Here is a 72,089-nt window from a genome sequence, read left to right on the forward strand (position 1 = left end):
TTTGCCTGTAACAAAAATATAAAATCAGCAATGGGCTGGGATCACACATGTAGTTTTTGATGCAGTTTTATTAGAGGAGGACGTGTTACTTGTTCCCCTTATTTTGGCTCGTAAAAAATAGCCAGAACTTTAAGGGCAGGGACACACGGGGCGCATCCGCAGCGTACGCTGCAGATGTGCCCGTGTGACCCTACCCTTAAAGTATATTAAAAACAAAATATATATATATATATATATATATATATATATATATATATATACACAAACATAATCATGAAATAGAAAAATAAATCAAATTTTCCATGTTCCTTCAATACAAAACATATACATATATACATAGGAGGAGATTATGAAATGTGCCTCTTCCTATAACAAAACATTTTTTCTTAATAAACCCAGATTATTCAACCTTTGTATTAGAAACACTAAAGACTGATATTTATCAAAATCACTGGTCTGTCAGCTTGTATGTTATCATATGGATATAGGTTCACCCCAGACGAGATTAACTTACCATCCAAATGTGGCATCCAAGGGAGTTGTTCCAAGCATCTAGTTCTCTTTCTGCATCCATTATAATGCTTGGGTAGCCAGTGCCCATACAGAGGGCTGCCCATGTATTATAATGGATGTCACTTCCTTATTTCTCTGTCATGGCTCTCAGGGCAGATCTAAAATGGTCCTGCTTAGTGCTGCACAGGTCTAACTCTGTATTTGACTTAAAGGAGAACGCGAGTAAAAATGTACTTATCCCCTATCCACAAAAAAAGGGATAAGTAGCTGATCAGGGGGAGGTCCTACAGCTAGGACCCTGGGTCTCTCTCAGTGAGGAGTGCATGTTGTCTACCGGTAGACAGCACACGCTCCATTCAGCTCTATTGAAGCACTGATGATGCCCGAGTGCTGTACTAGAGTCTGTTCATCACTACCATAGAAATTAATAGTGTGTGTGCTGCCTGCAGCACATGCTCCTCACTGAGCACTGGGTCCCGTTCTGGAGATTGCGCGTGGTTCCTCCCCGATCAGCTACTCATTCCCTATCCTGTGGACAAGTTAATTGTTGCTGTATATCTCCTTTAAAATATGGTTGTATGCACAAGGTGTGGTCAGATAGAATTTTTGTGCTAAATTGGAGGAAGAATGCAGCAGTTTTCCATAAACCTACACATATTGAAAGAAAGATTCAGTCACTGATTAGAACCACCCACTGGACTCCTAAGCTCAGATTTGAATAATTTAAAAAAAGTCAAGCGATACTAAATGGTTTTCCCACAAAACTATACAAATTGATCTGAGGTTGCATTTTCAGCTTGACATGTTTCCTTGACGATTCCAGAAATATTACAGCAATAAATGCATGAACCCCATGGGTGGTACACTGTATACATTGTATAAATTCATACAAATTAACCATTTTGAAAATAGCATTTGTCTGCTTTTTACTGTTCTTAAAAACATACGCAGAAATTTAGATACGTGGCACTAGGTTTGACAGTCAAGAAGAACTTTGCTTTTTTCACATGATTAGGTAATGGTTACTTCACTATGATGTACCGAAAGTGTCTTGATATCTAAAATATTGCACTTCAATGTTATGACTCGTCTTGTGATTGACTCTAGCAGTCACTCGTTCATGATAAGAGGGTCCAGGAACTTTAGAACCCATCAAGAGTTGGAATAGGAGTGCCATCAGCTGAGTAAATTATTATTATTATTATTTTTTTTTTTTACCTCATTCTGAGCAGTTGTTTTAGGAATTTAAAGAGGCAGGACAGATGGATACACAAGAGCCTATCACACACTACGCTGCAGGTCAAGGAAAGATGAAAGCGGTGCCCTCCCCAAGAATACAGCAGATTCACAACTATAAGTCTGTGGTATTCTTTATTCATTAAATATTATTATTCTTTTAGAGCTCCTGTTAGCCAAATATTAAAACATTTTTGGCAGGAGTTTTGGGCTGGAGTATGGACCAGTAGCTGTAATATGCTGCCCATACACAGTAGAGCATAGTCAGCTGACAGATCCAGAGCAAGTACCACTATATGTGAAAGCATTGTATGACAGTGCCGAAGAGAAGAACAGCATGTATGTTAATATAAACAGTGCAGCATAACTTTATAACCTATGTAAAGGTCTACTCAAACGTGGATGAATGTTAGTAAAGTTAATACTTCAAAATTTGCATGGACGGATGAATAATCACACTACTTATGTAGCCATCAGATGGTCACAGTGCAGATACTGCCCTGACAGGACCACTGGAACTTATTTTATACCTCATTATGATGAATACCCAACCTATTCTTTCAGGGTCAGAGACAGGGACACACTCCACATAGAAGAAAAACATACATCTAAACTACTATAGCCACTGATAAAGCCTGCAATGTACCACTATACTGTACTTTAAATCCAGGGATACATTGTCCAGCATTCTATTAAATAAAAAAAGACTGCGAATAGAATGACTGTGTTGCTCTAACCTACGTGTTTAATATAAAAGAAAATGTTGTGTATGTTGTGTCTTCTCAGTTAATACGAATCAGAGATCACTTTGAGGGCACAAGTAATTTACTTTTGTGGCACTATATTAAAAGTTATAATAGGTGTTTGCTGAGTAAGTAAACAACTAAGACTGTCACCGGCTCTACATTCAAAGCCATCATGTTCTTTTTAGAGGTTAGACAAGGCATTTTAAAAGAACCCTTAGAACTGGAGCACCTTTTCCTACAACTCTGCATTGTGTAATTCCTCTATTACCATTCGCCTTGGTGGTGGATCATGCACTCTGCTGACAAGGGCAATGGTAACACCCAAATGATAACTTATTCATATATTTTCAAGAGGTATGTAAAAGACATGGAATAATATCTAATGGAGAACTCTAGGAACATTTTTTTACAAATTGCCATTTAATGAAGAATTCTTTACTAAAACATGTGTCAGAATCGCCGACAGATCCCTCTTAATAAGGGAGCTAAAATATGACTGGACAAATATGTACCAGGTACCCAATGCAACAAATAATTTCCTAATAGTTTATTTTTTATTTTTATGCATTTCTAAGATGCACTGTTTTGATTGGTCAACTACTATGTCTTACAATGGGTACAAAGCAAAAAATAAAAATAAAATTTAAACACATTAAAAAGCACACATAAATGAATAATTTTTCAGTGCATTAAAGAAAAAAATAATAATATATCCTTTAAGAATATTTAGTGGTTTGCACAGAAAATGTAGACTTTTTTTTACTCTAACTTTCTTGGGTCAAGCAATGATAAATTCCTTCCAATGTCAACACAGCCTAAATGTTCTAACTGGTTCCTGGATTGGTTTCACTGGTTCACGGGTTCCTAATGTCTATGCTGATGAGATAAAGTTCAAGACATTACTTTATGCATGGCTAAAGAAAAGTGCCAAGTTATACAATATAACCTCCTCAAAAACTATGGCGCATGCATCAGACTAAACACTGTACAAAGGTTTGTCAGTTTACACTGGCGGGGCAAGCAAATTAACCAAACCTTAAAACAACTTTATGGTGGACATTTGGTGGTGAAAACATCCATTAGTGGTTTTATGTCCGCATAGATCCTCTAGTGTGGTGACCAGGGAAAATATCCCACTGTTAGGGAAAATCACAAAAATCACTGTTTGGGTAGAGTCACACGTATTTGACGCACATGCTTTTTTCTGTGCTAGCAAATTCTATGGGAGTAATAATAAACACCCATATACTTTGCTAGCAGTGAAAAACGCATGTGCGTCAAATGCACAATGTTTACACTACGTGGGACCCTACCCTTTGGCTAGGTTTCCACACTGGTTTCTTTCCCGTGTTTCTTTGGAGAAACTGTATTTTTTGAGCCAAAGTTAGAAGTGGATCCAGTAGTAAAGAGAGTTATACGTCCTTCCTTTATGTCTTCCATTCCATTTAAATACACTTTTGGCTTTGGCTCAAAAACTGCAGCGGCAGTAATACAAAAAAAAACTGCCAAGTGAAAACAGAGCCTTAAACAGTAACCACATTCCTAATGACATTTTATTCTTAGAATTTTAAATGATTGATGGCCAAACAGTGTTTTACACTAATTGTTATATATTAGTGACATTAGACCAAGGCTAAAAAAAAGGAAATATTTGGAGATTTGGGGGTACCTTGCATTGTTATTCTTTCCTTAATTTTTGGATTGTTTTTAAAAAGGAGGTCTACAAATGTTCTAATTGCTAATCTGGCCATCACAACTTTGTCAGCACTGTAATATATTTATTACAGTCCTAAGCATGGCCATACAGACAGGATCTTGGATACAGTATAATGCCTATAAGATGCCAGAATATTCGAATAGGTTGGATGATCCAACAAAAATAAAACTATGGTGGAGTCTCCTACGGAGATCTGCAGATGACTAATGAAGATTTTTTTATTAACCTTCTAATATTATGCAGTCATCTGCTGAATGGCTTCACAATCAAGATCTGGGCTGACTGATAACCATGAGTGTTTATTTTAAATAGAAAGTTACTGCTAGACTGCTCTGTTAGCAGCTAATCTTCCACGGCAACATAGGATAAGGCATGTTGAACTTCAACATACCTGATCCTTCTTTCCCATCCTAATTACCATTCACATAGGCTTCGAAACACAGAAGTCTGTTTTTTTTTTTTTTGTGTGTGTAATTATTATTGACGCAATGAAACCAGACCCTATACTTCTAACATACACAAAAAGTTATAGCAATAGGTTTTCACTCTGGATGAACACACCCCCATTTTCCAAAACTTTACCAAAGCGATTGACAATAAGTGTTTGCCAAGCAGCACGCATTGAGTTTTACCTGTTCTGTTTGTACCAACAGAAGGAGTTGGAGTGTTACTAACATTTCATGAAACTTCCCATAGGACGTGTAAAAAGGGAAGAAGCTTTTAGATGAGTTCTGTCATAAGGGCCCTATTACATGGGGGAATTATCAGCTGAACAGGCCAGTATTGCCCTGGGTAATAGGCCCAGAAGCTGACGAACGAGCAAACCCTTGTTGTGGAGCTCATTGCATAAATTTTAGCAGGTTAAAAAAAAAAAAAAAAAAACTTCATTCATCAACTGTGTATCTCTCCATGTAATAGGTTGTGTGTGACCAAGGAATGATAGAGGTAACGAGCAGCACAAACAATCTAGTAGATGTCATCTTTGCATCCCTGCCTGCATGATCATCAAATAGTATAAAAGGATCATTAAATGAGTGCTGAGCAACGAGATTGGCAATCATATCTATTAGTTTGCACACTTTTAACCCCGCTTCTCTATAAAAAGACAGTCACAGCTGTAGGGGCAGTCAGAAGTTTCATTAAATTAGTTACACCTAAAAAGTTAGTACCCCTTCGCTTCAGCGGCAGGATACCTTTAAACCTTCTGCGCAATCTAGTAGCCTGAGAATTGCTCCAAGACTCGCATGATCAGATGGATTCCCAGAAGTCTGTCGCCAGAGGTTTCATGCAAATCTATGGGACATGATCATGCCATTCTCAAAACAACTCTGGGGCTATGAGACTGTCCAGGAAGTTTAAAGGCATGCTACTGCTGGAAGAAAGGGGAACTAACTCTTTAAAAAAAGATTCTTCAAAAGCTTTTAAAAAGATGCATCAAATTAACATGCATGAGCAGTTAGACATTTCTAATGTTTTATCCATCTTTTGGTTAGCTTACTTTAGGCTAATTTTTTGCTGAAAAAACATTGCTACAGTGTGGCACATATCAGGTTATGGCCCTTGTTTATTGGAGGTACAAAGTGTGGTTAAAACACCTAATGTGGCAAACTGCATGTGCCTCAAATGTGATAAGTGAATCTACCTTAATGTTTGTAATACGAGTCCTACTTATGTACATTTGAATAGGAGAGAATTCATGTAAAACAGGCATTTAGAATACAATGGAGGCAAATGAAAACATGGAATACCACATAGGTATTCCTATATTTTGCACACTATAAAAGTAACTTTTTAGGTAAAAAAGGAGACAACTGGCATTTTCATGGCTATCTTTTTGTTCAAAAACGTGGTAAAGAGCAGTCATGGCACGGACGGCTGGTATCTTTTTTGGTCGGCTGAAGATCTTTACGAAACATATTTTAGACCTTTGTACTAACAGTAAGTATATTTTATTTCACAACAAACCTATACACCCCTTTCAAAATATGTAAAAAATATATCAGCCTATAAAGATGTCAAACAAAAACATTTAACCTTCACAAATACGTAAGGGACGCTAAAGACAATGGTGTACATAGCATGTCCACCTTATCTGGTTATGAAAGCTGTATTTTTACTGTGGGGAAAATCTCTCCTCAAACTAAAGCATTCATAATGCAAGACTCATAACACCGTACATATTTGTGAATATTACATATAGGAGATTGTGCTTTTGAGGTCTACATGGTCTGAGGTATTTGATAAGAAATATACCTTATGAGTAGATTCAAGAACTTCATAATGATTTGTGTACACTGAACATTAAAAAGATAGCTGGTGCAGTACTAAAACCCATCAGAAATGTACTGCTACCTTGAAAGGAGACCAACTTAAAAAGGGGGTACTCCGCTGCTCAGCGTTTGGAACAAATTCCTCCCATAGACTTGCATTGAGGGTGCAAGGTGTGACATCATGAGGGGGTGGGGCTATGACGTCACAAGCTCCCGGCGCCGTCTCCATCATTCGCAACAGTTTGTTCCAAATGCTGAGCAGCGGAGTACCCCTTTAAGGAAAAAACCCAGTCAACAAGTAATTTTACATTAATAAAATGTAGAATACCAATAGCACACTCGTAAATATGGGGTGTGGAATTGTGGTGAAGATGTATAAACCCCTTTTTTGTTTTACTTAGGTCACAAGATACATCTTTTCCCAAAGGGAAACACCTGAGTGTGCCACCTAAACTCTGCAGAGAAAGGATTTATATGCAGAAAATCTTTCCTGGTCTGGAATAAGGCTCTGTTCACACCACTTTGTGAGTTTTTGCTATATTTGCCAGGGTGTATGTATACATTAAATGAGTACATCACCTTTTATTTGGCCTGACTCATGCCAAAAAAGAGTGTCAAGTTTGAGCAGAATGCTTTTGCATACATAGATGTATGCAAATGGAGAGATAGACATTCTGTACACGCTGAGTGTGCACCAATATTAGTCATTGGGAGATCGGGAGTGATGTCTGTTAGCTTAAAAAATGTACAGGACAGGACATACGTTCATACTTCCCTCTTTTGACTGAAATTTTCCCTTTAAATAAAAAAAAAATTAAAACTATTATATTAATAGACATATCCTGCTGTTAACAGGATAAACAAATAAATGAGAAAGTACACAATGTTCACTAAAACTAGAAAAATAAGTAAGGAAATCTAGTTTGGCTGTATACTTTTTTACATTCTGACCTACACAACAATTACATCACCCAATCCATTTGTCCATTGAGACAAATGATATAATTATAAAAGTCCAACCATGAAACTGAACAGTTATTGTTGGGGCCCTGTGGTTGAAAAAGGATAAATTAAAAATAAAATACACAGAAAAGCATTAATTTTAGTAGCAAACATTAAACAGCTTAGCAATGAGGTGAGAGCGATGTAAAATAAATTGACAGCTCTGTGACATGTTCTTCAAAACATATCAGCTATCAGCACTCTTGTCTGTTTCTTTGGAGTGAATTGTATACATAAATGTTTGGTCAATGGTAAAGTCTGAAGGCAGGTTGCCACGATGCACTGCAATATGCTCACCCATGAGGTTTAAGGTGGAGCTGTAGTGTCCACATACAGTACATCGGTACATAAGAGCCCCAGCATGTGTCTTCAAGTGGCACTTGATGGTAGAGCGGCCTCGGAAGAACTTGTGACACACTTTGCACTGATACGGCTTTTCCCCAGTATGAATGCGTCGATGGTAATTAAATTCACTGGTATGAGAGAAGCACTTTCCACAAACCTTACATGTATATTTGCTGTGGGCTGGTTGTCCACTAACTGAATGATCGTCTACTGAAAAATCCTCTGGAACTTTTCTCTTTGACACTTGAGCTTGCATTTGGGAAAATTCTGAAAATCCAGGACGATCAGCTGGAATACTTCCACAACGATGCTGGTTCAAGTGCTGTCGGTAAGTTATTTCAGACTTAAAACCTTGGGAGCAAAGATGACAGCGAAATAATGCTTCATCCATACTCTGATGGACTGTCATATGTTTCTCCAATAAGTGGCGGTCAAGGAAACTACTGGCACACACAGAACAGGAGAAAACAGATACGGACATGTGAGATAAGACATGCCACATAAGACCACAAAGTGTTAGGTGTCGCTGTTCACATAGTCCACAGGACAAGTTTTTGGTGTTAAGGTGCTCCAAAGCATGAGAACGTACAGAATGAAAATCACGTAACATGGTTCTATGGCATGCACCACATGGCAGTTCAGTACCCATTGCTCCCACAAATGTATTCACCTCCCCAGGGAGAGGTTGACCTGGATGAACTATTATATTATGCTCTGATGTAACCCCTTCTTGTCCTCTGTGTAGGGTGAGTTGCCACTGGCTGAAAAATTTGTCTTCACACATATCACAAGAAAAAAGAAAGATGCCAATGTGAGACAAAACATGAGTGATCATAGCACTCCGATCATGAAAGCGAGCCTGACAGACTTTGCAACTACCATTGCGAAGCTCTATATGTTCCCGTGCATGTTGACGGATGTGCTGAAGGTTAGGTTCTAATACTTTCTTGCAAATTTGGCAGGGCATGGCTTTACCACTTCGACTTTCTCCCTGTCCAAATAATAAAAGCTCATCTTCACTACCGTCGCTCAACTCAATAATTTCCCCAGATGGCCCGGAGTCTTCATCGCCTGCTTCATCAAACTGTAGCTCTTCCTCTTCTAATTCATCAAGATGGAGGTCACCCATTGCTTCAAATCCACCAGCAGATTCTTTTGAATTAGCACTAACAGCTGAATCACCAGGAAAGTAACCAGTTTTGTTAAAATCCCCATTCTGTTGAGTTTTATAAGGAGGACAAGTACTTGTTGGACCAAATCCAGTGTTCACCGAGCAATGAGAGGACTGGAACCTTGCCGAGGTGCTTTCTTCTTCAGTTTTTGCCGGCAGTGGAAAATGTGCTATTTGAGTTATATTAGGCTCCTGGTCTTCTCCTTTGAAAGAGCAAGTTCCATCTCCTGGTGCACTAAAATTTTTGTCTATAGGAGGGATGTGGTTATCTAGCCCATTGCCCCTTGATTCTACTGGATTGGGTTCAGCTGATGTGCTGGACCGTCCCTCGCTAGAGGAAACTGAGCACTGATATTTCTGACTGGAGGAACCCTCAAGATCAGGAAAGGTTGCATGGCAGGCATTTATTAGGTCCTCCATGCCAAGCTTCTCAGCGACTTCATAGATAACTCCCACATTGATAAGGTCCGTAAATAGCTCAGAAGTGTAGATAAAGTTTAGCACTTTTTCAAAATTGGCTGGTGTGATGAAATCCACAACGTACGTTCGAGCAACGTCTAAATCTGTGCTTGAGAACAATTTTTGAAAATAAACCGCTGCAGAACCAAGCACAGCTTTATGGGCAGCGAAGGACCGGTTTCCAACAACAACAGTAACATCGCAAAGTGTCCCTGACAAGCGAGATTTATTCAGCTCACGTAGCAAGTTGCTGGGATGGTCGCTGCTGTTTAGTTTGATTCGCATACCCATCTTAATATGTCAGAGTGTATGATGTGTGCAAAGTTTTCACACCTGGCCCTTTAATCTGATCACGTCTTCCACATACGGAGAGGCACCTCATCCCCCTTGTTATGAGTAGAGAGAACGTACCTAGAAAATACAAATAAATAGTAAGAACCAACACAATATAAAAATTACATTTTTGTGTTATATTCAGATGGATTTAAGCATGTCATAGACTTGGGTCCACCTGCCAAATGAATTATATTAAAAAACAATATTAACCCCTTGCCGCAAATGGACGTTCATTAACGTCCATCTGCGGCCCCCAAGGTATGACACGCGCTCAGCAGGTGAGCGCTCACATCATACCCGGAGGGTCCCAGTTGCTACAGGCAACCAAGACCCAGGGCTAATGCCGGACATCGCCAACTGGGCTGATGTCCGGCATTAACCCTTAAGACGCGATCAAACTTGATCGCCACATCTAAAACAAAAGTAAACATTGCTGGTTAGCTCAGTGGTGCTGTTCAGGACTGCCGCAGTGAAATCGCAGCATCCCGAACAGCTTGCAGGACGCAAGGAGGATCCCTACCTGCCTCCTCACTGTCCGATCGCCGAATGACTGCTCCATGCTGGAGATCCAATCAGGAGCAGTTGAGCGGCGATAACACTGATCAATGCCATGCTATCAATGCCACTTTTTGTGCAAAATCCGTAATCTAAAATCACCCTATTTTGACCACCTATAACTTTTTCCTTTTTCCATAAGGGCGGTATGAGGGCTAATTTTTTTCACCGTCATCTGTACTTTTTATGGATACCAAATTTGCATATATAAAACTTAGATCATTTATCATTTTTAAATTTTTTTATAAAATTGCAGCATTTTAGGACTTATTTTTTACGTTTACGCCATTCACCGTACGGGATCATTAACATTATATTTTGATTCGGACATTTACGCATGCATACCAAATATGTTGATAAAAAAATTTTTTTTTAAATTATGCTTTTTGGGGATAAAATGGGAAAAACGGACAATTTACATTTTTTTATTGGGGAAAAGGATTTTTCACTTTTTATTTTTACATTTTTCAACTTTTTTCATTTAATAAAAATATTTTTTATTTTTTACACTTTTTATGTCCCCATCTGTCACTATCTATAGCAATCATTTGATTGCTAATACTGTTCAGTGAAGACCCCGGGAGACGGCTGGAGGTGAGGGGACCTCCGGCCGCCATGCTGGATGATCGGATCGCTACGGCAGCGCTGCGGGCGATCCGATCATCCATTCAAAGTACCGCATTGCCGCAGATGCCGTGATCTGTATTGATCAGGGCATCTGAGGGGTTAATGGCAGACATCCGCGCGATCGCGGATGTCGGCCATTACCGGCAGGTCCCCGGCTGCTGCTAGCAGCCAAAACCTGCCATGTATGACATGACGTAAATGTACGTCCTGGTGCGCAAAGTCCCGCCAAACCAGGACGTAAAAATCATAACTACGTGCAGGAAAATGTATATATGTTTAAAAATTGTCATCTTCTGACCCCTGTAACTTTTTAATTTTACCGCGTATGGGGCGGTATGAGGGCTAATTTTTTGCGCTGTTTACTGAAGTTTTTGTCGGTACCATTTTTATATTGATCAGACTTTTTGATCGCTTTTTCATTTTTTCATGATATAAAGAGTGACCAAAAATATGTTATGGATTTTTTTTGCGCGTACACCATTGGCCGTGCGGTTTAATTAACAATATAGTTTTATAGTTCGGACATTTCCGCACGCGGCGATACCACATATGTTTACTCTTTTTTTTTTTTTTATGGGAAAAAGGGGGGGGGGGGAATTCAAACTTTTATTAGGAAAGGGGTTAAATGTTAACTTTTTTTTGCAATGTTATAGGGGCTATAACACTGCACACACTGATCTCTTACCCTGATCCCTGCAAAGCCATAGCTTTGCATGGATCAGCGAGACAAGGGCTCGATTGCTCAAGCCTTTAGCTCAGGCTTGGAGCAATCAAACGCGACGGAGCAAGGTAAGGGGGCCTCCGCTCGCGTCCTAGCTGATCGGTGCCGCACGCTATTAGCCCAGGGTCCCAGCTATCATTAGCAGCCGGGACCGACCCAGTGTGACCCCGTTATAAACACCCTGAAGGAGTTAATGTGCATAAAGAAGCCAAGGAAAGATGGAAAAATCTCCAAAAGGCATCAAATTACAGATTAGACATTCTTATAATATGTCAACAAAAGTTAGATTTTATTTCCATCATTTACGCTTTCAAAATAACAAAAAACAAAAAAATTGCGTCTGCAAAAGTTTGGGCACCCTGCAGAGTTAATATCTTGTACTGCCCCCTTTGGCAAGAATCACAGCTTGTAAACCCCTTTTTGTAGCCAGACAAGAGTCTTTCAGTTCTTGTTTGAGGTATCTTTGCCCATTCTTCCTTATAAAAGTCTTCCAGTTCTTTGAGATTTCTGGGCTGTCTGTCACGCTCTGCTCTTTTAAGGTCTATCCATAGATTTTCTATTATGTTGAGGTCAGGAGATTGTGAAGGCCATGGCAAAACCTTCAGTTTACGCCTCTTGATGTAATCCCCGTGGATTTTGAGGTGTTTTTAGGTTCATTATTCATTTGTAGAAGCCATCCTCTCTTTAACTTCAGCTTTTTCACAGATGGTATCAAGTTAGCATCCAAAATTTGCTGAAATTTTATTGAATCCATTTTTCCTTCTACTTGTGAGATGTTCCCTGTGCCACTGGCTGCAATACAACCCCAAAGCATGATTGATCCACCCCCATGCTTAACAGTTGGACAGAGGTTCTTTTTATTAAATTCTGTTCCTTCTTCTCCAAGCGTACTTTTGCTCATTCCGGCCAAAAAGTTAAATTTTAACCTCATCGGTCCACAGAACTTGTTTCCAAAATACATCAGGCTTGTCTATATGTTCATTTGCAAAGTTCAAACGCTGATTTTTTTGGTGAGGACGTAGAAGAGGTTTTCTTCTGATGACTCTTCCATGAAGACCATATTTGTACAAGTATCTCTTTATAGTGGAATAGTGTACCACAACTCCAGTGTCTGCCATCTTCTGGAGGGATTGTGCAGTCAAACGTTGGTTTTGAATTTTTTTCTCACAATCCTGCGAGCTGTTCTGTCTGATATTTTTCTTGGTCTTCCAGATCTTGCTTTTACTTCCACTGCTCCTGATGACTGCCATTTCTTAAAGGGGTTATCCACCATAAGGTGATTTTAGTACGTACCTGGCAGACAGTAATGGGCATGCTTAGGAAGGATCTGCGCTTGTCTTGGGGCTAAATGGCTATGTCATGAGATTACCATAACACTGTGGCTAGCTTTTTGTGAACTTGTATTTACTGTTTGACTTTTTTTTTTTTACTACAAATCCAACAATTCCATTTCCCTTCCTCCCACACATCAGCCACCCCACCCATTGAAACAAAAGACCTGAGGTTTTCAATCAGGGTGCCTACAGCTGTTGCATTAGTTGCAGATTGATCTCTCTCCCACCAAGTGATCCCTCCACCCATTGAAGCAGACAGGCTCCCTGTCATCAGCTGACTAGTGAGTAAGGTCTCGGCCGCATTGCAAGCTGGGAAAAATCTGAGACAACAGTCATTGTATGCTGGTAAAAATAAATAGTGGCGTGAAAATCCCAGAAGAATTGTGAGAAAACCGTCACACACACGTACAGACACTATTATGAACTACACTAACTTTTCAGCACCTGTAGCAGAGTCAAATAAAAAAAATTCCTGGAATATCCCTTTAATTACATTCCAAACAGAGGATATTGAAATCCGAAAATGTTTTGCTATCTTCTTATAGCCTTCTCCAGCTTTGTGAGCGTCACCTGTTTTCAGTTTCAGATTTCTAGACAACTGCTTAGAAGAACCCATGGTGCTGATTGTTGGGGCAAGGTCAGATGAGTCTGGGCATTTAAAACCTTTGAGATTGACATCACCTGGTCTTCCCAGATGATGATTGAGAACAATCCATGACACTGGGAGGTCTCAGCTTTGCAAAGGGGGCAGTGCATGCTATAAATACTGCAGGGTGCCAAAACTTTTGCAGACGCCATTTTTTTGTTTTCTGTTATTTTGAAAGTGTAAATGATGGAAATAAAATCTAACTTTTGTTGACATATTACAAGAATGTCTAATCTGTAGTTTGATGCCTTTTGGAGACTTTTCCATCTTTCCTTGGCTTCTTTATGCACATTAATACAAATTTTTACATGGGGTGCCCACTGTATGGACAAGGGCAGGGAGAGTGTCACTAGGGACAGCTTAGGGCTCACTCTCCCTGTCCACCTAGTTGGTCATGACAGATGTAGAAGTGCAGGATCTCCTCCTTTGTGTATACAGTGTATAGAGACATAGAAGTTCAGGATCTCCTCCTCCTGCCACGTATTTACTCATTGCAGCCAGAACGCAAATTCAGGTGCCAGCTGCAATTATCCAAAAAATCTCGTAAAAACAAATGATATTTGTCCTCAAAATTGATGAACACCCCTCGACAACATGTGAAAATAATCAGTTGCACTGGGGTTAGTGATGGAAAATATATATACACACATACACACACTTGAGAAAGGCTGTAATTGGACGTCCGAAACGTCGCATGACTTTGGGTGAATAAACCTCCATACCTTTTTTTTCACTACATTGGTGTGCTGCTGGATTTACTTATTTCTTGGATTTCTTTCTACCTTATGAGTCCCGACCAGAGTCTATACCCGATTGCACCCGGCACCTGTGCTGCTTCTTCATAATATATTATATATATATATATATATATATATATATATATATATATATATATATCCAGATAGCAAGGAGGAGCAGCACACCAGGGATGCAAAGGTGTAGCGGGTGACCTGTACATCTGAATTTGTGGTGTATGTTCTCACATGCCCTTGCCAACTGCTATATGTAGGCGAAACCACATTGGAGTTCCGAACGAGGTTCAACCAACACAGGTACTCAATCCGTAAGAAGCGCCTGGACCTACCCGTAGCTAAACATTTTACGGAATATGGACATCATGAAAATGACCTCAGATTTACTTTGCTAGATCATGTTCCCATATCTAAGAAAGGCGGCGACCGAGTTAGCATACTCAAAAGGTGCGAATTGCGTTGGATCCATGAGTTGGGCACACTACGCCCCCACGGACTTAACGTAGATTTCACTGTAACCACAGGTATCTACAAATTATCCCGATGACTTGACCTGCCAGTTGAACTTGATTGTATATATAAATTGTGACACACACACTGAGCAGTATACTAATTCATCTATCATTCACTGTATATGAATCCTAATGATCAATTCTATACCGTGTTCTTCTTTCAACATGCTAATTATTCTTGCTTTGTTTTTATGCAGATGATCAGGGGACAAGTCGATCAAACACCACTGACCATCATCTATCTGACCACTCTACCAGTTCTAGACCCTTACCACCCGAGTGCAGCCAACCAAGAATGAAATTGCTCTCATCTACGTTTATTTTATTTTATTCCTTTATACACATCTTTATGTGAGCCAGATCAACTGATAAACACAGCTATACACTGATGCATGTGTATACATACGTGCATGTACAAAATCATGTTCCTATGTATATACTATGCAGGTGCTTCACACAGCTTGCCCTCACAGCCACACCTTGCCACCACCCTCACACCTACATATGTATACCCGTACACTTCTTACATTCTTATTTTTTCTTTTTTTCTTATTTTCATTTTTATTTGCAATTCCCCATTTTTTTCCTTATACACTAAGGATTCATTCACTCATGCACATCCATCTTCCGTTATTCACACACACACCTATCATTTTCTACATACACTCCTGTTTTCACCACACCAATACACATTTTTTTCATCTCCCGTAGTTACTTACATACATTTATCCACATTATTATATTGCATATGTTTTGACAGATCAAGTATGGGAACTTTGCCCGCACTACACATGGCTTCATTTGACAACTACACACATCTATACGCATGCGCCAAATAGGACACTACTTTCCCTGAAGTGTCATGGCGCCCGCGGCATCCGGAAGCACAGTGAGTGTGCGCGGACCGCGAGCTACAGTCGTTGCTTAGCAACGCGCGATGCCCCCTTGTGATTGGCTGTACTCCGGCTGGTCTGCGGAATTCCCTAGAGCCGTGTGCACACACGGCGTCAGGGAATGGCCGCCATTACCACAGATGGGTGAGTGTTTGACCTCGTGGCATGTTACCCTGATTACTTTTAATGTCCACACACCTGTACACTAATTGTCACTTACACATGATGCGATATATGTCAGGTTGTATATACTGTACAGCACTAATTACACTTGTTAAAAGTATGCATTTTTTTCATGTATCATTATGTTCCTCTTCTATACAATTGTCACATTATTCACTGTAATACATGATTTTTCTTTATTGAGCACAATCACCTTTTGATATTGTACCCCATATAAATATGGGAGGAGTGTGTCACTTGCTTATGCTTGAAAAAGACCGTGGTGACGGTCGAAACGTTGTATCTTACCTTGAGGTAATAAACCTATTTTGATCACTACTGGAGTGCTGCGGGACACTTTATTCTACTATATATATATATATATATATATATATATATATATATATATATATATATATATATATATACATACATACACACATATACACACACACACACATACATACATATACATACATACACACACACACATATACATTAAGAAAAGAAAAAAAATATCACTAACCACTACACAGTGCAACTGATTATTTTAACCTGCTATCGAGGGGTTGTTTATCAATTTTAAGGACAAATAATAAAGATTCATCTTTTACGGGCGTTCATGGTAAGGGTTTTTCCCTGAAAGGGGGCAACCCCTTAAAGATTGTGATAGTGTCTAGGTAGCGGGCGCACTGACATGCTTCACCGACTTATGACTCAAGCTTACAGTAGTCCTCAGGAGTGAGACCTGGTACAATCTCAACTTTTGACATGTCTGAGCAACATGCCAAAATTTTCTTTTAATGACAGTAAAACTGTAAGCCTTAAACAATGGAGGTCTAAGGCTATGTTCACACAGCGGAATTTCCGCTAGAAAATAATGCACATGGGGGGAGATTTATCAAAACCTGTGCAGAGGAAAACTTGCCCAGCTGCCCATAGCAACCAGCTTGCTTCTTTCATTTTTAAGAAGGCCTGTAAAAAATGAAAGAAGCACTGGTTTTGATAACTCTCCCCCATTATGTTCAATGGGATTCCGCTGTCACATTGACACGGTGGAAATTCTGCAAAAATATAAGACCTGTATTTAATGTTGTTTGTGATGGAATCCCATTGAAGTCAATGGGGCTTTGAATTCCGTGAAAATTGAAATTCTGTGTTTTGAGCACCTAGAAATTAAATTAGAATTTTTCTAAATTCTGCAAAACTTCGAACAATTCGCAGTCTTCTTTTCTGTGTGAAAGTGAACACCGCCTAAGACAGAAAACTCCACATACTGGGTGAAATAAAAAAAATAAATAATAATAATAATAATAATAATAATAATAATAATAATAACACACACCTCATCTACAGCATCTTGCTATAATGTATAAATTATATATATATATATATATATATATATATATATATATATATATATATATATATATATGCAGTTAAAAACTAGTTTTAGTTATAACTGCTTTTCCCTAATGAGAACTAGTTTTGACTGAACGCCTTTGTGAAAACTAGAATTGACTGCTTTTTCCCCAGTTAACAGTTTACTGAATGCCTTCATATAACTAGAAAATTTATTGAACGCCTTCGAACAAGCTAGAATATCTCATACAAGCTAGAATATTTACTGAATGCCTTTGTACAAACTAGAATTTACTGCTGATCAAAATGAATGTCAGTTAAAAACGGGTTTAAAGTAGAGAAAACTAGTTTTAAACGAAGAAAGTGAGGCACCTGAGGATGCAAAGGTATTAGATAACTCAGAGGAGGTATTAGCTGGTATATACAGGGTGGGCCATTTATATGGATACACCTTAATAAAATGGGTTGGTGATATTAACTTCCTATTTGTGGCACATTAGTATATGTGAGGGGGGAAACTTTTCAAGATGGGTGGTGACCATGGCGGCCATTTTGAAGTCGGCCATTTTGAATCCAACTTTTGTTTTTTCAATAGGAAGAGGGTCATGTGACACATCAAACTTATTGGGAATTTCACAAGAAAAACAATGATGTGCTTGGTTTTAACATAACTTTATTCTTTCATGATTTACAAGTTTCTGACCACTTCCAAAATGTGTTCAATGTGCTGCCCATTGTGTTGGATTGTCAATGCAACCCTCTTCTCCCACTCTTCACACACTGATAGCAACACCGCAGGAGAAATGCTAGCACAGACTTCGAGTATGCGTAGTTTCAGGTGCTGCCCATCTTGTATCTTCACAGCAAACACAATTGCCTTTAGAGGACCCCAAAGATAAAAGTCTAAGGGGGTCAGATCGGGAGACCTTGGGGGCCATTCAACTGGCCACGACGATGATTAATCCACTTGATGCGTTTCCCTCTTTATGCACTGAAGCTGGCACATTCCCTGAGTTTTTCCAGCAAGATGGTGCACCACCACATTATGGGTGTCAGGTCCGAGCATTCCTAGATGAACAGTTTCCTGCAAAGTGGATTGGTCGTCGTGGGCCAGTTGAATGGCCCCCAAGGTCTCTCGGTCTGACCCCCTTAGACTTTTATCTTTGGGGTCATCTGAAGACAATTGTCTATGCTGTCAAGATATGAGATGTGAAGCACCTGAAACTACGGATACTGGAAGCCTGTGCTAGCATTTCTACTGCGGTGTTGCTATCAGTGTGTGAAGAGTGGAAAAAGAGGGTTGGATTGACAATCCAACACAATGGGCAGCACATTGAACACATTTTATAAGTGGTCAGAAACTTGTAAATCATGAAAGAATAAAGTTACGTTAAAACCAAGCACATCATTGTTTTTCTTGTGAAATTCCCATTAAGTTTGATGTGTCACATGACCCTCTTCCTATTGAAAAAGTTGGATTCAAAATGGCCGACTTCAAAATGGCCGCCATGGTCACCACCCATCTTGAAAAGTTTCCCCCCCTCACATATACTAATGTGCCACAAACAGGAAGTTAATATCACCAACCATTCCCATTTTATTAAGGTGTATCCATATAAATGGCCCACCCTGTATCGTTGAATATGTTTTAATGCCTTTATGACCCTGCTAGTTTTGGCCTTTATGACCCAGCCCATTTTTTCAAATCTGAAATGTGATTTTTCTTCATCTGAGTACCCCCTAAAAAATCTGCAGGAACCTCTTGAGATCCATGGTCACCTTTTTCCATGATATTAGGATCGCCAGATGTCTGGGCCAAAGTCGGTTTGAGAAAAGGTACCAACGTGGAATGAGAATGCGTGTTATCCACAATAGCTATGTTATCTTCTATGGTGTTAATTATAGAAGTCTCTCCCAGTGAGGTGCCACTGTGATCATGTATGGAGAGATTCAATAGGCTCAAGAACGAACAGGGTGGACTGGCAGGTCTACTAGCTATAAGTGCAGGGGACCCATTCCTCAAAAGGAGTGGGTGAATCATTGTTCTTCTGAAAGAAAGCTTTATACTTCTTGAAGCTTTGCCCTGCTTGGAGAAGCCTCACCATAGGTGTCAGATTTTGTTCAGTTGGCTGGGTGGAAGAACACAGTGTCTGATTAAGTCTCATTGGGGTATTTAGTATAATTATGGCGCCTTCTTCAGAATGGGGAGTCTTCTTTTTTCCCCCCCCATCTCTTTTCTCCTTTGCATCTGTGGTTGTAGACTTGGTTTTTTTGTTTCTTTTTCGGTATTTGTTTTGGTAGGCAGTATTGGCATAACATTTTTGTTGGTTATATTTCAATTTAGCTCCTTCCCCGTATTTGTCGGGATATACTTTTTTAGTTTGATATATAGACCCATGAGTATCCCTCATGTTCGGTCTAGTTTTATCCTGGGTGTTTCTATGCTCTGCATGTTCTCCCTTCTCTGATGGATTTTTGTCAAAGACTTCTGATTCTAGGTTGATAAGTCTACTGGTAATATTGAGATTAATGTGCACATCAATCTGATGTTGAAGTTCAGTCTTAAAAGGGTACTCCGGCGCCAAGACATCTTATCCCCTATCCAAAGTATAGGGGATAAGATGCCTGATCGCAGGGGTCCCGCTGCTGGGGACCCCCGTGATCTTGCACGCAGCACCCCGTTAGAATCAGTCCCCGGAGAGTGTTCGCTCCGGGTCTGATTACTGGCGATCACGGGGACGGAGCATTGTGACACGGCTCCGCCCCCGTGTGACATCAGGCTCCGTCCCCTCAATGCAAGCCTGTGGGAGGGGGCGTAACAGCTGTTATGCCAATACTTTGGATAGGGGATAAGATGTCTTAGCGCCGGAGTAACCCTTTAAGGTGAGATTCTAAAGTTTTAAACAAATCAGTCATACATTTTACCTCGGTTTCTGTAAACCTACTGTTGAGGTTGTCTATGGAAGAGATCACTTCTGGTTGGGGGATCAGTATTAGTAAGTTTGCTAATCTGTTGGTTCCTATAACACATGCAATTCTGATGCAGATGGTACAGCACTTGATAAGTAGGGCAGCTGTGTTCTGAGCTTCAGCTCACTCCGGAAGATTGCAGCAATATGATCCCCGTTGTATATATAGCAGAGAAAAGGAAAAAGGCACATGCGCCTCTAGTGCAGTACTTTAGGATACTTGGCAAAGGCCAAAGAAATACACTTACTAAGGGATGTTGCGCTGAGGGCACAACACCATGTAGCATTTGAGTAGATAGTGCTTTGTAAGCAGTCTAGATCCTCTGGTTAGGTCCTCGGTCACCGGTTCACAACAGTAGAAGCAAAAGCAGAGAAAAATGGATTTTCATCATGTGCAATTACAGTGTTAAATGGAGGTGACTAGAATCATGGATATAGCATCACAAAGATTTATTAGGCACAATAAATGCGTTTCTTGCCCGGAACAGGCACTTCATCAGGCAATGTGCATGTACAGGCAACGTGCATGTACAGGCAACAAACAGCTAAGTATAAATAGACCGTCCTTACGTCAATTCAAAGGTTTCGTTAATCGCGCTATTCAGAGTAGCTCACTACATCTTGAGTAGCCTTCAGTCGAAAATGAAAACTATTATTATAAAAAAATAAAAAAAGCCATATAAAATTATGTGCAGGATTGTCTTTACATAGGTTAAAACAACATAATTATACGTAAGAAGTAGCATAATGATCCCACCGTAGTCTGTAGAAACAGTGCATGAGAAAGTACGTGTAGGCATAGCAGAGGATCGCTTCTGAGCACCTTGGCAGTAGTAAACTAATGAATGGAAGTGCTAGGTATACCATAGCGTAACTAGCAGTAGGCGGAGTAAAACATTTTTGTATCGCTACACATACCAAAAAGGTGCCAAACCTGTAGTTGTGGATGTTACTGGGATTGATATCTCTACAGGTAACCAGTGAATCCCAGGACCACTGTGAGGATTTCAATGACGCTCCACAACTGCAGGTGGTAAGATAGAGAGCACTACATTATAGTAGGGTAGCTAGTGTAAGGCGGAGATAAACTACATATTCTACACATCCCAATGCACAGTATCCATACACATTGGTTTCTAACCAATCCATATATTCCCCATTCCAAAGTATATCCTATTTCTACATGGAAATTTCACCTTAACCCCTAAAGGACCAAGCATTTTTCTGTTTTTACACTTTCGTTTTTTCCTCCTTACCTTTTAAAAATCATAACCCTTTCAATATTCCACCTAAAAATCCATATGAGGGCTTATTTTTTGCACCACCAATTCTACTTTGGAATGACATCAGTCATTTTACACAAACATTTATGGCGAAACAGAAAAAAAAAATCATTGTGCAACAAAATTGAAGAAAAAACACCATTTTGTAAATTTTGGGGGCTTCCGTTTCTACGCAGTGCATTTTTCGGTAAAAATGACACCTTATTATTCTGTAGGTCCATACGATTAAAATGATCCCCTACTTATATAGGTTTGATTTCATCGTACTTCTGGAAAAAATCATAACTACATGCAGGAAAATTTATACATTTAAAATTGTCCTTTTCTGACCCCTATAACTTTTTTATTTTTCCACGTACAGGGTGATTTGAGGGCTCATTTTTTGCGCCGTGATCTGAAGTTTTAATCGGTACCATTTTTATTTTGATTGGCCTTTTTGATCGCTTTTTATTCCTTTTTTTATGGTATGAAAAGTGACCAAAAATACGCTATTTTGGACTTTGGAATTTTTTTGAATGTACGCCATTGACCGTGCGGTTTAATTAACCTCTTAAGGACGCAGGGCGTATGGATATGCCCTGCATCCCGAGTCCTTAAGGACGCAGGGCGTATCCATACGCCCGTGGGAATTCCGGCCCCCACCGCTAGCCGGTTGGGGACCGGAGCCGGATGCCTGCTGAAATCGTTCAGCAGGCATCCCGGCATATCGCCCAGGGGGGTCATTATGCCCCCCCATGTCGGCGATCGCCGCAGATCGCTGGACAATTCAGTCCAGCGATCTGCGGCGATTCCGGGTCAATCGGGTCTCCAGTGACCCGGTGACCCGGAATTACTGGCTGTTCGGGGCCGTCTCTGACGGCCCCGAACAGCCAGAGCCTGCAGGGGTGAGGTGGCACTGATGCCACCTCACGATCGCCCTGATTCGTCGGCCGATTACCGGCTGACCAATCAGGGCGCCTGCTGCGGGCGTCACTCCCGCACCCGCTCCGCCCCTCTTCCGGAGGGCGTGAGCGGGAAGACGACCCCGGGTGCTGGGGACCCCGATCCCCGGCGTCCATGTTGGGATCGGGGCCCCAGGAGCGACGGCGGCGGCGAGGGACAGTCCAGCGATGAAGCAACAGCAGGAGGTGAGTTACAGCCTCCTGCTGTTGCTTAGCAACAGCTCCCAGCATGCAAAAAGGGCATGCTGGGAGCTGTAGTTATGCAACAGCAGGAGGCAGACCACCACAACTCCCAGCATTCCCTTATGGGCATGCTGGGACTTATGGTTTTGCAACAGCTGGAGGCACATTATTTCTATGGAAAAGTGTACCTTCAGCTGTTGTATAACTACAACTACCAGCTTGCACAAACAGCTAAAGTGCATGCTGGGAGTTGTAGTGGTGCATCTGCTGGTTGCATAACTACAACTCCCAGCATGCCCGTTTGCTGTCGGTGACTGCTGAGAGTTGTAGTTTTGCAACAGCTGAAGGCACACTGGTTGTGAAACTTAGAGTTTTTTTTTTTACCTAACTCAGTGTTTCACGACCGGTGTGCCTCCAGCAGTTGCAAACTACAACTCCCAGCAGTCACCTTACACCATGCACCGTACATGCTGGGAGTTGTAGTTTTGCAACAGCTGGAGGCACACTGGTTTTGAAACACTGAGTAAGGTCACAAACTCTGTGATACATAACCAGTGTGCCTACAGCTGTTGCAAAACTAAAACTCTCAGCATGTACAGTCTGTCAGCGCATGCTGGGAGTTTTAGTTTTGCAACAGCTGGATGTCCCCCCCAATGTGAATGTACAGGGTACACTCACATGGGCGGAGGCTTACAGTAGGTATCGGGCTGCAAGTTTGAGCTGCAGCAAATTTTCTGCAACAGCTCAAACTGCCAGCGATAAACTACTGTGAACCCCCGCCCGTGCGACTGTACCCTAAAAACACTACACTACACTACCACAAAAAATAAAATAAAAAGTAAAAAACACTACGTATACACATACCCCTATACAACCCCCCTCCCCTCCCCAATAAAAATGAAAAACATCTGGTACGCCATGGTTTCCAAAACGGAGCCTCCAGCTGTTGCAAAACAACAACTCCCAGTATTGTCGGACAGCCGTTGACTGTCCAGGCATGCTGGGAGTTTTGCAACAGCTGGAGGCTCCCTGTTTGGGAATCACTGGCGTAGAATACCCCTATGTCCACCCCTATGCAATCCCTAATTTAGGCCTCAAATGCGCATGGCGCTCTCACTTTGGAGCCCTGTCGTATTTCAAGGCAACAGTTAAGGGTCACATATGGGGTATCGCCGTACTCGGGAGAAATTGGGCTTCAAATTTTGGGGGGTATTTTCTGCTTTTACCCTTTTTAAAAATGTAAAGTTTTTGGGAAAAGAAGCATTTTAGGTAAAATTTTTTTTATTTTTTTACATATGCAATAGTCGTGAAACGCCTGTGGGGTATTAAGGTTCACTTAACCCCTTGTTACGTTCCCCGAGGGGTCTAGTTTCCAAAATGGTATGCCATGTGGGTATTTTTTGCGGTCCTGGCACCATAGGGGCTTCCTAAATGTGTCATGCCCCCAGAGCAAAATTTGCTTTCAAAAAGCCAAATGTGACTCCTTCTCTTCTGAGACCTGTAGTGCGCCAGCAGAGCACTTTTCACCCCCATATGTGGTGTTTTCTGAATCGGGAGAAATTGGGCTTCAAATTTTGGGGTGTATTTTCTGCTATTACCCTTTTTAAAAATGTAAAACTTTAGGGAAACCAAGCATTTTAGGTTAAAAAAATATTTTTTTTTCTTACATATGCAAAAGTCGTGAATCACCTGTGGGGTATTAAGGTTCACATTACCCCTTGTTACGTTCCCTGAGGGGTCTAGTTTCCAAAATGGTATGCCATGTGGGGTTTTTTGCAGTTCTGGCACCATAGGGGCTTCCTAAAGGTGACATGCCCCCCAAAAACCATTTGACGCTCCTTCCCTTCTGAGCCCTCTACTGCGCCCGCCGAACAATTAACATAGAAATATGAGGTATGTGCTTACTCGAGAGAAATTGGGTTTCAAATACAAGTAAAAATTTTCTCCTTTTTACCCCTTGCAAAAATTCAAAAATTGGGTCTACAAGAACATGCGAGTGTAAAAAATGAAGATTGTGAATTTTCTCCTTCACTTTGTTGCTATTCCTGTGAAACACCTAAAGGGTTAAAACGCTTACTGAATGTCATTTTGAATACTTTCGGGGGTGCAGTTTTTATAATGGGGTCATTTGTGGGGTATTTCTAATATGAAGACCCTTCAAATCCACTTCAAACCTGAACTGGTCCCTGAAAAAAAGCGAGTTTCAAAATTTTGTGAAAAATTGGAAAATTGCTGCGGAACTTTGAAGCCCTCTGATGTCTTCCAAAAGTAAAAACTCATCAATTTTATGATGCAAATATGAAGTACCGTATATACTCGAGTATAAGCCGACCCGAGTATAAGCCGAGACCCCTAATTTCAACCCAAAATCCCAGGAAAAGTTATTGACTCGAGTATAAGCCTAGGGTGGGAAATACCTCATCCCCCCCTGTCATCATCCAGACCCGTCATTAACATCCTCATCATCATCCCCTTGTCATCATCCCACACATCCCCCCTTCATCATCCCCTTATCATCCCACACATCCCCCCTTCATCATCCCCTTGTCATCATCCCACACATCCCCCCTTCATCATCCCCTTATCATCCCGCACATCCCCCCTTCATCATCCCCTTATCATCCCACACATCCCCCCTTCATCATCCCCTTATCATCCCGCACATCCCCCCTTCATCATCCCCTTATCATCCCGCACATCCCCCCTTCATCATCCCCTTATCATCCCACCCCCCCCCCCCCTTCATCATCCCCACACCCCCCCTTCATCATCCTCTTCTCATCATTCGCCCTCAGTGGTCTTCAACCTGCGGACCTCCAGAGGTTTCAAAACTACAACTCCCAGCAAGCCCGGGCAGCCATCGGCTGTCCGGGCTTGCTGGGAGTTGTAGTTTTGAAACCTCCGGAGGTCCGCAGGTTGAAGACCACTGCGGCCTTCAACATCATCCAGCCCCCCTCTCACCCCCTTTAGTTCTGAGTACTCACCTCCGCTCGGCGCTGGTCCGGTCCTGCAGGGCTGTCCGGTGGGGAGGTGGTCCGGGCTGCTATCTTCCCCGGGGGCGCCTCTTCTCCGCGCTTCCGGCCCGGAATAGAGGCGTTGCCTTGACAATGACGCAGAAGTACGTTGGCAATGAACGCACCTCTGCGTCGTTGTCACGGCAACGTGACTATTCTGAGGCCGGGCCCGAAGCGCTTAGAAGAGGCCTCCCCGGTGAAGATAGCAGCCCGGAACCAGTATCCCACCGGACCACCTCCTCACCGGACAGTCCTGCAGGACCGGACCAGCGCCGAGCGGAGGTGAGTACTCAGAACTAAAGGGGGTGAGAGGGGGCTGGATGATGTTGAAGGCCGCAGTGGTCTTCAACCTGCGGACCTCCGGAGGTTTCAAAACTACAACTCCCAGCAAGCCCGGACAGCCGATGGCTGCCCGGGCTTGCTGGGAGTTGTAGTTTTGAAACCTCTGGAGGTCCGCAGGTTGAAGACCACTGCGGGTGGGGGAGTTCACTCGAGTATAAGCCGAGGGGGGTGTTTTCAGCACGAAAAATCGTGCTGAAAAACTCGGCCTATACTCGAGTATATACGGTAGACATATTGTATATGTGAATAAAAAAAAAAAATTATTTTGAATATCCATTTTTCTTACAAGCAGAGAGCTTCAAAGTTAGAAAAATGCAAAATTTTCAAATTTTTCATCAAATTTTGGGATTTTTCACCAAGAAAGGATGCAAGTTACCACAAAATTTTACCACTAAGTTAAAGTAGAATATGTCACGAAAAAACAATCTCGGAATCAGAATGATAACTAAAAGCATTCCAGAGTTATTAATGTTTAAAGTGACAGTGGTCAGAATTGCAAAAAATGGCCGAGTCCTTAAGGTGAAAAAGGGCTCAGTCCTTAAGGGGTTAATGATCTATTTTTATAGTTCAGACATTTACGCACACGGCGATACCACATATGTTTATTTTTATTATGGTTACATATTTTTAATATGGAATTTGGGAAAAGGGGGGTGATTTAAACTTTTAATAAGGAAGGGGTTAATGTGTGTGTTTTTAAATTTTTTTTGTTATTTTTTTTATTTAATTTTTTTTTTTTTTTTTTTTTTTTTTACACTTTTAGTCCCCTTAGGGGACTTTTAGGAGGAATCATTAGATTCCTCATACAGATCATTGTGGTTTCATAAAACCACAATGATCTGTGTGCTCTGCGCTCGATTGATAAAGCCTGGCCCTGCCAGGCTTTATCATTCAGAGCACCGGAGCCGCCGCAGCAGGAGAGGTAAGCCTTCAGGCTACCTCAGTAGTGGATCGCTCCCCCCGCGATCGTGCTGCGGGGGGGGGGGGGGCGATACACCCCACTGGACCACCAGGGACTTAATACAGGCACCTCTAGACGCCGCTGTCAACTTGACAGCGGCGATCTAAAGGGTTAATAGCCGGCAGCGGCGATCGCCACATGTCGGCTATTAACGCCGGCCCCCAGCTACAGGAATCAGCTGGGGGCTGTCCGGTATGACGCGGGCTCGAGTCGGGAGCCCGCGTCATACCCCGGTAACGGCCATTGGACGAGTATAGACGTCCATGGTCGTTATCGGGTTAAGATATATATCTTATATATAAGAAGGAGAAGACCTAACACACTGACTCATCAACGCTCAGCCTAAACCCTTGGACCTAGATATTTCCATAATGCTTGGTCACATGTTACTTATATGTCCACTTAAAATATAAGATAGTTAATTTAACCCTTAACTTCCCCCATTTGTGAGGGTCGTGGTTTTTGTTTAAAGTCCCATGCAAATCAATGGGAAATGTATGTTCCCACATAACTTCCGTACGGCTGGAGATATTTCAATACCTGGTGCACATATTACAGGACGGGATGAGGGGGACGGGATGAGGGGGACGGGATGAGGGGGACTGTTGGCAGTACATAACCAGCGCGAGAAGGCGGGTTCCCCTGCGTGCAGACTCTGTAAAAGTCCTCAAAGAATGTCGATCTTCAATTCCATGAAACAGCAGATGTAATGTTTCGGGTTGTTTGGATGCCCGTAGACTTTACCCAGAGCGGCCTCATTACTATAGGATCGTAAAAAGTAAATCTATGTTACCCCAAATTTAACACATTAATATATATCAGCCAATATACTATGATTTTTTACATGCATTTAAATATGCCATTTGACCATATATCCAAAATACCATTAGTTTATATAGGTTTTATTAAAATTGTTTTGACCATTTTAGCATTATTTTCTAATATCCATTATATACTCTAGCTTTTATTGTTTTATATTGAGATATCGTAGGTTTTTATTATTCTCTACAGATTTATTTTCCCTCCGGCATATTATTCTACACATATTCTATTGAGAATATCTTATTTGCCGGTATCACTAGGGCGATTACTTAGCGCATTTACTAAATTATATCAAGCGTATCTATTATAGTTACTAGCGCTATTAATTAATGTATCTATTATAGGCATTACCAGTGATTACTTTCCTACATTGTTTTGATTAAAGCTCCGCCCTACACTAGCCATGCCACTACTATGTAGTGCTACATTATCCTTCCGATACAAGCTACATAGCCATTAGCTAGGGCTTAGGCAGGTCTATCAGTTTAACTCCACCTTACACTAGCTACCCTACTATAATGTAGCGCTCTGTATCTTACCACCTAAAGTTGTGGAGCGTCATTGGAATCCTCACAGCGGTCCTGGGATTCACGGGTTATCTGTGGCGATATCACTCCCAGCCCAGTAACATCCACCACTACAGGTTCAGCACCTTTTTTTTTTTTTGGTATGTGTAGCGATACAAAAATCTGACTTCGCCTACTGCTAGTTATGCTATGGCATACATAGCACTTCCATTCATTAGTTTACTATGGCCACGGTGCTCAGAAGCGATCCTCTGCTATGCCTACACATACTATCCTATGCACTGTTTCTACAGAGTACGGTGGGATCATTATGCTACTTCTTACATATAATTATGTTGATGATTTAATCTATGTAAAGACAATCCTGCACATCATTTTATGACTTTTTGTTAATAATAATTATCGTTCTAATTTTGACTGAAGGCTACTCAAGAGTAGTGAGCTACTCTGAATAGCGCGATTAACTTAACATTTGAATTGACTTAAGGACTGTCTATGTAAACTTAGCTGTTTGTTGCTTGTACATCCAAATTGCCTGATGAAGTGCCCTTTCCGGGTGAGAAACATGTTTATTGCGCCTAATAAATCTTTGTGAAGCTATATCCATGATTCCAGTCACCTCCATTTAACACTGTAATTGCGCCTGATGAAGATCCATTTTCTCTGCTTTTGCTTCTACTGTTGTGAACCGGTGAGCGAGGACCTAACCGGAGGATCTAGGCTGCTTACAGAGCACTATCTACTCAAATGCTACATGGTGTTGTGCCCTCAACACAACATCACTTGGTAAGTGTATTTCTTTTGCCATTGCCAACTATCCTAAAGTACTGCACTAGGGGCTAGTGTGCCTTTTTCTCTTTCTCTGCTATATCTCTGCTACTTGTAAGAGAAATGGTCTTGCTAAATAAATCTAGTTATTAGAGATGTCCCAATACCATTTTTTTTTTTTTAAGACCAAGTACAGATTGGTTTGGGAAGGGTGAAGACAGAGGACTGTGCAAAGTGGTCAACCTGCACGAGTGTGCTAGCGGAGGGGAAGGCGGGTATGCGGAGGCAGCATACTAGATGAACTTTGACCTCAGTGGAGGCAACAAATGGGTACTCTAGTTTGTAAATCCTAGTTTGTACAAAGGCGTCCAGGAAAAACTGGTTTTAGGGTGTGTTCACACGCTATTACTAGCAGCGGGAATCCCGCTGCGAGTTACGCTACCATTGATTTAAATGGGTCTACAGACAGTCCACAATAGTGTCAGATTTGCGGACTGTCCGCGGACCCATTCAAATGAATGGTAGCGTAACTCACAGCGGGTTTCCAGCAGTGGGAAACCCGTTGCTAGTTACTGGCATGTGAACGCACCCTTAAAAAGCAGTCAATTCTAGTTTTCACAAAAAGGTGTTCAGTCAAAACTATTTTTCATTAGGGAAACTTAAAAACTGGTTTTAACTGTAAATACATTTACACAGACATATATACATGGCCGTAAATGTTGGCACCCCTGACATTTTTCAAGAAAATTAAGTATTTCTCACAGAAAAGGATTGCAGTAACATGTTTTGCTATACACATGTTTATTCCCTTTGTGTGTACTGGAACTAAACCAAAAGAGGGATGAAAAAAAGCTAATTGGCCATAATGTCACACCAAACTCCAAAAATGGGCTGGAGAAAATGATTGGCACCCTTAACTTAATATTTGGTTGCACACCCTTTGGAAAAAAATAACTGAAACCAGTCGCTTTCTATAACCATCAATAAGCTTCTCACACCTCTCAGCCGGAATGTTGGAAAACTATTCCTTTACAAACTGCTCCAGGTCTCTCTTATTGGAAGGGCGCCTTTTCCCAACAGCAATTTTAAGATCTCTCCACAAGTGTTTAAAGGGGTTCTCCGGTGCTTAGACATCATATCCCCTATCCAAAGGATAGGGGATAAGATGCCTGATCGCGGGAGTCCCGCCGCTGGGGACCCCTGGGATCTTGCACGTGGCTTGCATTGAGGGGCGGAGCATGACGTCACATGGGGGCGGAGGCGTGACGTCACACACCGCCGGCCTTGTGGTCGTCGGTAATCAGAACCGGAGCGAACACGCTCCGGGGATTGATTAAAACGGGGTGCCACGTGCAAGATCCGGGGGTCCCCAGCGGCGGGACTCCCGCGATCAGGCATCTTATCCCCTATCCTTTGGATAGGGGATAAGATGTCTAAGCACTGGAGAACCCCTTTAATGGGATTTAGATCTGTACTCATTGCTGGCCACTTCAGAACTCTCCAGCGCTTTGCTGCCATACATTTCTGGGTGCTTTTTGATGTATGTCATTGTCCTGCTGGAAGACCCAAAATCTCAGACGCAAACCCAGCTTTCCGACACGGGGCTGTACAGTGCGACCCAAAATCCGTTGGTAATCCTCAGATTTCATGATGTCTTGCACACATTCAAGGCATCCAGTGCCAGAGGCAGCAAAACAACCCCAAAACATCATTGAACCTCCACCATATTTCACTGTAGGTACTGTGTTCTTTTCTTTGTAGGCTTCATTCCGGCTTTACCATAAAGCTCTATCTTGGTCTCATCTGTCCACAAGACGTTTTCCAAGAAGGATTTTGGCTTACTCAAGTTCATTTTGGCAAAAATGTAGTCTTGCTTTTTTACGTCTCTGTGTCCGCAGTGGGGTCCTCATGGGTCTCCTGCCATAGCAATTCTTTTCATTTAAATGTCGACGGATAGTTCGCACTGACACTGATGCTCCCTGAGCCTGTAGGACAGCTTGAATATCTTTGGAACTTGTTTGGGGCTGCTTATCCACCACCTGGACTATCCTGCATTTACACCTTTCATCCATGCCCAGGGAGATTAGCTACAGTGCCATGGGATGCATACTTTTTGATAATGTTGCGCACTGTGGACAAAGGCAAGGCTAGATCTCTGGAGATGGACTTGTAACCTTAAGATTGTTGATATTTTTCCACAATTTTGGTTCTCAAGTCCTCACACCGTTCTCTTCTCTTTCTGTTGCCCATGCTTAGTGTGGCACACACAGACACACAACGCAAAGACTAAGTGAACTTCTCTCCTTGTTATCTGCTTTCAAGTGATTTTAAGTGATTTCATTATGTTGCCCACACCTGTTACTTGCCCCAGGTGAGTTTAAAGGAGCATCACATGCTTGAAACAATGTTATTTTTCCACAATTTTGAAAGGGTGCCAATAATTTTGTCCAGCCCATTTTTGGAGTTTGGCGTGACATTATGTCCAATTTGCTTTCTTTCCTCCCTTTTTAGGTTTAGTCCCAATACACACACAGGGAATAAACATGTGTATAGCAAAACATGTGTTACTGCGATCCTTTTATGTGAGAAATACTACAGTTTCTTGAAAAATGTAAGGGGTGCCAACATTTATGGCCAGGACTGATATATATATATATATATACACAAACACACACACACACACAGACAAGAGGATAAAAGCAGCACAGTGCTAGTGCTAAGCAATATGTGAAATATGACGTTTTACTTTGCACTAAATCCTCTTTCTATAATATATATATATATATATATATATATATCTTTGTAGTAAAGGCCTCAGTTTCAAAAAAAAAAAATTGTATGCACATACAGTATACAATCTAACACAAATGTACCGACCGTAGTCACACAATGTGGTATATGTTGGCATCCCACTCTCCTTGGTTGCAGATGAATATGTGACCATCTTTTACATTGAAACAGCCTCAATGCAGCCTACAGTAAGAGTCTATAAACATAGCAGAATTTCCGCCTCAAATTTAAGCCCATAGACTTCTATGGAATTCCGCAAGTGGAAATTTAGAAGTGTGAATGGGAGTGCGGAATTCTGCAAACAAAAATTCTGCCTTGTGAATAGACCCTAACTATCAATGTCCCTGTAAATGTAGCAGCACGGAGGACGGCTCATAGAAGCCATGATGCTGTGTGATGGGTCCACCTAGTGCCCATTGGACCACATGAGTGAGGGCTCCATCAATGTTTCCATAATTTTGACAGCTATTCTTATGAAAAGTAACAAAAACCTGATATGGGGCCCTGATGAGAACACTACCCAACAGCTCATTCAGAAACCCAGTTTCTATTACTCATATATATATATATATATATATATATATATATATATATATATATATATTTTATTATTATTATTTTTTTTTTTGTTCCCATAATTAACAAGATTTTGTTTGGGATTTTAGTGGAGAACATGAAGCAGGAAAACACAATGAAAGTGCCCAGATGATCGTACAAATCTAGAAATGTCATTGAGTCACGTAGAAGCGTATATCATTGTTATGACTAAACTTTTTAGATGTTCTCCCATGACTTGTCGTGTACAAAAGTCCGTCCCGCCACGGTCCAAGTCTAACGTAGCCGGCAAAACACTTTGTAACACGTAAATTGCGAACATGGAAGTACATGAGGAGGTATATGGTCCATGGAGGCAGCAATGAATGGACTTGGGGCAAAATGCCTGAAGCTTCCATAGGAAATACACAAAGAAGTATATTGGGAGAACTACAAGTAGCAGCAGTACCTGTAGAAATGCTGGGGCTTGTAGTTCCACAGTAGATGCTCCCCCTCACCTCAGGCCTGCAGTGTACACAGTACAGGACAGAGGCTGAGTCTATTCATAGGACTCTGGATGTAAACATATAACCCACAGTGCCCTCCTCTGTGGGGGGGCAGCACCAGCCCCGGCACCCCCAGCCCCTCACACTACAGGTTCACCAGTATACACAGAGAGGACACAGCCGGGCACACCGAACACCACAATCTTACCCAAGACTCCTGGACGCCTCACCAGCCGGATAACACAAAGGTAGATGCTGGATCCCAGTGAGCTGAAGGACCTTTGATGATGTCATGACCATGTGATCGGTCACATGTGTGGGAGGAGCCAGTTTGAAGGCTGTGCTGCTGCTGGAGGAGTTCTATTCATATAGATGAGAGGCTCCTGCCTGTGCTGTATGCTTCATATACACTCAGCTCTGTACTATATGCTTTATATACTCACAGCTCTGTACTATATGCTTTATATACACACAGCTCTGTACTATATGCTTTATATACACACAGCTCTGTACTATATGCTTTATATACTCACAGCTCTGTAATATATGCTTTATATACACACAGCTCTGTACTATATGCTTTATATACACACAGCTCTGTACTATATGCTTTATATACACACAGCTCTGTACTATATGCTTTATATACTCACAGCTCTGTACTATATGCTTTATATACACACAGCTCTGTACTATATGCTTTATATACACACAGCTCTGTACTATATGCTTTATATACACACAGCTCTGTACTATATGCTTTATATACACACAGCTCTGTACTATATGCTTTATATACACACAGCTCTGTACTATATGCTTTATATACACACAGCTCTGTACTATATGCTTCATATACACACAGCTCTGTACTGTATGCTTTATATACTCACAGCTCTGTACTATATGCTTTATATACACACAGCTCTGTACTATATGCTTTATATACACACAGCTCTGTACTATATCCTTTATATACACACAGCTCTGCACTATATGCTTCATATACACACAGCTCTGCACTATATGCTTTATATACACACTGCTCTGCACTATATGCTTTATATACACACAGCTCTGTACTATATGCTTCATATACACTCAGCTCTGTACTATATGCTTTATATACACACAGCTCTGTACTATATGCTTTATATACACACAGCTCTGTACTATATGCTTTATATACACACAGCTCTGTACTATATGCTTTATATACACACAGCTCTGTACTATATGCTTTATATACACACAGCTCTGTACTATATGCTTTATATACTCACAGCTCTGTACTATATGCTTTATATACACACAGCTCTGTACTATATGCTTTATATACACACAGCTCTGTACTATATGCTTTATATACACACAGCTCTGTACTATATGCTTTATATACACACAGCTCTGTACTATATGCTTTATATACACACAGCTCTGTACTATATGCTTCATATACACACAGCTCTGTACTATATGCTTCATATACACTCAGCTCTGTACTATATGCTTTATATACACTCAGCTCTGTACTATATGCTTTATATACACACAGCTCTGTACTGTATTCTTTATATACACTCAGCTCTGTACTATATGCTTTATATACACACAGCTCTGCACTATATGCTTTAAATACACACAGCTCTGTACTATATGCTTTATATACACTCAGCTCTGTACTATATGCTTCATATACACTCAGCTCTGTACTATATGCTTTATATACACATAGCTCTGTACTATATGCTTTATATACACAGTGCTCTGTACTATATGCTTTATATACACACAGCTCTGTACTATATGCTTTATATACACACAGCTCTGTACTATATGCTTTATATACACACAGCTCTGTACTATATGCTTTACATACTCACAGCTCTGTACTATATGCTTTATATACACACAGCTCTGTACTATATGCTTTATATACACACAGCTCTGTACTGTATGCTTTATATACTCACAGCTCTGTACTATATGCTTTATATACTCACAGCTCTGTACTATATGCTTTATATACACACAGCTCTGTACTATATCCTTTATATACACACAGCTCTGTACTATATGCTTTATATACACACAGCTCTGTACTATATCCTTTATATACACACAGCTCTGCACTATATGCTTTATATACACTCAGCTCTGTACTATATGCTTTATATACACACAGCTCTGTACTATATGCTTTATATACACACAGCTCTGTACTATATGCTTTATATACACACAGCTCTGTACTATATGCTTTATATACACTCAGCTCTGTACTATATGCTTTATATACACACAGCTCTGTACTATATGCTTTATATACACACAGCTCTGTACTATATGCTTTATATACACACAGCTCTGTACTATATGCTTTATATACACACAGCTCTGTACTATATGCTTCATATACACTCAGCTCTGTACTATATCCTTTATATACACACAGCTCTGTACTATATGCTTTATATACACACAGCTCTGTACCATATGCTTTATATACACACAGCTCTGTACTATATCCTTTATATACACTCAGCTCTGTACTATATGCTTTATATACACACAGCTCTGCACTGTATGCTTTATATACACACAGCTCTGTACTATATGCTTTATATACTCACAGCTCTGTACTATATGCTTTATATACACACAGCTCTGTACTATATGCTTCATATACACACAGCTCTGTACTATATGCTTCATATACACTCAGCTCTGTACTATATGCTTTATATACACTCAGCTCTGTACTGTATGCTTTATATACACACAGCTCTGTACTGTATTCTTTATATACACTCAGCTCTGTACTATATGCTTTATATACACACAGCTCTGCACTATATGCTTTATATACACACAGCTCTGTACTATATGCTTTATATACACTCAGCTCTGTACTATATGCTTCATATACACTCAGCTCTGTACTATATGCTTTATATACACATAGCTCTGTACTATATGCTTTATATACACAGTGCTCTGTACTATATGCTTTATATACACACAGCTCTGTACTATATGCTTTATATACACACAGCTCTGCACTATATGCTTTATATACACACAGCTCTGTACTATATGCTTTATATACACACAGCTCTGTACTATATGCTTTATATACTCACAGCTCTGTACTATATGCTTTATATACACACAGCTCTGTACTATATGCTTTATATACACACAGCTCTGTACTATATGCTTTATATACACACAGCTCTGTACTATATCCTTTATATACACACAGCTCTGCACTATATGCTTTATATACACTCAGCTCTGTACTATATGCTTTATATACACACAGCTCTGTACTATATGCTTTATATACACACAGCTCTGTACTATATGCTTTATATACACACAGCTCTGTACTATATGCTTTATATACACTCAGCTCTGTACTATATGCTTTATATACACACAGCTCTGTACTATATGCTTTATATACACACAGCTCTGTACTATATGCTTTATATACACACAGCTCTGTACTATATGCTTTATATACACACAGCTCTGTACTATATGCTTCATATACACTCAGCTCTGTACTATATCCTTTATATACACACAGCTCTGTACCATATGCTTTATATACACACAGCTCTGTACTATATCCTTTATATACACTCAGCTCTGTACTATATGCTTTATATACACACAGCTCTGCACTGTATGCTTTATATACACACAGCTCTGTACTATATGCTTTATATACACACAGCTCTGTACTATATGCTTTATATACTCACAGCTCTGTACTATATGCTTTATATACACACAGCTCTGTACTATATGCTTTATATACACACAGCTCTGTACTATATGCTTTATATACACACAGCTCTGTACTATATGCTTCATATACACACAGCTCTGTACTATATGCTTTATATACACACAGCTCTGTACTATATGCTTCATATACACACAGCTCTGTACTATATGCTTCATATACACTCAGCTCTGTACTATATGCTTTATATACACTCAGCTCTGTACTATATGCTTTATATACACACAGCTCTGTACTGTATTCTTTATATACACTCAGCTCTGTACTATATGCTTTATATACACACAGCTCTGCACTATATGCTTTATATACACACAGCTCTGTACTAAATGCTTTATATACACACAGCTCTGTACTATATGCTTTATATACACTCAGCTCTGTACTATATGCTTCATATACACTCAGCTCTGTACTATATGCTTTATATACACATAGCTCTGTACTATATGCTTTATATACACAGTGCTCTGTACTATATGCTTTATATACACACAGCTCTGTACTATATGCTTTATATACACACAGCTCTGTACTATATGCTTTATATACACACAGCTCTGTACTATATCCTTTATATACACACAGCTCTGCACTATATGCTTTATATACACTCAGCTCTGTACTATATGCTTTATATACACTCAGCTCTGTACTATATGCTTTATATACACTCAGCTCTGTACTATATGCTTTATATACACTCAGCTCTGTACTATATCCTTTATATACACTCAGCTCTGTACTATATGCTTTATATACACACAGCTCTGTACTATATGCTTTATATACACACAGCTCTGTACTATATGCTTTATATACACACAGCTCTGTACTATATGCTTTATATACACACAGCTCTGTACTATATGCTTTATATACACACAGCTCTGTACTATATGCTTTATATACACTCAGCTCTGTACTATATGCTTTATATACACACAGCTCTGTACTATATGCTTTATATACACACAGCTCTGTACTATATGCTTTATATACACACAGCTCTGTACTATATGCTTTATATACACACAGCTCTGTACTATATGCTTCATATACACTCAGCTCTGTACTATATCCTTTATATACACACAGCTCTGTACCATATGCTTTATATACACACAGCTCTGTACTATATCCTTTATATACACTCAGCTCTGTACCATATGCTTTATATACACACAGCTCTGTACCGTATGCTTTATATACACACAGCTCTGTACTGTATGCTTTATATACACTCAGCTCTGTACTATATGCTTTATATACACACAGCTCTGTACTATATGCTTTATATACACACAGCTCTGTACTATATGCTTTATATACACACAGCTCTGTACTATATGCTTTATATACACACAGCTCTGTACTATATGCTTTATATACACACAGCTCTGTACTATATGCTTTATATACACATAGCTCTGTACTATATGCTTTATATACACAGTGCTCTGTACTATATGCTTCATATACACTCAGCTCTGTACTATATCCTTTATATACACACAGCTCTGTACCATATGCTTTATATACACACAGCTCTGTACTATATGCTTTATATACACACAGCTCTGTACTATATGCTTTATATACACACAGCTCTGTACTATATGCTTTATATACACTCAGCTCTGTACTATATGCTTTATATACACACAGCTCTGTACTATATGCTTTATATACACACAGCTCTGTACTATATGCTTTATATACACACAGCTCTGTACTATATGCTTTATATACACACAGCTCTGTACTATATGCTTCATATACACTCAGCTCTGTACTATATCCTTTATATACACACAGCTCTGTACCATATGCTTTATATACACACAGCTCTGTACTATATCCTTTATATACACTCAGCTCTGTACCATATGCTTTATATACACACAGCTCTGTACCGTATGCTTTATATACACACAGCTCTGTACTGTATGCTTTATATACACTCAGCTCTGTACTATATGCTTTATATACACACAGCTCTGTACTATATGCTTTATATACACACAGCTCTGTACTATATGCTTTATATACACACAGCTCTGTACTATATGCTTTATATACACACAGCTCTGTACTATATGCTTTATATACACACAGCTCTGTACTATATGCTTTATATACACATAGCTCTGTACTATATGCTTTATATACACAGTGCTCTGTACTATATGCTTCATATACACTCAGCTCTGTACTATATCCTTTATATACACACAGCTCTGTACCATATGCTTTATATACACACAGCTCTGTACTATATGCTTTATATACACACAGCTCTGTACTGTATTCTTTATATACACTCAGCTCTGTACTATATGCTTTATATACACACAGCTCTGTACTATATGCTTTATATACACATAGCTCTGCACTATATGCTTTATATACACACAGCTCTGTACTATATCCTTTATATACACTCAGCTCTGTACTATATGCTTTATATACACACAGCTCTGTACTATATGCTTTATATACACACAGCTCTGTACTATATCCTTTATATACACTCAGCTCTGTACTATATGCTTTATATACACACAGCTCTGTACTATATGCTTTATATACACTCAGCTCTGTACTATATGCTTTATATACACACAGCTCTGTACTGTATGCTTTATATACTCACAGCTCTGTACTGTATGCTTTATATACACACAGCTCTGTACTATATGCTTTATATACACACAGCTCTGTACTATATCCTTTATATACACTCAGCTCTGTACTATATGCTTTATATACACACAGCTCTGTACTGTATTCTTTATATACACTCAGCTCTGTACTATATGCTTTATATACACACAGCTCTGTACTATATGCTTTATATACACACAGCTCTGTACTATATGCTTTATATACACATAGCTCTGTACTATATGCTTTATATACACAGTGCTCTGTACTATATGCTTCATATACACTCAGCTCTGTACTATATCCTTTATATACACACAGCTCTGTACCATATGCTTTATATACACACAGCTCTGTACTATATGCTTTATATACACACAGCTCTGTACTGTATTCTTTATATACACTCAGCTCTGTACTATATGCTTTATATACACACAGCTCTGTACTATATGCTTTATATACACATAGCTCTGCACTATATGCTTTATATACACACAGCTCTGTACTATATCCTTTATATACACTCAGCTCTGTACTATATGCTTTATATACACAGCTCTGTACTATATCCTTTATATACACTCAGCTCTGTACTATATGCTTTATATACACACAGCTCTGTACTATATGCTTTATATACACACAGCTCTGTACTATATGCTTTATATACACTCAGCTCTGTACTATATGCTTCATATACACACAGCTCTGTACTATATGCTTTATATACACACAGCTCTGTACTATATGCTTCATATACACACAGCTCTGTACTATATGCTTTATATACTCACAGCTCTACACTGTATGCTTTATATACACTCAGCTCTGTACTATATGCTTTATATACACACAGCTCTGTACTATATGCTTTATATACACTCAGCTCTGTACTATATGCTTTATATACACACAGCTCTGTACTGTATGCTTTATATACTCACAGCTCTGTACTGTATGCTTTATATACACACAGCTCTGTACTATATGCTTTATATACACACAGCTCTGTACTATATCCTTTATATACACTCAGCTCTGTACTATATGCTTTATATACACACAGCTCTGTACTGTATTCTTTATATACACTCAGCTCTGTACTATATGCTTTATATACACACAGCTCTGTACTATATGCTTTATATACACACAGCTCTGTACTGTATGCTTTATATACACTCAGCTCTGTACTATATGCTTTATATACACACAGCTCTGTACTATATGCTTTATATACACACAGCTCTGTACTATATGCTTTATATACACACAGCTCTGTACTATATGCTTTATATACACACAGCTCTGTACTATATGCTTTATATACACACAGCTCTGTACTATATGCTTTATATACACACAGCTCTGTACTATATGCTTTATATACACACAGCTCTGTACTATATGCTTTATATACACACAGCTCTGTACTATATGCTTTATATACACAGTGCTCTGTACTATATGCTTCATATACACTCAGCTCTGTACTATATCCTTTATATACACACAGCTCTGTACCATATGCTTTATATACACACAGCTCTGTACTATATCCTTTATATACACTCAGCTCTGTACCATATGCTTTATATACACACAGCTCTGTACTGTATGCTTTATATACACTCAGCTCTGTACCATATGCTTTATATACACACAGCTCTGTACTATATGCTTTATATACACATAGCTCTGCACTATATGCTTTATATACACACAGCTCTGTACTATATCCTTTATATACACTCAGCTCTGTACTATATGCTTCATATACACACAGCTCTGTACTATATGCTTTATATACACAGCTCTGTACTATATCCTTTATATACACTCAGCTCTGTACTATATGCTTTATATACACACAGCTCTGTACTATATGCTTTATATACACACAGCTCTGTACTATATGCTTTATATACACTCAGCTCTGTACTATATGCTTCATATACACACAGCTCTGTACTATATGCTTTATATACACACAGCTCTGTACTATATGCTTCATATACACACAGCTCTGTACTATATGCTTTATATACTCACAGCTCTACACTGTATGCTTTATATACACTCAGCTCTGTACTATATGCTTTATATACACACAGCTCTGTACTATATGCTTTATATACACTCAGCTCTGTACTATATGCTTTATATACACACAGCTCTGTACTGTATGCTTTATATACTCACAGCTCTGTACTGTATGCTTTATATACACACAGCTCTGTACTATATCCTTTATATACACTCAGCTCTGTACTATATGCTTTATATACACACAGCTCTGTACTGTATTCTTTATATACACTCAGCTCTGTACTATATGCTTTATATACTCACAGCTCTGTACTGTATGCTTTATATACACACAGCTCTGTACTATATCCTTTATATACACTCAGCTCTGTACTATATGCTTTATATACACACAGCTCTGTACTGTATTCTTTATATACACTCAGCTCTGTACTATATGCTTTATATACACACAGCTCTGTACTATATGCTTTATATACACTCAGCTCTGTACTATATGCTTTATATACACACAGCTCTGTACTGTATGCTTTATATACTCACAGCTCTGTACTGTATGCTTTATATACACACAGCTCTGTACTATATCCTTTATATACACTCAGCTCTGTACTATATGCTTTATATACACACAGCTCTGTACTGTATTCTTTATATACACTCAGCTCTGTACTATATGCTTTATATACACTCAGCTCTGTACTATATGCTTTATATACACACAGCTCTGCACTATATGCTTTATATACACACAGCTCTGTACTATATCCTTTATATACACTCAGCTCTGTACTATATGCTTTATATACACACAGCTCTGTACTATATGCTTTATATACACACAGCTCTGTACTATATGCTTTATATACTCACAGCTCTGTACTATATGCTTTATATACACACAGCTCTGTACTATATGCTTTTTATTCACACAGCTCTGTACTATATGCTTTATATACACACAGCTCTGTACTATATGCTTTATATACACACAGCTCTGTACTATATGCTTTATATACACACAGCTCTGTACTATATGCTTTATATACACACAGCTCTGTACTATATGCTTTATATACTCACAGCTCTGTACTATATGCTTTATATACACACAGCTCTGTACTATATGCTTTTTATTCACACAGCTCTGTACTATATGCTTTATATACACACAGCTCTGTACTATATGCTTTATATACACACAGCTCTGTACTATATGCTTTATATACACACAGCTCTGTACTATATGCTTTATATACACACAGCTCTGTACTATATGCTTTATATACACACAGCTCTGTACTATATGCTTTATATACACACAGCTCTGTACTATATGCTTTATATACACACAGCTCTGTACTATATGCTTCATATACACTCAGCTCTGTACTATATCCTTTATATACACACAGCTCTGTACCATATGCTTTATATACACACAGCTCTGTACTATATCCTTTATATACACTCAGCTCTGTACCATATGCTTTATATACACACAGCTCTGTACTGTATGCTTTATATACACACAGCTCTGTACTGTATGCTTTATATACACTCAGCTCTGTACTATATGCTTTATATACACACAGCTCTGTACTATATGCTTTATATACACACAGCTCTGTACTATATGCTTTATATACACACAGCTCTGTACTATATGCTTTATATACACACAGCTCTGTACTATATGCTTTATATACACACAGCTCTGTACTATATGCTTTATATACACACAGCTCTGTACTATATGCTTTATATACACACAGCTCTGTACTATATGCTTTATATACACACAGCTCTGTACTATATGCTTTATATACACAGTGCTCTGTACTATATGCTTCATATACACTCAGCTCTGTACTATATCCTTTATATACACACAGCTCTGTACCATATGCTTTATATACACACAGCTCTGTACTATATCCTTTATATACACTCAGCTCTGTACCATATGCTTTATATACACACAGCTCTGTACCGTATGCTTTATATACACTCAGCTCTGTACCATATGCTTTATATACACACAGCTCTGTACTGTATGCTTTATATACACACAGCTCTGTACTGTATGCTTTATATACACTCAGCTCTGTACTATATCCTTTATATACACACAGCTCTGTACTATATGCTTTATATACACACTGCTCTGCACTATATGCTTTATATACACACAGCTCTGTACTGTATGCTTTATATACACTCAGCTCTGTACTATATCCTTTATATACACTCAGCTCTGTACTATATGCTTTATATACACACAGCTCTGTACTATATGCTTTATATACACTCAGCTCTGTACTATATGCTTCATATACACTCAGCTCTGTACTATATGCTTTATATACACACAGCTCTGTACTGTATGCTTTATATACACACAGCTCTGTACTATATCCTTTATATACACTCAGCTCTGTACTATATGCTTTATATACACACAGCTCTGCACTATATGCTTTATATACACACAGCTCTGTACTATATGCTTTATATACACACAGCTCTGTACTGTATGCTTTATATACACACAGCTCTGTACTATATCCTTTATATACACTCAGCTCTGTACTATATGCTTTATATACACACAGCTCTGTACTATATGCTTTATATACACACAGCTCTGTACTATATGCTTTATATACACTCAGCTCTGTACTATATGCTTCATATACACTCAGCTCTGTACTATATCCTTTATATACACACAGCTCTGTACCATATGCTTTATATACACACAGCTCTGTACTATATCCTTTATATACACTCAGCTCTGTACCATATGTTTATATACACACAGCTCTGTACTGTATGCTTTATATACACACAGCTCTGTACTGTATGCTTTATATACACTCAGCTCTGTACTATATGCTTTATATACACACAGCTCTGTACTATATGCTTTATATACACACAGCTCTGTACTATATGCTTTATATACACACAGCTCTGTACTATATGCTTTATATACACACAGCTCTGTACTATATCCTTTATATACACTCAGCTCTGTACTATATGCTTTATATACACACAGCTCTGTACTATATGCTTTATATACACACAGCTCTGTACTATATGCTTTATATACACACAGCTCTGTACTATATGCTTTATATACACATAGCTCTGTACTATATGCTTTATATACACACAGCTCTGTACTATATCCTTTATATACACTCAGCTCTGTACTATATGCTTCATATACACAGTGCTCTGTACTATATGCTTTATATACACACAGCTCTGTACTATATGCTTTATATACACACAGCTCTGTACTATATGCTTTATATACACACAGCTCTGTACTGTATGCTTTATATACTCACAGCTCTGTACTGTATGCTTTATATACACACAGCTCTGTACTATATGCTTTATATACACACAGCTCTGTACTATATGCTTTATATACACTCAGCTCTGTACTATATGCTTTATATACACACAGCTCTGTACTATATGCTTTATATACACACAGCTCTGTACTATATCCTTTATATACACTCAGCTCTGTACTATATGCTTTATATACACACAGCTCTGTACTATATGCTTTATATACACACAGCTCTGTACTATATGCTTCATATACACACAGCTCTGCACTATATGCTTTATATACACACAGCTCTGTACTATATGCTTTATATACACACTGCTCTGCACTATATGCTTTATATACACACAGCTCTGTACTGTATGCTTTATATACACACAGCTCTGTACTATATGCTTTATATACACTCAGCTCTGTACTATATGCTTCATATACACTCAGCTCTGTACTATATGCTTTATATACACACAGCTCTGTACTATATGCTTTATATACACACAGCTCTGTACTATATCCTTTATATACACTCAGCTCTGTACTATATGCTTTATATACACACAGCTCTGCACTATATGCTTTATATACACACAGCTCTGTACTATATCCTTTATATACACTCAGCTCTGTACTATATGCTTTATATACACACAGCTCTGTACTATATGCTTTATATACACACAGCTCTGTACTATATGCTTTATATACACACTGCTCTGCACTATATGCTTTATATACACACAGCTCTGTACTATATGCTTTATATACACACAGCTCTGTACCGTATGCTTTATATACACACAGCTCTGTACTGTATGCTTTATATACACACAGCTCTGCACTATATGCTTTATATACACTCAGCTCTGTACTATATGCTTTATATACACACAGCTCTGTACTATATGCTTTATATACACTCAGCTCTGTACTATATGCTTTATATACACTCAGCTCTGTACTATATGCTTTATATACACTCAGCTCTGTACTATATGCTTTATATACACACAGCTCTGTACTATATGCTTTATATACACTCAGCTCTGTACTATATGCTTTATATACACACAGCTCTGTACTATATGCTTTATATACACACAGCTCTGTACTATATGCTTTATATACACACAGCTCTGTACTATATGCTTCATATACACTCAGCTCTGTACTATATCCTTTATATACACACAGCTCTGTACCATATGCTTTATATACACACAGCTCTGTACTATATCCTTTATATACACTCAGCTCTGTACCATATGCTTTATATACACACAGCTCTGTACTGTATGCTTTATATACACACAGCTCTGTACTGTATGCTTTATATACACACAGCTCTGTACTATATGCTTTATATACACACAGCTCTGTACTATATGCTTTATATACACACAGCTCTGTACTATATGCTTTATATACACACAGCTCTGTACTATATGCTTTATATACACACAGCTCTGTACTATATGCTTTATATACACACAGCTCTGTACTATATGCTTTATATACACATAGCTCTGTACTATATGCTTTATATACACAGTGCTCTGTACTATATGCTTCATATACACTCAGCTCTGTACTATATCCTTTATATACACACAGCTCTGTACCATATGCTTTATATACACACAGCTCTGTACTATATCCTTTATATACACTCAGCTCTGTACCATATGCTTTATATACACACAGCTCTGTACTATATCCTTTATATACACTCAGCTCTGTACCATATGCTTTATATACACTCAGCTCTGTACTATATGCTTTATATACACTCAGCTCTGTACCATATGCTTTATATACACACAGCTCTGTACCATATGCTTTATATACACACAGCTCTGTACTATATCCTTTATATACACTCAGCTCTGTACCATATGCTTTATATACACTCAGCTCTGTACTATATGCTTTATATACACTCAGCTCTGTACCATATGCTTTATATACACTCAGCTCTGTACTATATGCTTTATATACACACAGCTCTGTACTGTATGCTTTATATACACACAGCTCTGTACTGTATGCTTTATATACACTCAGCTCTGTACTATATGCTTTATATACACACAGCTCTGTACTATATGCTTTATATACACACAGCTCTGTACTATATGCTTTATATACACACAGCTCTGTACTATATCCTTTATATACACTCAGCTCTGTACTATATGCTTTATATACACACAGCTCTGTACTATATGCTTTATATACACACAGCTCTGTACTATATGCTTTATATACACACAGCTCTGTACTATATGCTTCATATACACACAGCTCTGTACTATATGCTTTATATACACACTGCTCTGCACTATATGCTTTATATACACACAGCTCTGTACTGTATGCTTTATATACACTCAGCTCTGTACTATATCCTTTATATACACTCAGCTCTGTACTATATGCTTTATATACACACAGCTCTGTACTATATGCTTTATATACACACAGCTCTGTACTATATGCTTTATATACACACAGCTCTGTACTATATGCTTCATATACACACAGCTCTGTACTATATGCTTTATATACACACTGCTCTGCACTATATGCTTTATATACACACAGCTCTGTACTGTATGCTTTATATACACTCAGCTCTGTACTATATCCTTTATATACACTCAGCTCTGTACTATATGCTTTATATACACACAGCTCTGTACTATATGCTTTATATACACTCAGCTCTGTACTATATGCTTCATATACACTCAGCTCTGTACTATATGCTTTATATACACACAGCTCTGTACTATATGCTTCATATACACTCAGCTCTGTACTATATCCTTTATATACACACAGCTCTGTACTATATGCTTTATATACACACAGCTCTGTACTATATCCTTTATATACACTCAGCTCTGTACTGTATGCTTTATATACACTCAGCTCTGTACTGTATGCTTTATATACACACAGCTCTGTACTATATGCTTTATATACACACAGCTCTGTACTATATCCTTTATATACACATAGCTCTGTACTATATGCTTTATATACACAGTGCTCTGTACTATATGCTTCATATACACTCAGCTCTGTACTATATCCTTTATATACACACAGCTCTGTACCATATGCTTTATATACACACAGCTCTGTACTATATCCTTTATATACACTCAGCTCTGTACCATATGCTTTATATACACACAGCTCTGTACTATATCCTTTATATACACTCAGCTCTGTACCATATGCTTTATATACACTCAGCTCTGTACTATATGCTTTATATACACTCAGCTCTGTACCATATGCTTTATATACACACAGCTCTGTACCATATGCTTTATATACACACAGCTCTGTACTATATCCTTTATATACACTCAGCTCTGTACCATATGCTTTATATACACTCAGCTCTGTACTATATGCTTTATATACACTCAGCTCTGTACCATATGCTTTATATACACACAGCTCTGTACTGTATGCTTTATATACACACAGCTCTGTACTGTATGCTTTATATACACTCAGCTCTGTACTATATGCTTTATATACACACAGCTCTGTACTATATGCTTTATATACACACAGCTCTGTACTATATGCTTTATATACACACAGCTCTGTACTATATCCTTTATATACACTCAGCTCTGTACTATATGCTTTATATACACACAGCTCTGTACTATATGCTTTATATACACACAGCTCTGTACTATATGCTTTATATACACACAGCTCTGTACTATATGCTTCATATACACACAGCTCTGTACTATATGCTTTATATACACACTGCTCTGCACTATATGCTTTATATACACACAGCTCTGTACTGTATGCTTTATATACACTCAGCTCTGTACTATATCCTTTATATACACTCAGCTCTGTACTATATGCTTTATATACACACAGCTCTGTACTATATGCTTTATATACACACAGCTCTGTACTATATGCTTTATATACACACAGCTCTGTACTATATGCTTCATATACACACAGCTCTGTACTATATGCTTTATATACACACTGCTCTGCACTATATGCTTTATATACACACAGCTCTGTACTGTATGCTTTATATACACTCAGCTCTGTACTATATCCTTTATATACACTCAGCTCTGTACTATATGCTTTATATACACACAGCTCTGTACTATATGCTTTATATACACTCAGCTCTGTACTATATGCTTCATATACACTCAGCTCTGTACTATATCCTTTATATACACACAGCTCTGTACTATATGCTTTATATACACACAGCTCTGTACTATATCCTTTATATACACTCAGCTCTGTACTGTATGCTTTATATACACTCAGCTCTGTACTATATGCTTTATATACACACAGCTCTGTACTATATGCTTTATATACACACAGCTCTGTACTATATCCTTTATATACACTCAGCTCTGTACTATATGCTTTATATACACACAGCTCTGCACTATATGCTTTATATACACACAGCTCTGTACTATATCCTTTATATACACTCAGCTCTGTACTATATGCTTTATATACACACAGCTCTGTACTATATGCTTTATATACACACAGCTCTGTACTATATGCTTTATATACACTCAGCTCTGTACTATATGCTTTATATACACTCAGCTCTGTACTATATGCTTTATATACACACAGCTCTGTACTATATGCTTTATATACACACAGCTCTGTACTATATGCTTCATATACACACAGCTCTGTACTATATGCTTTATATACACAGCTCTGTACTATATCCTTTATATACACTCAGCTCTGTACTATATGCTTTATATACACACAGCTCTGTACTATATGCTTTATATACACACAGCTCTGTACTATATGCTTTATATACACTCAGCTCTGTACTATATGCTTCATATACACACAGCTCTGTACTATATGCTTTATATACACACAGCTCTGTACTATATGCTTCATATACACACAGCTCTGTACTATATGCTTTATATACTCACAGCTCTACACTGTATGCTTTATATACACTCAGCTCTGTACTATATGCTTTATATACACTCAGCTCTGTACTATATGCTTTATATACACACAGCTCTGTACTGTATGCTTTATATACACACAGCTCTGTACTGTATGCTTTATATACACACAGCTCTGTACTGTATGCTTTATATACACTCAGCTCTGTACTATATGCTTTATATACACACAGCTCTGTACTATATGCTTTATATACACACAGCTCTGTACTATATGCTTTATATACACACAGCTCTGTACTATATCCTTTATATACACTCAGCTCTGTACTATATGCTTTATATACACACAGCTCTGTACTATATGCTTTATATACACACAGCTCTGTACTATATGCTTTATATACACACAGCTCTGTACTATATGCTTCATATACACACAGCTCTGTACTATATGCTTTATATACACACTGCTCTGCACTATATGCTTTATATACACACAGCTCTGTACTGTATGCTTTATATACACTCAGCTCTGTACTATATCCTTTATATACACTCAGCTCTGTACTATATGCTTTATATACACACAGCTCTGTACTATATGCTTTATATACACACAGCTCTGTACTATATGCTTTATATACACACAGCTCTGTACTATATGCTTCATATACACACAGCTCTGTACTATATGCTTTATATACACACTGCTCTGCACTATATGCTTTATATACACACAGCTCTGTACTGTATGCTTTATATACACTCAGCTCTGTACTATATCCTTTATATACACTCAGCTCTGTACTATATGCTTTATATACACACAGCTCTGTACTATATGCTTTATATACACTCAGCTCTGTACTATATGCTTCATATACACTCAGCTCTGTACTATATGCTTTATATACACACAGCTCTGTACTATATGCTTCATATACACTCAGCTCTGTACTATATCCTTTATATACACACAGCTCTGTACTATATGCTTTATATACACACAGCTCTGTACTATATCCTTTATATACACTCAGCTCTGTACTGTATGCTTTATATACACTCAGCTCTGTACTATATGCTTTATATACACACAGCTCTGTACTATATGCTTTATATACACACAGCTCTGTACTATATCCTTTATATACACATAGCTCTGTACTATATGCTTTATATACACAGTGCTCTGTACTATATGCTTCATATACACTCAGCTCTGTACTATATCCTTTATATACACACAGCTCTGTACCATATGCTTTATATACACACAGCTCTGTACTATATCCTTTATATACACTCAGCTCTGTACCATATGCTTTATATACACACAGCTCTGTACTATATCCTTTATATACACTCAGCTCTGTACCATATGCTTTATATACACTCAGCTCTGTACTATATGCTTTATATACACTCAGCTCTGTACCATATGCTTTATATACACACAGCTCTGTACCATATGCTTTATATACACACAGCTCTGTACTATATCCTTTATATACACTCAGCTCTGTACCATATGCTTTATATACACTCAGCTCTGTACTATATGCTTTATATACACTCAGCTCTGTACCATATGCTTTATATACACACAGCTCTGTACTGTATGCTTTATATACACACAGCTCTGTACTGTATGCTTTATATACACTCAGCTCTGTACTATATGCTTTATATACACACAGCTCTGTACTATATGCTTTATATACACACAGCTCTGTACTATATGCTTTATATACACACAGCTCTGTACTATATCCTTTATATACACTCAGCTCTGTACTATATGCTTTATATACACACAGCTCTGTACTATATGCTTTATATACACACAGCTCTGTACTATATGCTTTATATACACACAGCTCTGTACTATATGCTTCATATACACACAGCTCTGTACTATATGCTTTATATACACACTGCTCTGCACTATATGCTTTATATACACACAGCTCTGTACTGTATGCTTTATATACACTCAGCTCTGTACTATATCCTTTATATACACTCAGCTCTGTACTATATGCTTTATATACACACAGCTCTGTACTATATGCTTTATATACACACAGCTCTGTACTATATGCTTTATATACACACAGCTCTGTACTATATGCTTCATATACACACAGCTCTGTACTATATGCTTTATATACACACTGCTCTGCACTATATGCTTTATATACACACAGCTCTGTACTGTATGCTTTATATACACTCAGCTCTGTACTATATCCTTTATATACACTCAGCTCTGTACTATATGCTTTATATACACACAGCTCTGTACTATATGCTTTATATACACTCAGCTCTGTACTATATGCTTCATATACACTCAGCTCTGTACTATATGCTTTATATACACACAGCTCTGTACTATATGCTTCATATACACTCAGCTCTGTACTATATCCTTTATATACACACAGCTCTGTACTATATGCTTTATATACACACAGCTCTGTACTATATCCTTTATATACACTCAGCTCTGTACTATATGCTTTATATACACACAGCTCTGTACTATATGCTTTATATACACACAGCTCTGTACTATATCCTTTATATACACTCAGCTCTGTACTATATGCTTTATATACACACAGCTCTGCACTATATGCTTTATATACACACAGCTCTGTACTATATCCTTTATATACACTCAGCTCTGTACTATATGCTTTATATACACACAGCTCTGTACTATATGCTTTATATACACACAGCTCTGTACTATATGCTTTATATACACTCAGCTCTGTACTATATGCTTTATATACACTCAGCTCTGTACTATATGCTTTATATACACACAGCTCTGTACTATATGCTTTATATACACACAGCTCTGTACTATATGCTTCATATACACACAGCTCTGTACTATATGCTTTATATACACAGCTCTGTACTATATCCTTTATATACACTCAGCTCTGTACTATATGCTTTATATACACACAGCTCTGTACTATATGCTTTATATACACACAGCTCTGTACTATATCCTTTATATACACACAGCTCTGTACTATATGCTTTATATACACACAGCTCTGTACTATATGCTTTATATACACACAGCTCTGTACTATATGCTTTATATACACTCAGCTCTGTACTATATGCTTCATATACACACAGCTCTGTACTATATGCTTTATATACACACAGCTCTGTACTATATGCTTCATATACACACAGCTCTGTACTATATGCTTTATATACTCACAGCTCTACACTGTATGCTTTATATACACTCAGCTCTGTACTATATGCTTTATATACACTCAGCTCTGTACTATATGCTTTATATACACACAGCTCTGTACTGTATGCTTTATATACTCACAGCTCTGTACTGTATGCTTTATATACACACAGCTCTGTACTATATGCTTTATATACACACAGCTCTGTACTATATCCTTTATATACACTCAGCTCTGTACTATATGCTTTATATACACACAGCTCTGTACTGTATTCTTTATATACACTCAGCTCTGTACTATATGCTTTATATACACACAGCTCTGTACTATATGCTTTATATACACATAGCTCTGCACTATATGCTTTATATACACACAGCTCTGTACTATATCCTTTATATACACTCAGCTCTGTACTATATGCTTCATATACACACAGCTCTGTACTATATGCTTTATATACACAGCTCTGTACTATATCCTTTATATACACTCAGCTCTGTACTATATGCTTTATATACACACAGCTCTGTACTATATGCTTTATATACACACAGCTCTGTACTATATGCTTTATATACACTCAGCTCTGTACTATATGCTTCATATACACACAGCTCTGTACTATATGCTTTATATACACACAGCTCTGTACTATATGCTTCATATACACACAGCTCTGTACTATATGCTTTATATACTCACAGCTCTACACTGTATGCTTTATATACACTCAGCTCTGTACTATATGCTTTATATACACACAGCTCTGTACTATATGCTTTATATACACTCAGCTCTGTACTATATGCTTTATATACACACAGCTCTGTACTGTATGCTTTATATACTCACAGCTCCTTACTGTATGCTTTATATACACACAGCTCTGTACTATATGCTTTATATACACACAGCTCTGTACTATATCCTTTATATACACTCAGCTCTGTACTATATGCTTTATATACACACAGCTCTGTACTGTATTCTTTATATACACTCAGCTCTGTACTATATGCTTTATATACACACAGCTCTGTACTATATGCTTTATATACACACAGCTCTGCACTATATGCTTTATATACACACAGCTCTGTACTATATCCTTTATATACACTCAGCTCTGTACTATATGCTTTATATACACACAGCTCTGTACTATATGCTTTATATACACACAGCTCTGTACTATATGCTTTATATACACACAGCTCTGTACTATATGCTTTTTATTCACACAGCTCTGTACTATATGCTTTATATACACACAGCTCTGTACTATATGCTTTATATACACACAGCTCTGTACTATATGCTTTATATACACACAGCTCTGTACTATATGCTTTATATACACACAGCTCTGTACTATATCCTTTATATACACTCAGCTCTGTACTATATGCTTTATATACACACAGCTCTGTACTATATGCTTTATATACACACAGCTCTGTACTATATGCTTTATATACACACAGCTCTGTACTATATGCTTTATATACACACAGCTCTGTACTATATGCTTTATATACACATAGCTCTGTACTATATGCTTTATATACACAGTGCTCTGTACTATATGCTTCATATACACTCAGCTCTGTACTATATCCTTTATATACACACAGCTCTGTACCATATGCTTTATATACACACAGCTCTGTACTATATGCTTTATATACACACAGCTCTGTACTATATGCTTTATATACACACAGCTCTGTACTATATGCTTTATATACACACAGCTCTGCACTATATGCTTTATATACACACAGCTCTGTACTATATGCTTTATATACACACAGCTCTGTACTATATGCTTTATATACACACAGCTCTGTACTATATGCTTTATATACACACAGCTCTGTACTATATGCTTTATATACACACAGCTCTGTACTATATGCTTTATATACACACAGCTCTGTACTATATGCTTTATATACACACAGCTCTGTACTATATGCTTTATATACACACAGCTCTGTACTATATCCTTTATATACACTCAGCTCTGTACTATATGCTTTATATACACACAGCTCTGTACTATATGCTTTATATACACACAGCTCTGTACTATATGCTTTATATACACACAGCTCTGTACTATATGCTTTATATACACACTGCTCTGCACTATATGCTTTATATACACACAGCTCTGTACTGTATGCTTTATATACACTCAGCTCTGTACTATATCCTTTATATACACTCAGCTCTGTACTATATGCTTTATATACACACAGCTCTGTACTATATGCTTTATATACACTCAGCTCTGTACTATATGCTTCATATACACTCAGCTCTGTACTATATGCTTTATATACACACAGCTCTGTACTGTATGCTTTATATACACACAGCTCTGTACTATATCCTTTATATACACTCAGCTCTGTACTATATGCTTTATATACACACAGCTCTGCACTATATGCTTTATATACACACAGCTCTGTACTATATGCTTTATATACACACAGCTCTGTACTGTATGCTTTATATACACACAGCTCTGTACTATATCCTTTATATACACTCAGCTCTGTACTATATGCTTTATATACACACAGCTCTGTACTATATGCTTTATATACACACAGCTCTGTACTATATCCTTTATATACACACAGCTCTGTACTATATGCTTTATATACACACAGCTCTGTACTATATGCTTTATATACACACAGCTCTGTACTATATGCTTTATATACACACAGCTCTGTACTATATGCTTTATATACACACAGCTCTGTACTATATCCTTTATATACACTCAGCTCTGTACTATATGCTTTATATACACACAGCTCTGTACTATATGCTTTATATACACACAGCTCTGTACTATATGCTTTATATACACACAGCTCTGTACTATATGCTTTATATACACATAGCTCTGTACTATATGCTTTATATACACACAGCTCTGTACTATATCCTTTATATACACTCAGCTCTGTACTATATGCTTCATATACACAGTGCTCTGTACTATATGCTTTATATACACACAGCTCTGTACTATATGCTTTATATACACACAGCTCTGTACTATATGCTTTATATACACACAGCTCTGTACTATATGCTTTATATACACACAGCTCTGTACTATATGCTTTATATACACACAGCTCTGTACTATATGCTTTATATACACACAGCTCTGTACTGTATGCTTTATATACTCACAGCTCTGTACTATATGCTTTATATACACACAGCTCTGTACTATATGCTTTATATACACACAGCTCTGTACTATATCCTTTATATACACTCAGCTCTGTACTATATGGAAAGGCCTGCGCAGCTGGCCTGTAATTGTGGGAGGAGCGGGATGACTATAAAACTCACGGCTCTTCCCCCTTCATTGACGCCGTGGGGTCTTCGCTTGAGGGTGTCACGTGATGTCGGCAGGAAGTGGAGTCACGTTCCCACCGGTCAGCTGACTGCACGAGTCAGCTGACAGGAACCTCGCTTCAGCCGGCATGGTGGGGGTAAGTGGCTGTGGCTGACCGGGGGTAACGCTGGCTGTTCCCGGACTCTGGAGGTGAGCCGGAGTTCAGGGAAACCCTTGGTCAGCCCGGCCCCAGGTTATTGTATTACATATCGGCATTCCGCATACGCCGGTAGCATTTTACGGTTTTCGGCTGTATATGATTACTTACGGCTTGCTGCGCATGTATATGGCTACTTTGTTATGCGAACAGCCTCCTGCATGTGCATATCATTACCGCACTAGGTGAACGGCTTGCTGCGCATGTATGTGTTCTCTTATGGCTTGCTTTATTATGTGTTCTGCCTCCTGCTCGTGCATGTCATTACCGCACTATGTGAACAGCCTCCTGCACGTGCATATCATTACCGCACTATTTGAACGGCTTGCTGCACATGTATACGATTACTTTGTTATGTGAACAGCCTCCTGCACGTGCATATCATTACCGCACTACGTGAACAGCCTCCTGCATGTGCATATCATTACCGCACTATGTGAACGGCTTGCTGCGCATGCATACGATTACTTTGTTATGTGAACAGCCTCCTGCACGTGCATATCATTGCCGCACTATGTGAACGGCTTGCTGCGCATGTATATGATTACTGCATTGTGTGAACAGTCTCCTGCACATGCATATCATTACCGCATTTTGTGTTAGGCTTCTTGCATATGTATTTGATTGCTGCACTGTGTGAACAGTCTCCTGCACATGTATATCATTACTGCACTATGATTACTGCATTGTGTGAACAGTCTCCTGCACATGCATATCATTACCGCATTATGTGTTAGGCCTCTTGCACATGTATTTGATTGCTGCATTGTGTGAACAGTCTCCTGCACATGCATATCATTACTGCACTATGTGATAGGCTTCTTGCTCATGTATATCATTACTGCACTATGTGATAGGCTTCTTGCACAGGTTTATCATTACTGCACTATGTGAACAGTCTCCTGCACATGTATAACATCACCGCACTATATGATCAGTCTCCTGCACATGTATATCATTACCGCACTATATGAACAGTCTCTCCTGCACATATATAACATTGCCGCTCTTTGTGAACAGTCTCCTGCACATGTATAACATTACCGCACTATGTGTTAGGCTTCTTGCACATGTATATCATTACTGCACTATGTGAACAGTCTCCTGCACATATATAACATTGCCGCTCTTTGTGAACAGTCTCCTGCACATGTATAACATTACCGCTCTATGTGAACAGCCTCCTGCACATATATATCATTATAACATTTTGTAGTTCTGTGCCGCTGGGAGGATCTATATGTGTCTCCAGTATACTGAGACTCGCACACCTTTACACTCAATCGGTCTCACCGCTCCGCCCCACCCTGTGGGCTTATGCTTCACCCCCACAGCTGCCAATCTGGTCAGTCTAAGGCACGCTACACCAACAGCTGCGCTCACTTCCAACCTTTGTCTCTTAACTAACTTCCTCACAGTTTTCTTTTCATTTATTTTATATTTATACTTCTGTGTTTCCGGGCGGTGTGCCTCCAGCTGTTGTGAAGCTACGATTCTCACTTATAGGAATCATGCCGTAGGGTTCATGCTGTACACATCCTGGTACCCATGCACGTTGGTAGGATTCATGCCGGTAACATTTATACGCCACACACGCTTTTAGGGTTCATTCGTTCTCTACGCACTTGTAGTTTTATACCGTACACACGCTTTTAGGGTCATACTGTACACCCCCTTTGTAAGGTTTATACTGCACACACGCTTGTAAGATTCATACAGTACACACTTGTAGTGTTTATACCGTTTACTTGCCTACAGGTTTCATACTGTACACTCGCTTGTAGGATTATATTGTACATTCACCCTTAGGGTTCATGCTGTACGCCTGCTTGTAGCATTCATACTGCACTCACACTTGCGCATAGTTGGGGGGTGCATGCTTGTAGCATTTACTCTATACACACGCTTGTACATACTTGTAGCATTATGCTGCGTACACACTTATAAGATTCATGCTGTACACAGTACACACTGTACACATGCTTGTTGGATTCTTACTTTACACGCGTTAGGATTATGCAGTACATTCGCGGTAGCTTTTATACGGTACACTCGCTTGCATAATTCATAAAGTTCATGCGGTGCATACCAATGTAGCATCCATACTGTACACTTGCTCGTAGGTTTACGTGGTATACACGCTTGTACTCGCCTGCAGGGTTCATACTACACACACTCTTGTAGGAGTCATGTTGTACACACTCATAGGATTCATACTTTGTACACGCTCATACGAGTCACACTGTACGCACGTTTATAGTATTACATGGCCCACGCTCATAGAATTACTACTGAGCATGCACTCATAAGGTTCGTGCTGCACACCCGCTCGCAGGACCTGTATCACGCGTGTTTGTAGGGTTATATTACTCGGGTGCACGCGGGAATCAGGCTGCGTGTGCACTCGTGGCATGTGTTCTGTACATGCACTTACGCTATTTGTGAAGTTCATACGCCCGCAGTTTTGTGCAGCGCACATGCTCATACAGCACATGGGGTGTGGCCCTGTACGCAGGTATGTGGTTATAATAGTTACTACTTGCCGGCATATTCTCTGCCATCAGGTCGTGGTTAGCTTCAGGCATTCACTGGTGGTCTATACGCGTATATGGTTGGCCCGAGTATAGGTTCATCAAGTTGGTGGTATAGCCATGCTTAGCGGTTCACGACAGTTTCACACGTAGTCGTTCTGCACGCATCTTTATATAGGCAGGGTGATACATAGCAGTTGTTGCTGCTGACACATATTCAGAACGACTATTACACGACGCTCAGGCGGGGCCGACCCAGTAAACCGTTGCAGACGGGGTATGTCTCATTATCGTTGGTACTGACATGCCTTCTGAACGACACTGACATTACGCATAGGTGGTATTTACCTGTTAAGCCTGTCATGTTACAGAAAGGGTACGTCGCATAATTGTTATGACTGACACGCCACACATAGGTGATGTATACCCATCATGCCTGCCACGCCTGCAGGGAGTACGTTGCACGGTTGTTACTGACACGCCTTCAGAACAGCAATAACGCCACACATAGGTGATAAGATTTGTTTTATTATCCAAGTAATCACCTCATGAACCTGACACGTCTTCAGGTTGTGTTTACTTGTGTCGTCGGTGCACCTCTTTTACGATATAATCACGTTCTCAAAAACGGAATTCACAATGTTTTGGGTTGTAACGGTACTCGTACGAACTTTCGCACTTACCACTGGGCACACACTTATCTAGACTCAGTTACGCATATAATTCTCGTCCGACACGTCTTCGCATACTTTCCCTCTCTCCTGGTTTAAAGAGTTTCTTATTGTTGTCCAAGTAATCACCTCATGAACCTGACACGCTTTCAGGTCGTGATTGCTTGCGTTGTCGATGCGCTCCTTTCTCTGTGTAGTCATGTCCCAAAAATGTACTTCATGGTGTTCTAGGTTGATATGGTACTCGTTTAATGTTTCGCATTGGTCACCGGGCGCATACTCGTTTAGACCCGGTTACGCATACGATTCTCGTCCGACACGTCTTCGCATACTTTCCCTCTGTTCTGGTTTAAAGTGTCGTACATTGTTCTCCAAGTAATCACCTCATGAACTTGACACGCTTTCAGGTTGTGATTGCTTGCGTTGTCGATGCGCTCCTTTCTATGTGTAGTCATGTCCCAAAAATGTGCTTCATGGTGTTCTAGGTTAATATGATACTCGTATAACGTTTCGCACTTGTCACCGAGCGCATACTCGTCTAGGCCCGGTTACGCATACGATTTTCGTCCAACACGTCTTCGGATACTTTCCCTCTGTCCTGGTTTAAAGAGTTGATTATTGTTGTCCAAGTAATCACCTCATGAACCTGACACGTTTTCAGGTTGTGATTGCTTGCGTTGTCGGTGCATTCCTTTCTCTGCGTAGTCTCGTTCCTTAAGATGCTCTTCAAGGTGTTCTAGGTTGTTAAGGTACTTGTATAACGTTTCGCTCTTGTCACCGGGCACATACTTGTCTAGGTCCAGTCATCTATACAATTCCCATCCGTCACGTCTTTGGATACTCTCTCTCTGTCCTGGTGTTAGACGGTCAGCTATGTTATAGATAAATGAGCTTGGCTAGACGGTTAGTTTGGCTGTCCCTACTACATACATTTACTTTCACATGTGCTCACGTTGAAGGAGTCCAGAATATTGCAGCAGATGCCTTGTCCGCAAATACGCAAAATTTATGGTACGGCGTGGAACTCGTTTTCCAAATCCAGATCCAAGCACGCCGAGGGCGACAAGATTTCAGTTCCCTTCCTATTAGCATATGTCGGGTTTTGCCATTCCACACTGCATTTATCCCACAATACTATTAAGAGTTATCTAGCCGGTATCCAACACCATTTATCCTTGACCAATACCCGTAGTTACTCTATACTCTCTTCTCGCTTGGTGAAGTCCGCTCTGAAGGGCATCCTTGAGAAGGAAGTCCCTCGCAGCCCAGTCAGACAACCAATCACAGGCAACATGTTCAGGCAGTTGTCTGACTTGTTAGACTCCACACCATTGGGTATCCGTGATAGCCTCACCTTAAAAGCGGCCATGTACCTTGCCTGTTATGGGTTTCTCAGACCGGGTGAGTGTACTACTCGGACCATTAACGCGCCCTATCCTAAGGTCAGTCAGCTGTCACATGTCTCTGATCATTTCCAGCTGTCCCCCAGTCAGACCAAGACCTCGTCACCGGGTCAAACTGTGGTTGTTCGGTTTTCCCCACCGTGCACAAAGGGTGTCCTGCCACAGTCCTCCGTGAATTCTTGAATGCCTGTGTTAACCAATCAGCTGACGACCTTTTACTCCATTTCAGGTCCAACCTGCTAACTACTTCTCAGTTCATCAAACATTTACGCATTTCGGTCGGGTCGCTGGGAGGAGTCCCGACTTCATTATCCGATCACTCCTTCCGTACTGGCGCAGCTACAGCCAATTCTAAGCACGGGGTCCCAGCCCACGTAATCATGAAATTAGGATGTTGGAAATGCGGATGCTACATGCAGTATATCCCTAACCCTCGCAAAGAAATGGCTAGCGCATTCCAGTCTCTTGTGTTGTAATCCGCAATAAACAAATGTTTGTTTAAATCCGGGTTTTGCCCTCTTTTCCAGGCATATTCTTTACGCCGCAGTTATGGCACACTCCAAACTGCTTAGTTGAGGTTGATAGATCATTGGTTACAGTTGGTTGTTAGGTTAGTATTAGGGTTGTACGCATATCGGTCATGTAGCAACGACCACAAATGGAAAGGCCTGCGCAGCTGGCCTGTAATTGTGGGAGGAGCGGGATGACTATAAAACTCACGGCTCTTCCCCCTTCATTGACGCCGTGGGTTCTTCGCTCCCACCCGCCCCCCCTTCTTTTCATTCCATCACACTTACCACAGGGTATGCCCTCTTTTCCAGGCATATTCTTTACGCCGCAGTTATGGCACACTCCAAACTGCTTAGTTGAGGTTGATAGATCATTGGTTACAGTTGGTTGTTAGGTTAGTATTAGGGTTGTACGCATATCGGTCATGTAGCAACGACCACAAATGCTTTATATACACACAGCTCTGTACTATATGCTTTATATACACACAGCTCTGTACTATATGCTTCATATACACACAGCTCTGCACTATATGCTTTATATACACACAGCTCTGTACTATATGCTTTATATACACACTGCTCTGCACTATATGCTTTATATACACACAGCTCTGTACTGTATGCTTTATATACACACAGCTCTGTACTATATGCTTTATATACACTCAGCTCTGTACTATATGCTTCATATACACTCAGCTCTGTACTATATGCTTTATATACACACAGCTCTGTACTATATGCTTTATATACACACAGCTCTGTACTATATCCTTTATATACACTCAGCTCTGTACTATATGCTTTATATACACACAGCTCTGCACTATATGCTTTATATACACACAGCTCTGTACTATATCCTTTATATACACTCAGCTCTGTACTATATGCTTTATATACACACAGCTCTGTACTATATCCTTTATATACACTCAGCTCTGTACTATATGCTTTATATACACACAGCTCTGTACTATATGCTTTATATACACACAGCTCTGTACTATATGCTTTATATACTCACAGCTCTGTACTATATGCTTTATATACACACAGCTCTGTACTATATGCTTTTTATTCACACAGCTCTGTACTATATGCTTTATATACACACAGCTCTGTACTATATGCTTTATATACACACAGCTCTGTACTATATGCTTTATATACACTCAGCTCTGTACTATATGCTTTATATACACACAGCTCTGTACTATATCCTTTATATACACTCAGCTCTGTACTATATGCTTTATATACACACAGCTCTGTACTATATGCTTTATATACACACAGCTCTGTGCTATATGCTTTATATACACACAGCTCTGTACTATATGCTTCATATACACACAGCTCTGTACTATATGCTTTATATACACACAGCTTTGTACTATATGCTTTATATACACACAGCTTTGTACTATATGCTTTATATACACACAGCTCTGTACTATATGCTTCATATACACACAGCTCTGTACTATATGCTTCATATACACACAGCTCTGTACTATATGCTTTATATACACACAGCTTTGTACTATATGCTTTATATACACACAGCTTTGTACTATATGCTTTATATACACACAGCTCTGTACTATATGCTTTATATACACTCAGCTCTGTACTATATGCTTTATATACACTCAGCTCTGTACTATATGCTTTATATACACACAGCTCTGCACTATATGCTTTATATACACACAGCTCTGTACTATATGCTTTATATACACACAGCTCTGTACTATATGCTTTATATACACACAGCTCTGTACTATATGCTTTATATACACACAGCTCTGTACTATATGCTTTATATACACACAGCTCTGTACTATATGCTTCATATACACTCAGCTCTGTACTATATCCTTTATATACACACAGCTCTGTACCATATGCTTTATATACACACAGCTCTGTACTATATCCTTTATATACACTCAGCTCTGTACCATATGCTTTATATACACACAGCTCTGTACTATATGCTTTATATACACACAGCTCTGTACTATATGCTTTATATACACACAGCTCTGTACTGTATTCTTTATATACACACAGCTCTGTACTGTATGCTTTATATACACTCAGCTCTGTACTGTATGCTTCATATACACACAGCTCTGTACTATATGCTTTATATACACTCAGCTCTGTACTGTATGCTTCATATACACACAGCTCTGTACTATATGCTTTATATACACTCAGCTCTGTACTGTATGCTTTATATACACTCAGCTCTGTACTATATGCTTTATATACACACAGCTCTGTACTATATGCTTTATATACACTCAGCTCTGTACTATATGCTTTATATACACACAGCTCTGTACTATATGCTTTATATACACACAGCTCTGTACTATATGCTTTATATACACACAGCTCTGTACTATATGCTTTATATACACACAGCTCTGTACTATATGCTTTATATACACACAGCTCTGTACTATATGCTTTATATACACACAGCTCTGTACTATATGCTTTATATACACATAGCTCTGTACTATATGCTTTATATACACAGTGCTCTGTACTATATGCTTCATATACACTCAGCTCTGTACTATATCCTTTATATACACTCAGCTCTGTACTATATGCTTTATATACACACAGCTCTGTACTATATGCTTTATATACACTCAGCTCTGTACTATATGCTTTATATACACACAGCTCTGTACTATATGCTTTATATACACACAGCTCTGTACCATATGCTTTATATACACACAGCTCTGTACTATATCCTTTATATACACTCAGCTCTGTACCATATGCTTTATATACACACAGCTCTGTACTGTATGCTTTATATACACTCAGCTCTGTACTGTATTCTTTATATACACTCAGCTCTGTACTATATGCTTTATATACACACAGCTCTGTACTATATGCTTTTTATTCACACAGCTCTGTACTATATGCTTTATATACACACAGCTCTGTACTATATGCTTTATATACACACAGCTCTGTACTATATGCTTTATATACACACAGCTCTGTACTATATGCTTTATATACACACAGCTCTGTACTATATCCTTTATATACACTCAGCTCTGTACTATATGCTTTATATACACACAGCTCTGTACTATATGCTTTATATACACACAGCTCTGTACTATATGCTTTATATACACACAGCTCTGTACTATATGCTTCATATACACACAGCTCTGTACTATATGCTTTATATACACACAGCTTTGTACTATATGCTTTATATACACACAGCTTTGTACTATATGCTTTATATACACACAGCTCTGTACTATATGCTTCATATACACACAGCTCTGTACTATATGCTTTATATACACACAGCTCTGTACTATATGCTTTATATACACACAGCTCTGTACTATATGCTTTATATACACACAGCTCTGTACTATATGCTTTATATACACACAGCTCTGTACTATATGCTTTATATACACATAGCTCTGTACTATATGCTTTATATACACAGTGCTCTGTACTATATGCTTTATATACACACAGCTCTGTACTATATGCTTTATATACACACAGCTCTGTACTATATGCTTTATATACACACAGCTCTGTACTATATGCTTTATATACACACAGCTCTGTACTATATGCTTCATATACACTCAGCTCTGTACTATATCCTTTATATACACACAGCTCTGTACCATATGCTTTATATACACACAGCTCTGTACCATATCCTTTATATACACTCAGCTCTGTACCATATGCTTTATATACACACAGCTCTGTACTATATGCTTTATATACACACAGCTCTGTACTATATGCTTTATATACACACAGCTCTGTACTATATGCTTTATATACACACAGCTCTGTACTATATGCTTTATATACACACAGCTCTGTACTATATGCTTTATATACACACAGCTCTGTACTATATGCTTTATATACACACAGCTCTGTACTATATGCTTTATATACACACAGCTCTGTACTATATGCTTTATATACACACAGCTCTGTACTATATGCTTTATATACACACAGCTCTGTACTATATGCTTTATATACACATAGCTCTGTACTATATGCTTCATATACACAGTGCTCTGTACTATATGCTTCATATACACTCAGCTCTGTACTATATGCTTTATATACACACAGCTCTGTACCATATGCTTTATATACACACAGCTCTGTACTATATGCTTTATATACACACAGCTCTGTACTATATGCTTTATATACACACAGCTCTGTACTATATGCTTCATATACACTCAGCTCTGTACTATATCCTTTATATACACACAGCTCTGTACCATATGCTTCATATACACTCAGCTCTGTACTATATCCTTTATATACACACAGCTCTGTACCATATGCTTTATATACACACAGCTCTGTACTATATCCTTTATATACACTCAGCTCTGTACCGTATGCTTTATATACACACAGCTCTGTACTGTATGCTTTATATACACTCAGCTCTGTACTATATGCTTTATATACACACAGCTCTGTACTGTATGCTTTATATACACACAGCTCTGTACTATATGCTTTATATACACACAGCTCTGTACTATATGCTTTATATACACACAGCTCTGTACTATATGCTTTATATACACACAGCTCTGTACTATATGCTTTATATACACACAGCTCTGTACTATATCCTTTATATACACTCAGCTCTGTACTATATGCTTTATATACACACAGCTCTGTACTATATGCTTTATATACACACAGCTCTGTACTATATGCTTTATATACACACTGCTCTGCACTATATGCTTTATATACACACAGCTCTGTACTGTATGCTTTATATACACTCAGCTCTGTACTATATCCTTTATATACACTCAGCTCTGTACTATATGCTTTATATACACACAGCTCTGTACTATATGCTTTATATACACTCAGCTCTGTACTATATGCTTCATATACACTCAGCTCTGTACTATATGCTTTATATACACACAGCTCTGTACTGTATGCTTTATATACACACAGCTCTGTACTGTATCCTTTATATACACTCAGCTCTGTACTATATGCTTTATATACACACAGCTCTGTACTATATGCTTTATATACACACAGCTCTGTACTATATGCTTTATATACACATAGCTCTGTACTATATGCTTTATATACACTCAGCTCTGTACTATATGCTTCATATACACTCAGCTCTGTACTATATGCTTCATATACACTCAGCTCTGTACTATATCCTTTATATACACACAGCTCTGTACCATATGCTTTATATACACACAGCTCTGTACCATATGCTTTATATACACACAGCTCTGTACTATATGCTTTATATACACACAGCTCTGTACTATATGCTTTATATACACACAGCTCTGTACTATATGCTTTATATACACACAGCTCTGTACTGTATGCTTTATATACTCACAGCTCTGTACTGTATCCTTTATATACACTCAGCTCTGTACTATATGCTTTATATACACACAGCTCTGTACTATATGCTTTATATACACACAGCTCTGTACTATATGCTTCATATACACACAGCTCTGCACTGTATGCTTTATATACACACAGCTCTGTACTGTATGCTTTATATACACACAGCTCTGTACTATATCCTTTATATACACTCAGCTCTGTACTATATGCTTTATATACACACAGCTCTGTACTATATGCTTTATATACACACAGCTCTGTACTATATGCTTCATATACACACAGCTCTGCACTATATGCTTTATATACACACAGCTCTGTACTATATGCTTTATATACACACAGCTCTGTACTATATGCTTTATATACACACAGCTCTGTACTGTATGCTTTATATACACACAGCTCTGTACTGTATGCTTTATATACACACAGCTCTGTACTGTATGCTTTATATACACACAGCTCTGTACTGTATGCTTTATATACACACAGCTCTGTACTGTATGCTTTATATACACACAGCTCTGTACTATATGCTTTATATACACACAGCTCTGTACTATATGCTTTATATACACACAGCTCTGTACTGTATGCTTTATATACACACAGCTCTGTACTGTATGCTTTATATACACACAGCTCTGTACTGTATGCTTTATATACACACAGCTCTGTACTATATGCTTTATATACACACAGCTCTGTACCATATGCTTTATATAGGAAAATGAAAGAGATCGGATCCAGCTCAATGCAGTTAAAATCGGGTTTAATCCATAGGACAAGGAAGGAACAAGTTACGCGTTTCAAGCGCTGCAAGCGCTCTTAGTCATACAACAAATGCATGTTACAAGTCGGCTTAAATAGGCAGTGAGGTAATTACAGCCGGTCACAGGTCATGTGACCGGCAGGAATTAACCCCTTACAGGTAAATAGGGGCAGTGTAAAAACATAAGAAATATACTTCAAGTATCAAAACGATGGGTAAATACAAATATAATTGTAACTACATAAAAGAATAATGTCTGAAAATAATAAATGACCAATGTGTGGAGAGATGAGAGAAAAATGAATAAATAAAAAGACATAAGTTATTAAGTTTCATATTAGGAAGATATATGCCAATCATGCACATAGGCTGTAAAGAAGCTACATATGAATTGACATCTTAAGAATGTATCACCAGATAGGTCCTATGTAAAAATTAACATAAGTATACGAGTGAATCAGTATATATTAGTGGACATCTGGGGAACATGTGAAGATGTCAAGAAATACATAGACGATAACATAAATAGAGTTATACTTAATAATGGAGGATGACATCCTGCCGTTTATTCATACCAAGAGGAACTCGTGTTGATAATTTAAGAATCCAAAAGACTTCTCGGTTGAGAAGCTTTTGTTTCAAGTCACCTCCTCTCTTGGATGGGTTAACACGTTCGATTGCAGTACATTGTAAAGAGGAAAAACTGCCATGATGTGCTTCAGCACAATGTCTGGACACTGCAGAGGTGTTTCTGGAATTGAAATGGGGGATGTCAGATAAATGTTTTCTCAACCGAACTTTTAGTGGATTTGTGGTACAGCCGACGTACTGTAAACGGCAGGTCATGCACGACACCAGGTACACCACATATGTGGTATTACAATTAATGTATTGTTTGATTGTATAAGTGACGTTAGTGACAAATGAAGTAAAGGATCTGGTGACGTGCATCACCGAGCAACAGGTGCAACGGTTGTGCCCACATCTAAATGAACCAGGGTAGGATAGCCAAGTGGGTGGAGCAGGCCTGGAGGTAGAGAAAAGACTCGGAGAGACTCTTTGGCCGATTGTGGGAGCCTTTTTGGGAACACATCTATAACCGGTTTCTTTGATACATGCATATTGGGGATCAGTCAAAATCATAGGCATGTATGTATGTATGATCTTACAAATAGTAGAAAAATCAGTGCTGTAAGAAGTAGTGAAAGTCACCGGAGTTGGATGGTCGTGTTTCATTTTAGGTTTACGGGAACTGTTGAGTAGTTCCTGTCTGTTTCGACTAAAGGCAATTTTAGTGGCTCTTTTAAGTGACCAATCAGGGTAACCACGAGCTTTCAGACGTGTCTGGATAGACTCTGCCTCAGTAAAAAAATCCTTGTCTGTAGAACAATTTCTGCGTGCCCGAATCATCTCACCCCCCCGGCAGGTTTTTTATGACGTGGGGTGGGTGACATGAGTGGGCACACAGAATGGAATTAACAGCTGTACTTTTACGAAATGTAGAAGACTGTATTTGGCCAGTGGCACTGTCACCCCTCAGATTGACATCAAGAAAAGAAATGGTGTGAGTGTGTTCTGAAACAGTGAACTGTAAATTAAGAGTGTTGGTGTTAAGATAGAAAGAGAAGTCTGGCACGGTCGCCACACTGGGACCCCATATAAATATGAGGTCGTCTATGTAGCGACCGTACCAGATGAGATGTTTAGCAAAAGGATTGGAAGGAGAAAAAAGATAGATTCCCACCAACACATGTAGATATTAGCAATAGAGGGGGAGAATTTGGCCCCCAAAGAAGCGCCAGTGATTTGGAGAAAGAAACACCCATCAAACATAAAAAAGTTGTGTTCGAGAAGAAAAGAAACACATATACCCAGAAATTCACGAAGATCAGGAGTGTAGGTGGAATAAGTAGAAAGAAACCAATGGAGTGCAGTAAGTGCAAGGTGGTGTGGAATGACTGAGTACAGGGATGTAACATCCGCTGAGACCCAGGAGAAAGATGAATGCCAAGGTATATGATTCAAATTAAGTAGTAGATGTTTAGTGTCCTGTATGTATGCCGGAATCTGAGGGATGAGTGGTTGGAGGAGCGAGTCTATCCAGGCACAAAGGTTTTCGTTTAACCCCTTAAGGACCAGGCCATTTTATACCTTAAGGACCGGAGCGTTTTTTGCAATTCTGACCACTGTCACTTTAAACATTAATAACTCTGGAATACTTTTAGTTATCATTCTGATTCCGAGATTGTTTTTTCGTGACATATTCTACTTTAACTTAGTGGTAAAATTTTATGGTAACTTGCATCCTTTCTTGGTGAAAAATCCCAAAATTTGATGAAAAAAATGAAAATTTTGCATTTTTCTAACTTTGAAGCTCTCTGCTTGTAAGGAAAATGGATATTCAAAATATATTTTTTTGGGGTTCACATATACAATATGTCTACTTTATGTTTGCATCATAAAATTTATGAGTTTTTACTTTTGGAAGACACCAGAGGGCTTCAAAGTTCAGTAGCAATTTTGAAATTTTTCACAAAATTTTCAAACTCACTATTTTTCAGGGACCAGTTCAGTTTTGAAGTGGATTTGAAGGGTCTTCATATTAGAAATACCCCATAAAAGACCCCATTATAAAAACTACACCCCCTAAAGTATTCAAAAAAACATTCAGTAAGTGTATTAACCCTTTAGGTGTTTCACAGGAATAGCAGCAAAGTGAAGGAGAAAATTCAAAATCTTCATTTTTTACACTCTCATGTTCTTGTAGACCCAATTTTTGAATTTTTGCAAGGGGTAAAAAGGAAAAAATTTTTACTTGTATTTGAAACCCAATTTCTCTCGAGTAAGCACATACCTCATATGTCTATGTTAATTGTTCGGCGGGCGCAGTAGAGGGCTCAGAAGGGAAGGAGCGACAAATGGTTTTTGGGGGGCATGCCGCATTTAGGAAGCCCCTATGGTGCCAGGACAGCAAAAAAAAAACACATGGCATACCATTTTGGAAACTAGACCCCTCAGGGAACGTAACAAGGGGTAAAGTGAACCTTAATACCCTACAGGTGATTCACGACTTTTGCATATGTAAAAAAAATATATATTTTTTTTACCTAAAATGCTTGGTTTCCCAAAAATTTTACATTTTTAAAAAGGGTAATAGCAGAAAATACCCCCCAAAATTTGAAGCCCAATTTCTCCTGACACAGAAAACACCTCGCATGGGGGTGAAAAGTGCTCTGCTGGTGCACTACAGGTCTCAGAAGAGAAGGAGTCACATTTGGCTTTTTGAAAGCAAATTTTGCTCTGGGGGCATGCCGCATTTAGGAAGCCCCTATGGTGCCAGGACAGCAAAAAAAAAACACATGGCATACAATTTTGGAAACTAGACCCCTCGGGGAACGTAACAAGGGGTAATGTGAACCTTAATACCCTACAGGTGTTTCACGACTTTTGCATATGTAAAAAAATATATATTTTTTTACCTAAAATGCTTGGTTTCCCAAAATTTTTACAATTTTAAAAAGGGTAATAGCAGAAAATACCCCCCAAAATTTGAAGCCCAATTTCTCCCGATTCAGAAAACACCCCATATGGGTGTGAAAAGTGCTCTGCTGGCGCACTACAGGTCTCAGAAGAGAAGGAGTCACATTTGGCTTTTTGAAAGCGAATTTTGCTCTGGGGGCATGCCGCATTTAGGAAGCCCCTATGGTGCCAGGACAGCAAAAAAAAAAACACATGGCATACTATTTTGGAAACTAGACCCCTCGGGGAACGTAACAAGGGGTAATTTGAACCTTAATACCCTACAGGTGTTTCACGACTTTTGCATATGTAAAAAAATATATATTTTTTTTACCTAAAATGCTTGTTTTCCCAAAAATTTTACATTTTTTAAAAGGGTAATAGCAGAAAATACCCCCCAAAATTTGAAGCCCAATTTCTCCCGAGTACGGCGATACCCCATATGTGGCCCTAAACTGTTGCCTTGAAATACGAC

The 72,089-nt window shown here is 38.9% G+C and overlaps 1 protein-coding gene across 3 annotated transcripts; it reads right to left on the reverse strand.

The window, feature by feature from the left end:
• Positions 1-291: 291 nt before the first annotated feature.
• ZBTB39 (zinc finger and BTB domain containing 39) lies at positions 292-33,305 on the reverse strand. 3 transcript variants are annotated; one of them, XM_056562503.1, is made up of 2 exons: positions 33,208-33,305; positions 292-9,870 (listed from the first exon to the last, which is right to left on the reverse strand). In XM_056562503.1, the coding sequence occupies exon 2, from the start codon at positions 9,748-9,750 to the stop codon at positions 7,672-7,674; it is 2,079 nt and encodes a 692-aa protein (XP_056418478.1). In that variant the 5' UTR covers positions 9,751-9,870; positions 33,208-33,305; the 3' UTR covers positions 292-7,671. The 3 variants fall into 3 exon arrangements, with proteins under 3 accessions (XP_056418478.1, XP_056418480.1, XP_056418479.1); XM_056562505.1 differs by lacking the exon at positions 33,208-33,305 and adding an exon at positions 33,012-33,154; XM_056562504.1 differs by lacking the exon at positions 33,208-33,305 and adding an exon at positions 20,577-20,642.
• Positions 33,306-72,089: the final 38,784 nt, after the last annotated feature.

The sequence above is a fragment of the Hyla sarda genome, chromosome 2, assembly GCF_029499605.1.
Source record: "Hyla sarda isolate aHylSar1 chromosome 2, aHylSar1.hap1, whole genome shotgun sequence".
Lineage (NCBI taxonomy): Eukaryota > Metazoa > Chordata > Amphibia > Anura > Hylidae > Hyla > Hyla sarda.

What these genes read in the sequence shown, in the direction of transcription:
- ZBTB39 (XM_056562503.1), bottom strand. Translation starts at nt 9,750, where the DNA reads ATGGGTATGCGAATCAAACTAAACAGCAGCGACCATCCCAGCAACTTG.